We start from the raw sequence: 72,089 nt of genomic DNA, 5'->3' as shown, positions 1-72,089 counted from the left end.
ATCCCAAAGCAACAGAATATACTTTCTTCTCGAGTGCACATGGAACATTTTCCAAGATAGATAATATACTGGGTCACAAAACAGCCCTTCATAAGTATACAAGAATTGAAATCATACCATGCATACTTTCAGACCACAATGCTATGAAGCTTGAAATCAACCACAGGAAAAAGTCTGGAAAACCTCCAAAAACATGGAAGTTAAAGAACACCCTACTAAAGAATGAGTGGGTCAACCAGGCAATTAGAGAAGAAATTAAAAAATCTATGGAAACAAATGAAAATGAAAATACAACAATCCTAATGCTTTGGGACGCAGCGAAGGCAGTCCTGAGAGGAAAATACATTGCAATCCAGGCCTATCTCAAGAAACAAGAAAAATCCCAAATACAAAATCTAACAGCACACCTAAAGGAAATAGAAGCAGAACAGCAAAGGCAGCCTAAACCTAGCAGAAGAAGAGAAATAATAAAGATCAGAGCAGAAATAAACAATATAGAATCTAAAAAACCTGTAGAACAGATCAACGAAACCAAGAGTTGGTTTTTTGAAAAAATAAACAAAATTGATAAACCTCTAGCCAGGCTTCTCAAAAAGAAAAGGGAGATGACCCAAACAGATAAAATCATGAATGAAAATGGAATTATTACAACCAATCCCTCAGAGATACAAACAATTATCAGGGAATACTATGAAAAATTATATGCCAACAAATTGGACAACCTGGAAGAAATGGACAAATTCCTAAACACCCACACTCTTCCAAAACTCAATCAGGAGGAAATAGAAAGCTTGAACAGACCCATAACCAGCGAAGAAATTGAATTGGTTATCAAAAATCTCCCAAGAAATAAGAGTCCAGGACCAGATGGCTTCCCAGGGGAGTTCTACCAAACGTTTAAAGTAGAGATAATACCTATCCTTCTCAAGCTATTCCAAAAAATAGAAAGGGAAGGAAAACTTCCAGACTCATTATATGAAGCCAGTATTACTTTGATTCCTAAACCAGACAGAGACTGAGTAAAAAAAGAGAACTACAGGCCAATATCCCTGATGAATATGGATGCAAACATTCTCAATAAGATACTAGCAAATCGAATTCAACAGCATATAAAAAGAATTATTCACCATGATCAAGTGGGATTCATTCCTGGGATGCAGGGCTGGTTCAAATTCGCAAATCAATCAACGTGATACATCACATTAATAAAAGAAAATGATCCTGTCAATCGATGCAGAAAAGGCCTTTGACAAAATCCAGCACCTTTTCTTAATAAAAACCCTTGAGAAAGTCGGGATAGAAGGAACATACTTAAAGATCATAAAAGCCATTTATGAAAAGCCCACAGCTAACATCATCCTCAATGGGGAAAAACTGAGAGCTTTTTCCCTGAGATCAGGAACACGACAGGGATGCCCACTCTCACCGCTGTTGTTTAACATAGTGTTGCAAGTTCTAGCATCAGCAATCAGACAACAAAAGGAAATCAAAGGCATCAAAATTGGCAAAGATGAAGTCAAGCTTTCACTTTTTGCAGATGACATGATATTATACATGGAAAATCCGATAGATTCCACCAAAAGTCTCCTAGCACTGATACATGAATTTAGCAAAGTTGCAGGATACAAAATCAATGTACAGAAATCAGTTGCATTCTTATACACTAACAATGAAGCAACAGAAAGACAAAGAAACTGATCCCACTCACAATTGCACCAAGAAGCATAAAATACCTAGGAATAAATCTAACCAAAGATGTAAAAGATCTGTATGCTGAAAACTATAAAAAGCTTATGAAGGTAATTGAAAAAGATTTAAAGAAATGGAAAGATATTCCCTGCTCATGGATTGGAAGAATAAATATTGTCAAAATGTCAATACTATCCAAAGCTATCTGCACATTCAATGCAATCCCAATCAAAATTGCACCAGCATTCTTCTCGAAACTAGAACAAGCAATCCTAAAATTCATATGGAGCCACAAAAGGCCCCGAATAGCCAAAGTAATTTTGAAGAAGAAGACCAAAGCAGGAGGCATCACAATCCCAGACTTTAGCCTCGACTACAAAGCTATAATCATCAAGACAGCATGGTATTGGCACAAAAACAGACACATAGACCAATGGAATAGAAGAGAAGCCTCAGAACTAGACCCACAAACATATGGCCAACTAACCTTTGACTAAGCAGGAAAGAACATCCAATGGAAAAAAGACAGTCTCTTTAACAAATGGTGCTGGGAGAACTGGACAGCAACATGCAGAAGGTTGAAACTAGACCACTTTCTCACACAATTCACAAAAATAAACTCAAAATGGATAAAGGACCTGAATGTGAGACAGGAAACCATCAAAACCCTAGAGGAGAAAGCAGGGAAAGACCTCTCTGACCTCAGCCGTAGCAATCTCTTACTCAACACATCACCAAAGGCAAGGGAATTAAAAGCAAAAATGAATTACTGGGACCTCATGAAGATAAAAACTTCTGCACAGCAAAGGAAACAATCAACAAAACTAAAAGGCAACCAACAGAATGGGAAAAGATATTTGCAAATGACATATCGGACAAAGGGCTAGTATCCAAAATCTATAAAGAGCTCACCAAACTCCACACCCAAAAAACAAATAACCCAGTGAAGAAATGGGCAGAAAACATGAATAGACACTTCTCTAAAGAAGACATCCGGATGGCCAACAGGCACATGAAAAGATGCTCAATGTCGCTCCTTATCAGGGAAATACAAATCAAAATCACACTCAGATATCACCTCACACCAGTCAGAGTGGCCAAAATGAACAAATCAGGAGACTATAGATGCTGGTGAGGATGTGGAGAAACGGGAACCCTCTTGCACTGTTGGTGGGAATGCAAATTGGTGCAGCCACTCTGGAAAGCAGTGTGGAGGTTCCTCAGAAAATTAAAAATAGACCTACCCTATGACCCAGCAATAGCACTGCTAGGAATTTACCCAAGGGATACAGGAGTACTGATGCATAGGGGCATTTGTACCCCAATGTTTATAGCAGCACTCTCAACAATAGCCAAATTATGGAAAGAGCCTAAATGTCCATCAACTGATGAATGGATAAAGAAATTGTGGTTTATATACACAATGGAGTACTACGTGGCAATGAGAAAGAACGAAATATGGCCCTTTGTAGCAACGTGGATGGAACTGGAGAGTGTTATACTAAGTGAAATAAGCCATACAGAGAAAGACAGATACCATATGGTTTCACTCTTATGTGGATCTTGAGAAACTTAACAGAAACCCATGGGGGAGGGGAAGGAAAAAAAAAAGAGGTTAGAGTGGGAGAGAGCCAAAGCATAAGAGACTGTTAAAAACTGAGAACAAACTGAGGGTTGATGGGTGGGAGGGAGGGGAGGGTGGGTGATGGGTATTGAGGAGGGCACCTTTTGGGATGAGCACTGGGTGTTGTATGGAAACCAATTTGACAATAAATTTCATATATTGGGAAAAAAAGGAGAAAAAAATCTGCAAATCAACTGATGCAATACATCACATTGATAAAAGAAAGGATAACAAGCACGTGATCCTCTCAATAGATTCAGAAAAAGCATTTGACAAAATGCAGCATCCTTTCTTGAAGAAAAAAAACCCTCATGAAAGGAGGGATAAAAGGATCGTGCCTCAACATCAGTACGTTCAGATATGAAAGTCCCACAAATAATAACATCTTCAATGAGGAAAAACTGAGAGCTTTCCCCCTAAATCAGGAACACGACTGGGATGTCCACTCTCACCACTGTTATTCAACATACTGTTGGAAGTCCTAGGCTCAGCAATCACACAACAAAAAGGAATACCTGGTGTCAAAATTTTCAAGAAGGAATCAAACTTTCCCTCTTCGCAGACATGATACCTTTCATGGAAAATCCAAAAGACTCTACCAAAAAACTGCTAGGACTGATACAGGAATTCAGGAAAGTCTCAGAACATAAAATCAATATACAAAAGTTGGTTGCATTCCTATACAGCAATAATGAATCAGCAGAAAGAGAAATCAAGGAATTTATCTCATTTACTTCACTGGAAACCATAAAATACCCAGGGATAAACCTAAATAAGAGGTAAAAGATCAGTACACTTAAAACAATAGAGGGGCGCCTGGGTGGCTCAGTTGGTTAAGCGCCAACTTTGGCTCAGGTCATGATCCCGCATTTGTGGGTTTGAGTCCCACGACAGGCTCTGTGCTGACAGCTCAGAGCCTGGAGCCTGCTTCAGAGTCTGTGTCTCCCTCTCTTTTCTCTGCCCCTCCCCTGCTCGTGCTCTCTCTCTCTCTCTCTCTCTCTCTCTCTCTCTCTCAAATAAACAGTTAAAAAAAAATAACGGAACAAACCATACAACGTCTATGAAAGAAATTGAAGAAACACAAAGAAATGGAAAAACATTCCATGCTCATTGATTAGAAGAAAAAATATTGTTAAAATTTCAATACTGCACAAAGCAATCAACACATACAATGCAACCCCTATCAAGATAACATCAGCATTCTTCAAAGAGCTACAACAAACAACCCTAAAATTTGTAAGGAACAGAAAAGACCAAAAATAGCCAAAGTCATGTTGAAAAAGAAAACAAGGCTAGAGACATTACAATTCTGGACTTTATGCTGCATTAGAAAGCCGCAATCATCAAGACAGTATGGTATGGGCACAAAAACGGACACAGACATCAATGGAATGGAATAGGGAACCCAGAAATGGATCCTCAAACATATGGCTGAGTAATCTTTGACAACGCAGGAAAGAATATCCAATGGAAAAAAAAAAAAAGAGTCTCTTCAGCAAATGGTAATAGGAAAACTGGACAGTGAGAAGAATGGACCTGGACTATGTTCATAAACCATACACACACACACACACACACACACACATACACACACCACTCAAAATGGATGAAAGATCTAAATTAAGACAGGAACCATCAAAATCCTAGAGGAGAAAACAGGCAATCTACCTCCTTGATCCTGGCCACAGCAACTTCTTTCTTGTCATGTCTCCAAATCAAGCTCAATAAAAACCAAAATGAACTATTGGGACCTCAAGATAAAAAGCTTCTGCACAGCAGAGGACACAATCAGCAAAACTAAAAGGCAACTGAGTGAAATGGGAGAAGATATTTGCAGGTGACATATCATATAAAATGTTAGTATCCAAAATCTATAAAGAACTTATCACACTCAACACCCAAAACCAAGTAATCCAGTGGAGAAATGGGTAAAAGACATGAAGAGACACATTAACAAAGATGACATCCAGATTGGTCACACATGAAAAGATGCTCAATATCACTCGTCATCACTGAAATATAAATCAAAACCACAATGAGATATCCCCTCACACCTATCAGAAAGGCTAAAATTAACATCTCAGGAAATGACAGATGTTGGCAAGGATGCAAAGAAAGGGAACACTTTGCAATGCTGGTGGGAATGCAAAGTGGTGTAGCCACTCTGGAAAATAGTATGGAGATTCATCACAAAAACTAAAAATAGAAATACACTAGGACCCAGCAATTGCACAACTAGGTATTTATCCAAAGGATACACTAACGCTGACTCGAAGTGGCATATGCACTCCAATGTTTATAGCAGCATTATCAACAATAGCTAAATTATGCAAAGAGCCCAATGACCATTGACTGATGAATGGATAAAGAAGATGTGGTAATTCATACAATGGAATATTACTCGGCGATCAAAAGGAGTGAAATCTTGCAGTATGCAACAACGTGGATGGAACCGAACTTTATTACGCTAAGCAAAATATGTCAGAGAAAGACACACAACATATGATTTCTCTCATCTGTGAAATTTAATAAAACTGATGAACATAGTGAAAGGAAATAAAAAATAAGATACAAACAGAGGGAGTCAAACAATAAGAGACTCCTAAACACAGAGAAGAAACTCAGGGTTCCTGGAGGGTTACTGAATAAGGGTATGGGCTAAATGGGTGATGGGAATTTAGGGGGGTTACTTGAGTACTGGGTAATTTTTGTACTTGATGGATCACTAAATTCCACTCCTGAAACTGTATTCCACTATAAGGTATATAACTTGGGCTTACATTAAAAAAAAATATTAAAAATAAGTAAAGAAATGTACTACCAGTGAAAAGAAAAGAATATTTAAATCAGACTCTTTGGTGCTCCTGGAGGGCTCAGTTGGTTGAGAGACAGACTTTGGCTCAGGTCATGATCTCATAGTTTGTGAGTTTGAGCCCCATGTCGGGCTCTGTGCTGACACCTCAGATTCTGGAGCCTGCTTCTGATTCTGTGTTTCCCTCTCTCTCTGCCCCTCCCTCACTCATCCTCTGTCTCTCTCTGTCTCAAAAATAAATAAACATTAAAATAAAATTTAAATCGGACTCTTTGAGTGGAAATGAAAGACCAAAAGTGTTACAAAGGATCAGAGAAAACATCAGAAACAATGGCAAACAACTAGTAGAATGGCACTAAATATATGCTTATCAATAATTACTCTGAATGTAAATCATCTAAATGCTCCAATCAAAAGACATTGGATAGGGTGTCAGAATGGACAAAAGAAAAAACAAACAAACAAAAAAAAAAAAAACACAAGACCTATCTAGAATCTGCCTACAAAGCCTTATTTTGACTTAAGTCACCTGAAGATTTAAAGTGAGGGAATGAAGAAGTATTTATCATCCCAATTATGTCAAAAGAAAGCCATTAGCAATACTTCAATCAGGCAAAATAAACTGTAAAACCGAGACTCTATTTTGGTGCTCTTTGGGTAAATACCCAATAGTGAAATTTTTGCGTGCACCCAATATTTACAGCAGCATTATCAGCAGTAGCCAAACTGTGGAGAAAGCCCAGGTATCCATCAACTGATGAAGGTATAAAGATGTTGTGGTGTGTGTGTGTGTGTGTGTGTGTGTGTGTGTACGTATGTATATGCATATGTACATATGTGTATATTCACATATACATACATACATACATACATACGTATACACAATGAAATATAACTCAACTTCAAGAAGAATGAAATCTTGCCATTTGCAACGATGTGGATGGACCTAGAATGTATCATGCTAAGTGAAATATGTCAATTAGAGAAAGACAAATATGATTTCATTCATGTGGAATTTAAGAAAAAAAAAGATGAAAACGTGGGAAGGGGGCAGGAGAAGAGAAGAGTGGTAACAAACCACATGAGTCTCTTAATGTTAGAGAAAAAAACTGAAGGTTGATGGAGGGAGATGGGTTGGCGCTGGCCTAGATGGGGGACGAGTATTAAGGAGAGCACTTGTTATGATGAGAACTGGGTGTTGTATGTAAGGGATTAATCACTGAATTCTACTCCCAAATCCGATAATGCACTGTATGTCAACTAAGACTTAAATTAAAAAATAAAATAAAATAAAGCTGTAACAAGAGATGAAGACAGACATTATCTCATACTAAAGGGGACAACCAAACAAGATCCAATGATTTTAATCATTGGTAGCAATACCTCACATCACATCAATGGACAGAACCTGTAAACAGAAAATCAACAAAGAAACAATGGCTTTGAATGGCACACTGGAACAGATGTGTTTAACAGAAATATTCAGAACACTCCATACTAAAATGGCAGAGTACACATTCTTTTCAAGTGCACATGGGGCATTCTCCAGAATTGACCACATTCTAGGTCACAAATCAGGCCTCAACAGGTACCCAAAGACAGAGATCAGACCAAACATCTTTTCTGACCACAAAGCTAGGAAACTTGAAGTCAACCACAAAAAAAAAGTGGGGGGGAGGCCACAAATAAAGGGAGGTTAAATAACATGCTACTAAATGAATGGGTCAAACAGGAAATCAATGAGAAAATACACTGAAACAAATGAAAATGAAAATACACTGGTAAAAACCTTTGGAATGCAGCAAAAGCAGTCTACCATGGAAGTATATAGCAATACAAGCCTACCTTAAAGAGCAAAAAAAAAAAATCTCAAACAATCCTAACTTACAACTAAAGGAATGAGAAGAAGAACAGCAGAAGGAAGGAAATAATAGAGATTAAGGCAGAAATAAGGGATAGAAAAACCAAAAAGACACTACACCAAATCAATGAAACCAGGGGCTGTATCTTTGAGAATAGTAATCAACATAAAAACCTACTAGGCAGAGTTTTCACAAAGAAGAGAGAAAGGAGTCAAATAAATAAAATCACAAACAAGAAAGGAGAAATAACACCACAAAAATACAGTTAGAAGATAATATTATGAACAACTATATGCAACAAATTGGACACTCTGAGAAAAATGGACAAATTCCTAGAAACACACTAACTACCAAAACTGAAACAGGAAGTTACATGAAATGTGAAAACAGAATGAAACAACAACAACAAAAATAGCAAAATAACCTCTCCCCCCAACACAAGAGTTCAGGGCCAGATGGCTTCACTGATGAATTCTACCAAACATTTAAGGAAGAGGTAATATCTATTTTTCTTGATATTAAAAAAATTTTTTTAAAAAGAAGGAAAACTTACAAATTCATCTTATGAGGCCATCATTACCCTGATACCAGAACAAGATAAAGCCTTCACTAAAACCAAAAAATGCACTGGTGCCTGCGTGGCTCAGTCAGTTTACTATCCAACTCTTAATTTCGAATTAGGTCATTATCTTGCGGTGTGTGGGTTCAAGTCCCACGTTGGACCCTGCGCTGACAGTGTGGAGCATGGCCAGTATTCTCTCTCTCCCTGTCTCTCTGCCCCTCCCTCACTTTTATGTACTGTATCTCTCTAAGAAACAAACATTTTAAAATATGTTAAAAAAATTTTTTTAATAAAACTGCAGACCAATAGCCTGATGAGTATGTATACAGAAATTCTCATTAAAATACCTTCAAATTAAAGTCAACAATACATTAATAGAATCATTTACCATAATCAAGTGGGATATATTCCTGGGCTGCAAGGGTGGTTCCACATTCACAGATCAATCAACATGATGCACCACAGTAATAGAAGAAAGGATAAGAACAATATGATGTTTTCCGCAGATGCAGGAAAAGCATTTGACATAATGTCACATCCATTCATGATAAAGACCCTCAGCAAAGTACATTGAGACTCAACCTACCTGCACATAATAAAGGTCATCTAGGAAAAACCCACAGCTGATTTCATCCTAAGTGGGGAAAAATTGAAAGTTTTTCCTCCAAGGTCAGGGACAAGACAGGGATGACCCCTCTCACACTGTTATTCCACATAGTACGGAAAGTCCTAGCCATAGCAATCGGACAACAAAAAGAAATGAGAGGCATCCAAATCAGCAAGGAAGAAGTAGAACTTTTGCTATTTGGAATTGACATGATGTGCTCTATAAAAAACATGAAAGACTCCCTTAAAAATTGCTAGAATTGATATATGAATTCGACAAGTCACCATATACAGAAATCAAGGTACATAAATGTATTGCATTTCTATACATGAATCATGAATTAACACAGAGAGAAAGTAAGGGATCAATCCCATTAACAGGTTCACAAATACCACAAGATACCAGGAATATACCTTACCAAAGAGGTGAAAGACCTGTACTCTAAAGACTATGAAACACTGATGGAAGAAATGGAAGAGGACACAAAGAAAAGGAAATACATTTCATGTTAATGGATGGGAAGCACAAAATACTGTTAAAATGTCTCCACTCCTCAAAACAATCTGCACATGTAATGAAATCCCTATCACACTAACAAAAACATTTGTCACAGAACTAGAACAAATAATCCCAAAATTTGTATGGAATGACAAAGACCCCAAACAACCAAAACAAAATTGAAGACGAAAACTAAAGCTGGAGACATCACAATTCCAGACTTTAGGTTATATTCCAAAGCTGTACTGATCACAACAGTATGGTACTAGCAAAACAACAACAACAAACACAGAGGCATAGATGAATAGAATGGAAACCCAGACATGAACTCACACCTATATGGTCAATTAATTCTCAACAAAGCAGGAAAGAATATCCAATGGGGGGAAAAAAAAGAGATAGTCTTGGGACACATGGGTGGCTCAGTCACCAAAGTGTGTGATTGTGGATTCAGCTCAGATCATGATCTCGGGGCAGTGCAGAGCATGCGTGGGATTCTCTCTATTTCTCTCTGCCCCTCTTCTGCATGTGCTCTCTCTCTCTCAAAAACAAATACATAAACTTAATAAAAGTCTCCTCAACACATGGCTTTGGAAAAACTAGGCAGCAACATGCAAAACAGAACAAAAACAACAACGGATCACTTTCTTACAACATACACAAAAATAAATCCAACATGGATAAAGACCTATGTGTGTAACCTGAAACCATAAAAATCCCAGAGGATAACTAACACAGGCAGTATCTTATTTGACATTGGCTGTACAAATGTCTTTGTAGATATATCTCCTGAGGTAAGGGAAACACAAGCAAAAATAATGGGACTTCATAAAAATAAAAAGCTTCTGTCACCAAGGAAATAATCAACAAAACTAAAACACCTACAGAATATTTGCAAATGACATCTGACAAAGGGTTAATGTCCAAAATATATACAGTTATACAGCACCCATAAAATGAGAAATCCGATTAAAAATGGGCAGAAGACACGAATGGACATTTTCCCAATGAAGACATACACATGGACAAAAGACACACGAAAAGATGCTCAACAATACTGATCTTCAGGAAAATACAATTCAAAAGTACAATGAGATAACACATCACATCTGTCGGAATGATTAAAACCAATGAAGGATGAAACAGCAGGTGTTGCCAAGGATGTGGGAAAAGAGGAACCCTCTTGCACTGGAATGCAAACTGGTGCAGCCACTCTGGAAAACATCATGGAGATTCGTCAAAACAAAAAAAAACCTGCAAATAGAACTACCTTACGATCCAGGCATTTCACTACGAGGTATTTCCACAAAGAATACAAAAATAATTCTTCAAAGGGATACATGCACCGAGGTGTTTACAGCAGCATTTTCTACAACAGCCAAATTACGGAAACTGCCCAAGCATCCATCAACTGATGAATAAATTGAGATGTAGTATGTGGAATGTAATATTATTTAGCCATAAAAACATGAAATCTTGTAATTTGCCATTGGGTGGATGGAGTGAGAGAATGTTATGCTGGGTGAAATAAGCCTGTCAGAGAAAGACAAATACCAGATGATTTCACTAACACATGGAAATAAAACAAAACAAAGGGTGGGGGGAGGAGACAGTGACAAACAAACAGACTCTTAACTAGGAAACAAATTGAGGGGTTCCACAGCGAGGTGGAGGAATGGGTGAAACAGCTGCTGGGGATTAAGAAGTGCACCTGGGATGAGCACCGGATGAGGTGTGGAAGGGTTGCTCTATATTGGACACCTGAAACTAATATTACACTGTGTCTTCACGCACTGAAATTTAAATTAAAAGATAACATAAGGTTAATGACAGCTACCTACCAAGTTTTCTGTAGTTTTCAATCACTTCACTAGGTTGGAAAAATAACCATGAAAGTTTTTAAAAAGCATGTATGATGTGGGGGACAGTTTGTGCCCTTACCTCGGTCTCTGGTTCCAGCAGGACTTGGAAAGTGGGTCCCAGCTCATTCTTTCAGAAGGTCCTGAGACGAGCATTTCATGTATTCACGTCCTAATGGAATGTGGCTCCCGTTCTTCTGAATTTCTGTCAGTGTTTCTTCCCAGAAACAAGCCTGAATCTGGAACAAACCATCGACTGCATCTATGAGGTGATATCGTGGGACCCCGCAATCCACGAGTCCTTTAGTAAAATACATCTTGTTCACATACTGTCCAGGAAGGGGAGGAATGAAACACGGGAACAGCTCAGAAAATGCAAGGGCCTGTGCTGCTCAGCAACCAGCTTCCCCAGGGAAGCCACCCAGCGCCCCCTCCACAGCACTCAGTAAAAGGCAGCTTCTCTCTGGCGACTCAGGAGATGCCAAGTTGCTGCAAAGCTCCCAAGGTCTCCCCTGGGGCCGGCGACAGAACCTGCTGGAAGCACAGCTCTGTTTTCTGTCCTGAGGCAGCAGCAGATGCCCTGAGTCCTCTGGGAGCAACAGAAGCCCTTCCTGCTCTGAGGTGCCCTGGGTCAGAAAAGCCGATCGTGGGCCCTCTGCTGGCCATCACTGCTAGGCAGAGGAACCCGCCCCTCCTGGGCTGTAGTGCTCGAGCTCTCTTTGCTGGCCACCATGGGAATTCCTGCAATGTTGGGAATTCCTGGTCGCTTAGCTGAGGGGCTGAAAGTGCTCTGGGCAACTAAGCCTGTTCTCCACATTGGGAAGCGTCTTAGTGACAGGGCCTGGGACACAAAGAAATCTTTTCCTTCTCCTTTCTTGAGTGAAGAATGAAGCCGAATTTATTAACATAATGACATGATTTGTAATGCTTTAAGCAATGTTCACAGAAAAATGGACCGCCAATTTATACATGCTGAACAAGAGGTAATTGTGTTTACCACCAAAGTATTTACGTTAGATAAAGAATTGACACCTTTGAGAGAGAGATACGGGCTTCCAGCTATGGAATGAATGAGTCCTAGGGATACAAGGAACAGCCAATAGAATAGAGTCAAGCCTGTAATAATACTGTTGCATGCTTTCATATGATAGCTACACTTGTGCTTAAGTACAACATAATTTATAGACATATGGAATGACTACAATGTATGCCTAAAACTAATACAACAAATGTGTGAACAACATTTCAACTAAAAGTCGACATCCTTTATGCTATCTTTAATTTCTCTTTCTTTGCCAATAAACTATTATTCCTGAGGCGCTTCTGTGCTTACTTGGTTAAGCATCCGACTTCCACTCAGGACATGATCTTGCAGTCCATGAGTTTGAGCCCTGTGTCAGGCTCTGTCCTGACAGCTCAGAGCCTGGAGCCTGCCTCAGATTCGGTGTCTCCTGCTCTATCCCTGCCTTCCCCACTCAGACTCTCTCAAAAAAATAAACATTATAAATTAAAAAAAAATCATTCCTAATTTAGAATCTGTGAAATTCCATTTATTCCAGATTCTCTAACATCACCATCTTGATGTTGAGAGCTTATCTAAAAAGTCACTAATAATACCTTTGATTTCACATATCATGACAAGGTCAGAATGCAACTTACAGGGAGATACACATCTGTTATGAATTTACTGTATGTATCTGTGGCTAATATTTCCAATGAAATGTGCTTTAGGGATATAGATGGATGAAATAATGTCCATCAATCTTATAGGTCAATTTCCTATAGGACCATTATGCCTTCAATTACTAATTGTCATCTCTTCAAAATTAAAAGAAAGCTGGGACAAGAAAATGTCTTTGAATTTGATGTAAGAGAAGACTATGGTGTTTTAAAGGGTTCACCTACCATCTGGCATCCTCAGTTTGGCAATGGACAGGAGGATAGCAACCCACGATCTTGATATACATTGCTAGTTCCAGAGGGAGAATATGGACCTTATTGTCAAATACTTTTTATCAATGTCAGCAGTCCAACTCTGAAAAGTCCAGACTGCCGGACATGAGGGCAACACAATGACTGATGCCTGGGTTCAGAACATGAGGAAGGCCAATTGGTGGGTGGCGAGGTGGAAATCCAAAAGGGCCTGGAGCAGTGATGGAGATGGCTCCGGGTCACCTCCCCACAGTGTAGGCTCTGGAGTTTACCTGCCAAAGAGCAGCACACTCTCCATGAAGACATCCTTCTCCATGATGGAACATGAGGCTGAGCCCCACAATTCCAGGAGAAATGATGGATACCCATTTTTTCAAATGCAATGGCCTCTGCAAAGTTTGGACCCAGGGATGCTGGAGTCTTGGAGTCAGGGAACTCTGATGTCCATGATACCAGTCCTTTCTGCCTCAGCACTCAGAGCCACTTCATACATCCCCTCTCCCCTGGCCCATCTCACCCCGTCCACATACCTGGACCAGGTGTCTACTTTCCTCCTTGTACTTTCTCTTTGACTCTGTTTCTCTCTAACCACATCTCTCTCTGTTTCTTTCAATCTCTAGGTCTTGCCCAATTCTATCACTCATCCAATGTCTCTCCCTGCCTGTCTCTTTCGCCACCTCTCCCCAGGCTTCAGGCTATCTGCCCTGTGCATGCAGCCCTGTCCAGGAGCACAGGGAACTCCTGTCTCTCCCATCACATTTTGTCCCAGGCCCTGATCAGAATGGAGGGGAATCCCCTGTACAGCAGCTGCTCATGTTGACATTTCCTAGAGCAATGCTGGCAGCATGTGGACAGCCAGACATTTACCCTTGGTGGCCCAGCCATGACCCAAAAGCTGCTGGAGGGCTGGCTGCTTCCCTAAGCTGGGAGGAAAAAGAGGCTCACAGGGTTCAGGGTCTCTGGGGCAAAGTGGATTGGATTGGCCAATGTAGAAGGAGACATATGCTTACACACAACTCTCCTGGGTGGTGTCGAAGGAACCTATCTCAGACCATGGACCTCTGCCCTCCTCATCCCTCAATAAGGCAACAGGGGAAACTTTGTGGGACATCATGTGACTCGCCACAAAAATTGTGCCATTTGCCCCCTTGGAGGCCACCTGGATTGGTGCTATTGGGGGAAGCTTGTAAAGTGCACAAGGGCACAAGAGCTGAATTAATGCAGTGTCTCCTTACTGGTCTCCTGAATCCATTCCTCACCATCAGAATAGACCCTTTCCTGGAGACAGATACCTGCCCTGCTCATCAGCACAAACCCCATCAACTAGCATGTGAGCTGTGTGTTCATGAGTATCTATCTACAGAATTAACAACCACCACCAGAGCTCCCTAAAGGATGTATCCAACTCCTCAGATGGAACTATAGGTCCCTACCAGACAATACAACCTAAAAGAATAATCTGTCTTCTTCCACCAATCCTGTAAATACTATGTGTTGGTTAACTGCATATACAGGAAACCCAACGTGAACACTTGTTGGGGAATGAGTGTTGATTATCCTGGAAGCAGACGCTGACACAGAAACACAACTGTGACAAGTGTATTAGGGGATATTAGGAAGGACAAAATGGAGGGGATGTGGTGGGAAGGGAAAGAATTCAGACCAAGGGGCAGATTAGACACCATCTCCAAATATATAATAACCACATCTGGTTTGTAATGGTTCAGTGTTCTATTCAAATTTCAAACTGATTGCCCTCTATGTCAAAGTGATTTTGAGTTATTGCAAAGGGGTCTTCTGTTGTCCTCTATGCATTTTGTCTTCTACAATACATTTGTGGCGTTGGATGAGCACATATTTGTGTAGCTGCATTTGTGTGTCTGCCTGTAATGGAAGAGGATTATCTTCATATCTTAGATGTAGATCCCTGAATGTACACATTCTCATACTTATATTTTCCTTCTTTGTAAAGTAGGGCCTGAATTTTAATAGAAAAAAATACAGGGGTCTTTGTTGTATCTTTTGAGACAGGAATTGCCAAATCCAGCCTCAGGCATTATACCCTTAGTTTCTTGAAATTGAATGAACATCTGTTGATGATCTTCTGTGTGCAGACACACTCATTTCCACGCTGAGAAGGGTGAGTGCCCACTCATCCCATATATTTTACAAATTCCTTATGTGCTTAACCACCTCTTCATCGCACTGACCTCAGAGATCAACATTATCCCTGTTTCTCAGATCACAAAGCTGATGCTCTGAGTTGAGGCTCTACCCACTGAGAGCTGGCATTAGGTCTGAGACAAAAGGAACACACGCAAAGCCTCAGGAAATTGTGAGGGAAGTTTCGGAGATGCAAACCTTCGGGCAGGGTGGTGACAGCGGGTTCAGTGTTGCAGTGACCGGAGTCCAGCAGGGGCGTTTCCTGGTCAACCTTGAATTCCCCGCTAAGAGTCTGACTCAAGCTAAAGGCCAAGGAAGCACACAGCTGATCTACAACCTTTCATCACATTTAGTGTCACAGAGATACACAAACTTAGGCAAACAAGCCTCCCATAAGAACCAAGTTAAACTACAAATCTCCAGGGCATTCTTTCACACAGATCCAGAACCTTCAGAACACCAAGGGAACAACAGTCTTTATTTAGATAATGAACTAGGTGCACTTTGGTCACAATGACATTTCAGAGATGATACCTGCATGAACTGTCCTTGAACCCATGCAGCAGCTCTGTGTGGACTTCACACTGTGCTCACTCTCCCTGCCTAGGTTTTGGGCCCTGCCAGAAATGGCCTCCAACTCCATCTCACTGAGTCCAACACCCTCCCCTCTGCACCATCTCAGCTCTCCATTCTCATGTACAGCCTCCAATTCATTCCCATGAGATTCATGTCTCCGTAGACTATTGTAGATCAGAAGCTCCATGTTATTTAATGCATGTGACTCTCTCCCCATGGGAACTTGAAGCCCCTAATGGTAAGGGTTTGCCTCATCTCTCACAGAGCCAGGAACATGGACTGTATACAAGGCACATCTGCAGAACTGATATGCCTGCTTTTCTATGAAAATACTCTTTCCACCTCCACAAGAGATATATGCATCCCAGCTCAGTAATAGAAAATGCCACAGCCCAAGATATGTATGTCCTAAGAAATTTGAGGAATCTTAATAGTGTCCTCATCCAGCAGTACCCTTGCATTGCAAAGCCTGTGAGGCCATCTCTACATTTTCTCAAAGACTCAACAACACAGAAGCTGAACATGCTGAACATGTCAACTAATACTGTTCAGATCATCTCACAAATAGTCGAGGTGGAGTTGGTGAGTCCTGTTCCTGAGAACACCAAGGGGCTCGAGGTGGCTCATAGAGCCCATGAACAGTGATAAAGGGGATCTTTGGGGAAGGGCCTTCACGGTGGCCCTGGTAATGGAGGAGGTCTTCTTGCATCCATAGGGGCCTCCAGAACAGAAGTGACAGATCATAAAAGCCATTTATGAAAAGCTAACATCATCCACAGCTAACATCATCCTCAACGGGGAAAAACTGAGAGCTTTTTCCCTGAGATCAGGACACGACAGGGATGTCCAATCTCACCGCTGTTGTTTAACATAGTGTTGGAAGTTCTAGCATCAGCAATCAGACAACAAAAAGAAATCAAAGGCATCAAAATTGGCAAAGATGAAGTTAAGCTTTCACTTTTTGCAGATGACATGATATTATACATGGAAAATCCGATAGACTCCACCAAAAGTCTGCTAGAACTGATACATGAATTTAGCAAAGTTGCAGGATACAAAATCAATGTACAGAAATCAGTTGCATTCTTATACACTAATAATGAAGCAACAGAAAGACAAATAAAGAAACTGACCCCATTCACAATTGCACCAAGAAGCATAAAATACCTAGGGATAAATCTAACTAAAGATGTAAAAGATCTGTATGCTGAAAACTATAGAAAGCTTATGAAGGTAATTGAATAAGATATAAAGAAATGGAAAAACATTCTGTGCTCATGGATTGGAAGAATAAATATTGTCAAAATATCAATACTACCCAAAGCTATCTACACATTCAATGCAATCCCAATCAAAATTGCACCAGCATTCTTCTCGAAGCTAGAACAAGCAATTCTAAAATTCATATGAAACCACAAAAGGCCCCGAATAGCCAAAGTAATTTTGAAGAAGAAGACCAAAGCAGGAGGCATCACAATCCCAGATTTTAGCCTCGACTACAAAGCTATAATCATCAAGACAGCATGGTATTGGCACAAAAACAGACACATAGACCAATGGAATAGAAGAGAAACCCCAGAACTAGACCCACAAACGTATGGCCAACTAATCTTTGACAACGCAGGAAAGAATATCCAATGGAAAAAAGACAGTCTCTTTAACAAATGGTGCTGGGAGAACTGGACAGCAACATGCAGAAGGTTGAAACTAGACCACTTTCTCACACAATTCACAAAAATAAACTCAAAATGGATAAAAGACCTGAATGTGAGACAGGAAGCCATCAAAACCCTAGAGGATTAAGCAGGAAAAGACCTCCCTGACCTCAGCTGCAGCAATTTCTTACTTGACACATCCCCAAAGGCAAGGGAATTAAAAGCAAAAATGAACTACTGGGACCTCATGAAGATAAAAAGCTTCTGCACAGCAAAGGAAACAACCAACAAAACTAAAAGGCAACCAACAGAATGGGAAAAGATATTTGCAAATGACATATCAGACAAAGGGCTAGTATCCAAAATCTATAAAGAGCTCACCAAACTCCACACCTGAAAAACAAATAATCCAGTGAAGAAATGGGTGGAAAACATGAATAGACACTTCTCTAAAGAAGACATCCGGACGGCCAACAGGCACATGAAAAGATGCTCAACATGGCTCCTCATCAGGGAAATACAAATCAAAACCACACTCAGATATCACCTCACGCCAGTCAGAGTGGCCAAAATGAACAAATCAGGAGACTATAGATGCTGGAGAGGATGTGGAGAAACGGGAACCCTCTTGCACTGTTGGTGGGAATGCAAACTGGTGCAGCCACTCTGGAAAACAGTGTGGAGGTTCCTCAAGAAATTAAAAATAGACCTCCCCTATGACCCAGCAGTAGCACTGCCAGGAATTTACCCAAGGGATACAGGAGTAGTGATACATAAGGGCACTTGTACCCCAATGTTTATAGCAGCACTCTCAACAATAGCCAAATTGTGGAAAGAGCCTAAATGTCCATCAACTGATGAATGGATAAAGAAATTATGGTTTATATAATACACAATGGAGTACTACGTGGCAATGAGAAAGAATGAAATATGGCCATTTGTAGCAATGTGGATGGAACTGGAGAGTGTTATACTAAGTGAAATAAGCCATACAGAGAAAGACAGATACCATATGGTTTCACTCTTATGTGGATCCTGAGAAACTTAACAGAAACCCATGGGGGAGGGGAAGAAAAAAAAAAGAGGATAGAGTGGGAGAGAGCCAAAGCATAAGAGACTGTTAAAAACTGAGAACAAACTGAGGGTTGATGGGGGATGGGAGGGAGGGGAGGGTGGGTGATGGGTATTGAGGAGGGCACCTTTTGGGATGAGCACTGGGTGTTGTATGGAAACCAATTTGACAATAAATTTCATATATTGAATAAATAAGTAAATAAATAAATAAATAAATAAATAAATAAATAAATAAATAAAAAGAAGTGACAGGTATGTTGGTATGACAGACAGAAACAGAATGCCCACAGGAGCTGAAACACAATGAAGTAGGTATCGGCACCTGACCCCTTGTTCATTCATGGGTTCTAGTAGAATGGAGCATCAGTGTCAGAAAACTCTACCCTCCCACAAGGTCCCACATACAGCCTGAAGGTACCAGATGGCACAAGGAAAAACTACTGTCACCACACGTCACTGCCCATGTTTACAAATGCAGAAAGCCAAGAAGTCCTTTCTAGAAGATTGATGGCAATAATGCCAGTCTAATAAAGGAGTATATTCCATAGAGGCAGGCATCTGTGTCCAGGACCCCTCTGGTGTCCTCTTCCACCAGATCTGCAGACTTTTTATTTGCACATTGAGAACAGACAGAACATGAAGGAATGAAAGAAAAGCCCAGCACCACACAGAGATTCAGGGCCACCCCAGGGTCAAAGCTCAACCTGCCATCCCATGCCTGTCCTCACTCTGCTTGCCTCCCTGACCTTTGAGGATATGGGGATTCCTGGAGTCCTGCAGGGGGCCTGGAAATGTGTTTTCTGAGAGAAACACATTCCCTGTGCACATTCATTGGTCTCAAGTATGTTTATCTTAATTCACAGGTAATTCAGCTTTTAAATACAACGTGAGTTGCAGAGCTGTTTTGACCCATTGTGAAAGGGAGGTAGAAATTCTACATAAAAGAATGAACAGAAACATGTATCCGTTTCAGGTGTAAATCTTCCATAAGGTATCATGAGACAAAGTACCAATTACAACTGCTCCTGGGACACAAGAAAACCTGCTCATATAAACACAACTGAAGAACTCTGTGAGGTACTGGCCCTGCAGGTAATCACTGATTCTCTCCTTTCATGACTGCAGTTCCATGTACATTTTTTATTACACGTGCCACTTCTGAAAATTCAGAGTATTTCTACCTAGGGGACAACTGGAGAAATTCTCTATCGCACATTTACCAACACAGAAGGACCAGTAATGAATTCTGAAATTTATCTAAGAACCCTCAGCACTATACAAAGCACACAGTATAATGTGGGAAAGAGTTTTATCTTTTCCAGTCATGAGACTCATAGCAGACATTCTGAACAAATTCATGGCATACTCTGAAATAGGAAAAAATGAAAATAATAAGGATAATCCCATGTAAAGGAGGTGCGGAAGGAGTCAGACCCTCCAGAAGACTTGAGGGTGCAGTGAAGTGTCATCCTCAACTTATTTCCACAAACACAAAGTGAGAGCCACGTGGTCCTCAGCCTCCATGCACTTGTGGCGTCCAGAGGTGCTAGCTAACATGATGATGTTAAACTGGAGAAGCCTGGAGGCTTGTGAGGATGTAAATCAAACAGTAAAGACACCAGAGGACATAGAAAACCAGACAACGCCAGATAAAAGTTTCCAGAAAGCATTGCAACTGAAACAGGCAACAGAATTTACCTTGTCTTTCTCTGCATCCTTGGTAGAGACACAACTGATATGCCCCATGGGAGCTGCACCACGTCCTGGGTCTCATAAAGGCTGGAGGTGGATGGAGGTTGATTCTGACTTGCATAGACTGTGTGGAAGGAAAATAAACCATCTGCCACATGTTTCATTACATTCAACTCTTTCACACTCTCGGGTCCCTTACTGGGGGCAGAGCGTTTTTCAGGTACCTCAGGTGACCTTTGAGGACAAGAGAGACATCTGATCCTGTCCTTTGAGGAAGGTTTACAGGGCCTTGGTTCGGGTGTCTTTATAACTAATCAAGCAGCTGTGAACAGCTCAGGTCTTAACTAGCTAGATAAAGTTAGGGGTATGTCTCATCCCTCAGAGAGCCCAGCACATGGTCTCTGTACAAGCTACATCCTAGGGAGTGCTATGTCTGTCAGCATGTATAAGGCCTCTTTCCTTCTCTATCAGAGACACGTTTTGCCCAGCTCACTATATGGAAATGACTGCCCATTTCATGCATGTCCTGAGAAACTTGAAGAACGTTACAACGTCCTCACTCAGGCTGACCTGAAAGCCCTGCGGTGCCATCACTGCATCTTCTCCAAACACATAACAAGTAAAAGACAAAACTTGTTTTATAAGTCAACTCATACTGTTCATATCATCTTTCCAGACGATGGAGGTGGACGGTGAGGTCCCAGAGAACCCCAGTTTGGAGAAGGTGGGGGTGGCCCAAAGCCCATGGATGGTGATAAAGGGCCACCCACGGGGTATGACATGGAGGGTACTTCTGGAAAGGGAGGAAATGTTCTGGAAACCACATGGACCTGCAGGACAGAAATTAAACTTTTGAGATGTATTAGGTTAAAAGGTGAAAAATCCAACACTAACACCAGCACTAACATACCTGAACCCCAGTGAAGCTGGAATAGTACCTGTCTGCTTCCTCTCCACCTGGTTTCAACAGGGCAGCATCAGTGCCACTAAACTCCACCCTTCCCACTGGGTCCCACCTAGAGCTTCTAGGAGTTGGAGGAGACAAAGCAGTGCATTGCTGGCAGCACGCAGGGTACTAGCTGTGTCTGCAAAAGTAGGAAAAGAAGTGGCTAGTCTTAAAGAATCAGAGGGATAATTCTAGACTACTAAAGAAAGTCTGTTCCATATACACAGTCGTCTATGTCCAGGACTACTCTCCACCCAGCCCTTCACCACCTCAACAGCTCCGTCTTGGCATAGTAAGAGCTGAAACGATGAGGAAGAGTTTTGTTTCCATATCATTCATTTACATCTTTAATCCATTTCAAGTTAATTCTTGGAGTGGTGTAACATAAGGTGCTAAGCTTTATTCTTATACATGTGAATATCCATTTTGCCCAGCACCAGTTATTCAAGAGACTACTCTTCTCCACTGTGTATTCTTGACTCCCTTGTCAAATACTAGTTGACTGTGCATGCATGAGTTTAGTTTGGGCTCTCCATTTCTGTTCCATTATCTTGTGTGTGTGCTTATGCCAGTGACATAACTGATTTCTTTGTGTTAGAATGCAGCTTGAAATCAAGAAGTGTGATGCCTCCTGTTTTGTTCTTTCTTGCATTGGCTACTTGGGGTCTTTTTGTGGTTCCAAATACATTTTAGGATATATGTTTCTAATTGCATAAAAATTGCATCAGAGTCTTGATAGAGATAGCACTGAATCTCTAGAGGGCTTTGGGTAGTATGGACATTGTATCTATATTAATTCCTCCAAAAGATGGACATAGAATGGCTTTTCACTGACTTGTGTGTTCTCCTGTTTCTTTCATCCAAATTGAATTTCTTCCATTTCTCCACACAGGTTTTATAGTTTTCTGTAGAGAGATCTTTCACTTCCTTGGCTAAATTTATTCCTATACATTTTATTGTTTTTGATGCTATTATAATTGGGATTGTTTTCTTTACTTCTTCTTAGATAATTGGGTTAGTGTATAGGAAGGCTACAGAATTTGATATGGTGACTTTCTATTTTGCAACTTTACTGCATTTCTTGATTAGATATTAGCAGGTTCTTTTACATTAAACTTTTTTATTTAATTCCTTTACCTTATTTTTTAAAAAATCATGTTATTTGGGAATACCTGACACACTATGTTACATTAATTTCAGATGAACAAAATAGTGATGGGACAAGTGTATACATTCTGCTAGGCTAACACAGGTGTAGCTACCATCTGTCACCATGCATCACTACTCCAATACCATTCTCTATGTTCCCTATGCTATATCTTCTATCTGTGATTTACTCATTCCATAACGAGAAGCCTGCATCATCCAATCCCCTTCACATATTTAGGGCATCCTTGTCTTGTGCCTGATCTTAGATGAAAATCTTTCACAATTTCACTATTGAGTATGATTTAGCTGTGGGCTTCACATACATGGCCTTTCTTATGTAGAGATATGTTTCTTCTACACTGAATTTTTAAAGACTTTTTTAGCACAAATGGATACCAAATTTTCTCATAACATTGTTTCTGTGTCTATTGACATCGTCACGTGAGTTTTTTTTTAATTTTTAAAAATATATTTATTTATTTTAGTTTAAATTTATTTATGTATTTCTTTAGTATTTATTTTTTCAAGTTTTTATTTAAATTCCAGTTGGTTAACATACAGTGTAATGTTAGTTTCGGGTATAGAATGTAGTCATCCATCACTTACATACAACAGCCAGTGTTCCTCACTACTAGCACCCTCCTTACCCATCACCCATTTAACCCATCCCCTGCCCACCTCCCTTTTAGTAACCCCCCTTTCCTCTTTATAGTTAAGAGTCTTGTTTCTGGTTGATTTTTCTTTCATTCAATTATGTGAGGGGTCACATTTATTGATTTGCATTTCTTAAACAACCTTCCTTTACAGGGAAAAAACCCTTCATCACGGTCAATGATCCTTTTAATGTGATGCTGAATTTGGTTTGCCTGTATATTATTGGGAATTATTCATCTATATTCATCACGGGAATACTGGCCTATACTTTTCTGTTCAGGTAGTATCCTTTTCTGGCTTCCTACCAGGGTAATTCCAGTTTCATGAAATGAGTTTGGTGGTGTTCATTCCTTTTGAATCAGTGAGAGGAGTGCTGTTAGTTTCTTCTACAAACGTTTGGTCACATTCACCAGTGAATCCACCTGGTCCTGGACTTTTCTTCTCTGAGAGAACTTCGATTACTGATTCAATTTACTTGTATTGGTTATCTTCCTGTATTGATACAATCTTCTTTTAATGGGTCTGTGCAAACCTTCTATTTCTTCCTGATACAATCTTGATAGGTTGTGTGTTTCTAAGAACCTATCCATTTCTTCTAGGTAGGCGGTGTGCTGGCATCTAATTTGGCCATAGTAGCCTCTTTGTCTCCTTTATGTTTCTTTGGTATCAGGTGTAATGTCTTGACAATTTTGTTTCACTCTTTAGAAAACCCATTTTTGGTCTTGTTCATATTTTCTATTGATTTCATGGTCTCAGTTTCATTGGTTTCCACTCTCATATATATTACTTTCTCCCTTTTGAGAACATTGGACGTAGATTGTTGTTTTTTTCCAGTTCTTTGAAGTTAAATGTAGGTTGTTCATTTGAGTCCTAAATCTATCCTCCATGCATGCAAATACAGTGACTCATCACAGAACCTTCAATAGGTCTTTTCTGTCCTTTCTCTCATTCTCAGACTCTGAGAAATAGAACCAGAAAATTTATTTGAAGACACAATAGATGAAAACTTCCCTAATCCGGGGAAGGAAACAGATCCAGAAAAAGGATGCACAAAGAACCCCCAATATATTCAACAGAAGCAGATCCACACGAATTCATATAGTAATTAAAACCCAAAATGTCATGATAAAGAAAAATTTTCACAGCAGGAAAACAAAAGATGGCAGTTACCTACAAGGGAAACCCAATAAGGTTGTCATTGGATGTTTTTCAGAAGAAACTTTGAAACTGTAAGTGAGCAGCATGGTATGGCAAAGTTGCTGAATGGAAAACATCTGCAGCCAAAGAGAGTCTATCCAGAACACTATCATTCAGATGGAAGGAGAGATCATGAGGTTCCCAAATAAATACTAAGTGAGTTCACAGCCAAAAAAACCACCCCTGCAAGAAATGTTAAAGGGGACTCTTTCAGTGGAGAAGAAACACCTAAAGTGACAGTATTATGTGTGAAATGCAAAAGCAATAAAAATGAGTATATCTGTAAAACATCAGCCAAAGTATTCACGATATGAAAGGTTTTGAAATATGACACTACATATCTACAACACGGGGAGGAGAGGAGTAAACAACTGGTTCAAACTTAAACAACTATCAACTTAATATAGACTTCTATATGCACAAGTGGTTAGGTACAAAGCTAATAATAACCACAAATCAAACACCACTAATACATATGCACAGTATAAAGACAAGCAATTTCAACTGTGCTACTAAAGAAACCCAGCAAACCATAAAAAAGAGAAAGAGAAGAAAGGATCAGAAAGATTCAGAAACAACCAACATCAAGTAATAAAAGGACAAGTGCATATCTATCAACTACTTTGAATGGAAACAATAAATGCTCAAATCAAAGGCACTGGGTGACAGATAGGGGCAAATGGATGGCTCAATCGCTTGATATTTCAACTATTGATTTTGGCTCAGGCTATGATGCCAGGATCATGGGATTGAGCCCCAACTGGGCTCTGCACTGAGCATGGAAGTTGCTTAAGATACATTCTCATTCTCTCTCTCTCTCTCTCTCTCTCTCTCTCTCTCTCTCTCTCCCTCTCTCTTTCATTCTCTCTCTCTCTCTTCCCCCATTCCCCCCACCCCACCATCCCATGCCTGTGCTCTCTCTCTTTATAATAAAAGGCAATGGGTGATAGAATGAATAAAATATAGGACCCATCTATCTTATACCTACAAGAGACTAATTATAGAACTAAAGTATCAAAAGAAAACTGCAGTAGCCATACCTATATCATAAAAAATAGATTTGAAAATAAAACTGTAACAAGAGACAAAGAAGGACACTATAATAATAAAAGGTACAATCCAACAAAAAGATAGAACAATTGTAAACATATATGTGCTCAACCTGAGAACATCCAAATACACAAAACTGTCAAAAACTAAAGTAAAGAATTGATAGTCATACAATCATAGTAGGGCACTTTAACACTCCAATGACATCAATGGAGAGATCATTCCATCAGAAAGTCAACAAGGAAGTAGCGACTTTGAATGATAGAGTAGACCAGATGGACTTAACTGATATATTTAGGATATTTCATCCTAAAAGAGCACAATACACATTCTTTTCACGTGCACATGGAACATTCCCCACACTGAATAAAATATTAGGTCATAAAACAAGCCAAAACAAAATCAAACCGATCGATATCTGCTATCCGTCTTTTCAGACCACAATGCTATGAAAGTAGAAATCTACAACAAGAAAAAAAATCTGGAAAAGGCACAGAAACATGGAAGTTAAATAACATCCTCCTAAACAATGGATCAACCAAGAAATCAAAGACAAAATCCAAAATGACATGGAAACAAATGAAAATGAAAACACAACAATCCAAACTCTGTAAAGCAGGAAAACTGGTTCTAACAGGAAAGTTTATAGCAATACCAGTCTGCCTCGGAGGAAAAAAAAAAAACCCTGAAGTAAACTCCATAACCTTATAACTATAAAAGCCAGACAAAGGACAACAAACAAAACCTCCAAACAACAGAATGAAGAAAATAATTAAAAGCAGAGGAGAAATAAATGATATAGAAATTAAAACTACAGTAGAACAAGGTAAGTGAAATTAGGAGCTGCTTCCATGAAAAAAAAAAAAACAATAAAATTGATAAGCCCTAGCCAGACTAATCAGAAAAGAGAAATGACGCATATAAATAACAATGACAGAGAAGAATAACCAACACCACAGAAATACAAACAATTGTAAGAAAATAATATGAGAAACTATATGCCAACAAGCTGGACAAATCGGATTTTATGGATCAATTCCTAGAAACATGGAACCTATCAAAACGGAAACAGAATGAAATAAAAAATTTGAACAGATGGTATACTAGCAAGGAAACAGACTCAGTAATCAAAAATCACCTAACAGACAACAGTCCAGGACCGGACGACTTCACAAGCACATTCTATCAAACATCTGAAGAAAAGTTGATGCCTATATTTGTCAAACTATTCCAGAAAACAGAACAGGAAGGAAAATATCCAAATTAATCCAGCATTACCCTTATACCAAAACCAGATAAAGACACTACAAGAAAACAAAACCAGGGGTCAATATTGTTCAGGCACACAGATTCAAATGTCCTCAACCAAGATTTGGCAAACAGAATCTAACAATGTATTCAAAAAATAGTCCACCAGCATAAAGTGGGTGGTGAATGTAAAACTGAGGCAGGTCTACAAATCTCTGAATGAGAAAATGGGCAAAAAAAGAAAAAATTTTTAAAAAGTGGAAATGTATCAGACAGGGGATCTAAGCATCAATTTTCATAAAGACAAACTATCATCAGGCTTTTTCTTCTAAAATTGATTCACAATGTTTGCTTAGTACAATCTTGCCCACACTGAGAGGTGGCCTTGGTAAGTTCTTTGTCCAGCAGCAGTCTCAGAGGGATGCTGTCAATCAGCTTTTAGTAAAAACTGCAATCGATTTAAAAGTATTTCAGTGTTTCACCAGTCCATGAGAAATTAGAAAATATGCCAAACCTCAACTGAAAAGGAGATAAGGTAAGGAGTATGTTTTTAAAATATTACTGATGAGATTTCTTCCAACGAAGACAAGAAAGGATAAGTGTAAAAAATTCTGTCGCAGGAATAATATTGAACATTCAAATAATGGGAAGTGCCTGACACAAGGTTTTCAGGTTTTCAGTTGTTTTCAATGACTACAACATTGTTGGGGAAAAAAATATCCACTGAAAATTAATAAAAGCATGTATGATGTGGAGGGCATGTTGTGTTTTTACCTCTGGCTCTGGTTCCAGCAGGACTGGGATAGTGGATCCCAGCTGATTCTTCTAGAAGGTCCTGAGAGTCAACATTTGGTGTCTTTACTTCCCAACTGAATGCGACTCCTGTTCCTCCGAATTTGTGACAGGATTTCTCCCCCAAAACAATCCTGAACCTGGAACAAACCAACCCCAGTCTCTGACGTGGCATCGCAGGACCCCCTGAATCCACAGATCCTTGACTGAAATACATCTTGTTCATATACCGACAGGCAAAATGAGGAACAAACCACGGAACAGCCCAGAAAATGCAAAGGACTGTGCTGTTCACTGACCATTGGCGGTTCTAGGAAGCTGCCCAGCACTCCGCCTCAGGACTCAGCCCCACAGTGAGGAGAAACCAAGTGCCTGTGAAGGCTCCAGAGTCTCTCCCAGACCCGGGGGTGGAGCCTGCTGGAAACCCAGCTCTGGCTCTTTGCCCACACTCAGAGGCACTGGGTCCTCAGAAGCAAGGAAGCCTTTCCAGCTCTGAGGCACCCTGGATCAGAAAAGCCTAATGGGCGCCTTCTCTGGCCATCGCTGCGCCTGCAGAGGACCAGCCTCTCCCTGGGCGTGGTGTGTGCACGCCCTCTGGGGGCTGCCTTGGGAATTCCTGCAATGCTCAAGGCCATGGCCGCTCAGCTGGAGGTACTGAGGGTTAAGTATGGTCCGGTTAAGCCTGTCCTCCAGATTGGGAAGGGTCTTAGTGACAGGGCCTGGGACACAAAGAAGTATTTTCCTTCTCCTTTTTACTGAATGACGAATGAAACCGAATTTATTGATATAATGATATAACTTGTAATGCTTTAAGCAGCATTCCCAGAAATAGAGACTGCAAGTTGACACATGAATGAACGACAGGCAGTGGTGTTTACCATGAAAATACTTGGGTTGAATAAAAAATTGACACCCTTGAGAAAGAGATACAGGCTTCCAGCTATGGAATGAATATGTCATTGAGATACAAGGTACAAATTGTAGAATATAGTCAATCCTATAAGAAAGTGTTGCATGCCTTCACATGATAGCTACGCTTGTCTAGGTATATGGAGAGCATAATGTATACACACGGAATCATTGTGATATATGCCTGAAACTAATACAACATGGTGTGTCTACTATATGTCAATAAAATTTGACAATACTTTAAGTTTCTCCTTCACCATTAAAATTTATTTCTAATCAAGAACATATGAAATTCCTTTTATACCACATTCTCTAATGTCACCATCTTGATGTTGAGAGCTTATTTTTCACAGTCAGTAGTGTTTGATGACACAAATGTGACAAGGTGAGAATGCATACCTAGAGGGAGCTACACATCTGTTATGAGTTTCCTACCTCTATATGGGTAATAGTTTCAATGAAAATATGCTTTATGGATGAAGATGGATGAAATAATTTCCATCAGACTCATAGGTAGATAATTGTGCCTTCAAATAATAATTGCCATGTCTTCACAATCAGAGGAAGGCTGGGTAAAGACATAGGTTTCTCTTTTCATGTAAGAGAAGGTGGTGGTGTTTTAAACTGCTCACTTATAACCCAGAATCCAGAGATCAGCAGTAGATGTAAGAATAGCAACGCACTATCATGTTGCACATAACTCTTTCTGTTGGGAAGTGGAGAAAGTACACTAAAGATGGCTGATTGGACTAAAACTCTGGTCTCTAGCTTAGAGACCCCTCATCCGGGTTCTTCTTCCTTTGTTTGCTGCACATTTGAAAACCACCCCGCCCCCCCCCCCACACACACACAAATATGGAGGCTGATAACTATAAATTACCCTTCCTGCTCGCATTTGGGGCTCAGATCTTTGGAGAATTACGGTCTCCTCTGAGCCCGCTGGTGTTAAATAAAAATCCAATCCACCAAGATCTCTGAGTACCACTTGGTTTTTCCACCAGAGTTCCAGCCTGGTTCCATAACAGATTTGGTTCCCTGACCAGGAAACCCAACCACACTGGCTCATTGTTGCCACTGGTTTGGGAGAACAGCGAGGCGGTGAGGGAATGAGAGATCACAAGATAGGCTGAGCAACCTGCCTAAATTTCGGCAGTCTCCTTTTCTGTCCCATTCAGGCCAGCATCTCTCTGCTGTTCCCACCAGACTTGAGGAGACCTGACAGGTGAGATCCTGGACCCGAGGGTCAGAACCGGTAAGGCTGGGGCCCAATGTAGTCAGGCCCACTCGCAAGAGTGGAATGGGGACTTGATCACTCCCCAAGACTCCAGAAGTCTCACAAGTAGGGATTCTATGGTAGGGAATATAATAACCTCTGGTGTGTACGTGAATGTGAATGTGCAATTCGGTCTAGCTTGCCTGCCGAGTTCGATTCTGTGACTCCACAGATAGGCACCTTGGGGTCCCCAGGGACCCATGGAGTCTGAGTGGGCCTGTCTGAGATTACATGATGAATGGCGTTTGGTCTGTGGTGCTATCAGAATGGTTTCTGATTGTGTGTCGCAGGGCTGGGAACTGTGGGGCTGAGCATCACCTGGGTTCCTTCAGAACATGGCCAGGTGGGAATCTGGCTGGTCTCCTCATTGGAGAGGGTGCCCCATCCCTCTGTCTTTGTGACTGCGCCTCAGGGGAGAATAGTGGGGTCAGGATGGAGCAAGGAGAGTCAAGCAAATGTTTTAGCCGCTTTATCCAGAGACTCACCCCAGGAGCCAAAGAAGCGACGGACTGCTCCCCTAATGTTCCCCTCTTCATGACTCTTTAAGCTTCCTCCCTCCTCCTGTGAGCTTCAAACTCCTCCCCCAGCGGACTCACCGCTGCCACTGCTGCCACTGCTGCACCTCTCCAGCCAGGGTGCTGCCAGGGCAGCCGCCCATTTCTCCTCCCCTTCCAGGCCAGAGAACCCTCCCCCACAAGGCTCTGTGGCTTGGAACAAAATTTAGAAGCAAAAGAATGTTATAGAAGGTTAAGATGAATGGAATTTTAAAAGTACACTAGTATAAGGTTGAAAGCCTACTTTTCTCTCTGCTCAAATGACAAAGTTTTCTTGAACTGTTGATCTGCCCTTGAGAAGACAATGCAAACAAAGGTTTATCCTCTGGGAAAATAAAATTTTTAGGTCTCAACTGTATCAGGTCTGTGATTTCTTAGTTAAAACTTCTGAATGTTAAAGGAGCTAGGTTTTGATAACAAGTGTATAACACTATACATTCAGCTTTGGGATATTTTATTGCCTTTTGGTTGAACATATAAAATTGTAAGATTTGTAATGATCTCTAATCCTATTTAGGATGCACTTATGACTTCTGGGGTGTTAACAAAGTTCTCAGGATTTAAATGGTAAATGAAGTCTTCTTGACCAATTAGGCCCTTTTATTTGGGATGTTAAGTTACTTGGAAAAGCTCTGTCATATGATGGTAAACCTTAGATTGTATTGCAGAGGTAAATGCTGTAACTGTCCTAATATATGCAATTCCTAAAATTTTAATGTTTTGATATAAGGTGATCACTTAATATTCTGATTACTTGAGATGTTATGTGTCACAGAAATAACCAAATTTCTTTGTCAATTGCATCATAATGAACTCTCATCAGATCTTCAACGATGTCTATTTCTGAGATTTTGCCATTTATAATTGTTCTTATTCTCTCACAAATGTGTTTCTTCTTCAAGGAGATTTATAAAAAGAACTTTGGGGATAAGTACATGTATTCGACATCTTTAAGATTAATACTAAAATGGGTAAAACTTTCCAGAACTAAAAGGCTGTACTCAAATTGAACAAGAATTAGGAACATGGGATTAAATGAACTGAGGAAGATTATAGTTTTGTGATTCTTGTTGAAAATATTGCTGGTTCCCTAATGTTTCCTCTTCCAGATTAAGGAAACTTTTTCTTAAGATATCTAGGATATACAAAAATGTCATAAAGTATACATTTGTAAACTGAAGCATTTATCTTTTCTCTCTACATAATTCCCCAGCAATTCAAAACTCTCAATGAGTATTCTTTCTTTCATGGCAATTACAATTGTTTGTATAAGTTCAATAAGAATCTTTTCATCTTATAACAGGTCACCATTTGGAAATACTGGTTATTTTACCAAGACTTTGACTGGAATGTCATATTTGAGGATGACATTCAAAGACTCAGATATAACCAGATGGCTTTAAGGAATTAGGGTTGGCTTTATAAAACATGGAGCCATAGAGTCCCTTGGAAATGTTGGCCTGGTGCCTTGCTTACAGATTTCCCAGGAGCCTCACCAGGTAAGTAAAGAAGGTCACTTCCTGGCCGGTGCAGGAACCTCAGGATATCTTGGGGACCTCATGAAGAGGAATTCGCCCAATTCTATAGGTATTGCAGGCCTCTCTGATGGCAAGTATTTGACTTGGCTTCTGGGCTGGAGAGGCTACTAAAAGTTCAACCCAGAAATTCCTTATAAAAGGTTCCAACAAAGCAAACTTTAAAAGATCCTCATGATCAATTGCTATTCTTGCTTAGCTAACGTAAGTAATTAGGCCAGACTTGTTAAGACTGGAATTGTTCTACAAATGTATTGGTCTCAATTTGGCTATCGTGGGAAAGAGGGGGTGGGTAGAGTGAAAAACTGTGTTTCAACAATGCACCATTATGGGTGTTAAATTCTAGTTGTGATTGACTTTAAAAGTTTGTTGTTTGCCTAAAATAGACAACTTGAAATAAACTTCAGAAAATTGTCACAGTATTTCATATATAGGCAATCTTCTGTGCTGGTTATACTATGGGTATAATAATAAGACCCCATGGATATATGATTATTTAAACAACTGGAGAAGAGGATGGATCTCTAAATATGCAAACCATATCTTCCCTAAACCCAATCTGACAATTACCAGAAACCCTCCCCTTTTAAAGACTTGGAGGTTGACTTTACAGACATACAACCAAATAGAAGATTCAGTTTCAGGTATCACCCCATGGGTCCATCACTCCAGAGCTAAGAAGGCCAGCTCAGAGGAATCCTCAACTGGAGAAGTGATCCAGATCCAGTCAACCCGCTTAAACTGACCCTCAAAAAGACACTGGCCCCTGAGAACTCCAGCCCTGCTCCAGCCACACCCTGGAAGCTGACTGACCTGTGTATGGCAGAAACTTGAGGAATCAACATGTAGACTGAGCTCAGGGGTTTGGATGCAACTCTGCCAGCTTTTGCCCCTCACTGGTGTCATAGTCCTGATCTTACTTCTTACTGCTGGGCTGATGGAGACTGCACCAACAAGCTGGACATGGGACAAAAGATGCATGCTGGATGTCACATACCTCCTCTGAATGGTAGGATTATTAATTACTGCCTGTATATTATAACCTCTCTCACCCTCACAACTGCTGCTTACCCACTTTGCCCCCAGGATTTTTATATGACAATAAGGGGGTCAAGGGCATTCAGCGCCTTCACCTCTCTCCACAAAGAGAGCTACAAGGGAAAAACACCCACTCTCTGTCAGTCATCCAGTGCCCCAAGGACTAAGTATTGGACTGTAGAGATAACCCAAAATGTCAGGAGCCCATGTCACAACAAGGGCCTCCAGAGAGGGAAGCAAGCTTGCTACACTTATCTTTCTCAATATGGGATCTCAGATGGGGAAGGGATGCAAAACAGGGCCCTTCAAATGGTTATAAAGGACACTCAGGACAGGTTAATATAAGCCATAAAGGCGACACTCCCCAGCAGCCTACCAGGGTTTGAGACTTTCAGCCCTTAATCGGATGCTTACCAATTCCCCACTCCAGCGTTGGACTAACACTACTCTACAAGTCCTCCACAAAATAGATAATCACACCCAAACCTGCTGGATGTGCTTGCCCCTCTGCTGGAGGGCTTACTTAGCCACTCCTCTCCCTTTGACCTGGGAAGCTCCTAAAAATCTCAAAACCAACACCTCTGTCTTAATTGGACCCCTGGCCACTGGGATCTGTCTCACAAATGCCAACAATCTAATCTTTACAGTCCCTGAAGGTATGTATGGTACCTCTCTATACAGAAGAAATATAACCTTAAAGAGGAATACAACCCTATGTTCAACCTGGGGTGTTTTATCTATGTTCTAATTCGGACCACTGATGCTTAGAGGCCAACTGGACTCCGATATGTTATTCCGTCTTCCTAACCCCAGAGATAACCATGTACACTGAAGATCAGCTCCTAACACCCTTTAGCCCCATGTCCTGGGCTAAACGGGCAATCCTGCTACCTGTTCTGATAGGTGCAGGAATTGCAACGGGAATAAGAACTGGAATAGGGGGCATAGGTTCATCTGTAGGACTATACCATAGACTATCTCAAGAGCTAAATGAAGACATGGAACGGGTGGCAGATTCTCTGGTAACCTTACAAAGCCAAATAAACTCTCTGGCAGCAGTGACCCTCCAAACTAGGCGAGCCCTCAACCTCCTCACTTCAGAAAAAGGAGGGACTTGCATCTTTTGGGGGGAGGAAGGTAGCTATTTCATAAACCAGTCAGGAATAGTTACAAGGTTAAGGAACTCAAGGAAAGAATTCAACATAGACAACAGGAGAATATCAATCAATGGAAAGGATGGGATCTCACAGATTGGGCAATCTGGCTTCCTGCCCTGGCAGGCTCCTTCCTCTCCATAATTTTACTTGTATCCGTCGGTCCCTGTATACTGAATGTCATGGTATGTTTTATTGAAAACAATGTTGTTCACCAAACTACTGCACATATCTCAGCCTTCTGAGAGTACAAACCTGTAAAACTGAAAGGTGATGCCCACTAAAAGTTTTTTTTGTAAGGCATCAAAGGGGGAAATGTTGGAGAAGTGGATAAAGTACACCAAAGATGGCTGATTGGACTAAAACAAACTCTGGTGTCTAACTTAGAGACCCCTCCTCTGGGGTCTTCTTCCTTGTTTGCTGCACACGTGAATACCACTCACACACACACAAATATGGAGGCTGATAATGATAAATTACCCTTCCCGCTCACATTTGGGGCTCAGATCTTTGGAGAAACGGTCTCCTCTGAGCCCGCTGGTGTGAAATAAATCTCCAATCCACCAAGATTTCCTAGTGCCACTTGGTTTTTCTGCCAGCATTCCAGCCTGGTTCCATCACAGTTCCCAAAGTAGAATACAGACCTTATTCTCAAATACTTTTGGTTGAGATCAATAATCCATCTTTGCAACTTCCAGGCTGCAGGCTCTGGGGACAGCCCAATGTCTGATGCCTCATTTTAGAACATAAGGAAGGTCTTGCTCAAGCATGGGGGGAATGGAGCAGGGACTGTGGGCATTGGGGGAGACAGATGATGATTAATTCCCTATGGGGGCACACTCTGGACTTTACCTGCTAAGGAACTCACACTCTGCCTCAAGCCATTTCTCTCCATGACCGATACTGAGACTGGGCCCCAACACGCCAGGCAAAATGAGGGGGACCCATCTTCCCAGGGACAATGGCCTGTACAGAGGTTGCCCCAGTGAGGTTAGAGCCTTGCACTCAGGCAACTGTCATTCCCAGGGTTCATACCCTTTCTGCCTCCAACACTAAGAGCATCATCACAGAGCCCCTCCTGCGTGGCCCATTGCCCCCTCCACACACTGTGACCAGCTCCATCCTTTCCTCCTTGCCTCCTCTTTGTCCCTGATTTTCTCTACCCCTGTCCCCCTCTCTTTCTTCCTCTCACTCCTTCAGATATACCCAATTCCCCCATCACTGACACAGTGTCTCTCTCCCTGCCTGTCTCTTTCTCTGCCTCTCCCCAGGCCCTCATCCTTCTGCTCTATGCAGCCCTGTCCATAAAGCATGGCACCACATTTCCTGTGTCCCCCTCTCTCCTGTCATCTTTTAGCCCAGGCCCTGATCGCAGTGTATGAAAATCCTGTTTACCGAAGCTGCTCATGCTGACCTGTACTGCAGCATCGCTGTTCCAAGCCACTCCTGGAAAGCGTCTGGACAGCCAGGCCTTGACCCCTTGGTGGCCCAGCCATAACCCCAAAGTTGCTGAGGGGCTGGTTGCCTCCACAACCTGGGAGGAAGGAGGGCCCTGCAGGCATCAGGGGCTCAAGGGCAGAAGGCATGGGCTTTGAAGACCTGGAAAGAGCCCTATGCTTACAACAAACCCCCGCCTTGGTGGTGAGGGAGGAAAGGGTATCATGTCTTCAAACTCTGCCCTGCCCATCCATCACTAAGAAAACAGTGGGAGGAGGGACACCTGGGTGGCTCAGTTGGGTAAGTGTCTGACTTCAGCTCAGGTCATGATCTCATGGGTTATGAGTTTGAGCCTCTCATCAGGTTCTGGGCTGACAGCTCTGAGCCTGGAGACTGCTTTGGATTCTGTGTCTCCCTCTCTCTCTCTGCCCCTCTCTCGCTTGTGTTCTGTCTCTCTTTCTCTCCTGCTCAATAAATAAACAGCCATTGCAAAAAAAAGAAAAAGAAAAAATAAAGAAAACACTGGGAGGAATATGAGACATCATAAGTCTCACCCCAAAAACTACTACCATAAGTCTACCTCAGCTCCCACCTGGATTGGTGCTACTGCGAGGTAGCTGGTAGTTGGGAAAAGTCCACAATATCTGGATTAATGCAGGGTTTCCTCACTGAAAACATTGCAGTGTTCTACTGCAAAAATGTCTTCCCTGAGAATTCATAATATTTTTACTACATGAACAGTTGCAGTGATTCTGCAAAAGCACATTTCCCAGAGATGGGAAAACTGATGAATTATGAAATTTGGAAAAAATTAACCTTTGACTAAGAGCATTCAAAATTGCTAAGCACATCGCAGAAAGTAGGACTTTTCATGTTTTTCAGTTAGTGAGGATCACAACCAATGTTCTAACCAGGTTAATGACTAACTCTTGACAGAAAAGGAGTAAAAGAACAACAATAATACTGTTTCAGTTTTCAGGAATATTCCCATGAAAGGAGGTCTGGAAAAATTGAGCCAGGCCAGGAGACGTAAGTGTGGAGTGAGATGTCATCCTACTCATGTTATTTCCACAAACATACAGTGACTGCCCTGTGGTCCTCAGCCTCTAAACACTTATGGCTGCTGGAGGTACCACCAAAGATGACAAACAAGCTAAGAACAGAGAGGCCTGTTGGTTCTTGGGAAAGAGTTTTACTCTTTGTAAAGTAAATAACACCGTAGATATATCTCAGAAACACAACCTAGAGACAAGACCAGGAGAGAGTGCTGTATAAAGAGACAAAAGATTCCAGAGAGAGACTTACAACTGAAAATTGTCACATCATTTCCCTTGACCTTCTCTGTGTCCATAGTAGGGACTGAATTCTTGTTCCTCACAGAGCTGCACCAGGTTCTGCATTTGATAGAGGCCAAAGAATGGATGGACATTTATTCTGATTTGCATAGACTGGGTAGAAAAACAAAACAAAACAAAACAAAAACAAAAACAAAAACAAAAACAAAAACCAAAAAACCTCCGTGCCTTCCTCCACCATCTTGCACTTCTTCCTACAATCAGGTCCCTTACCAGAAACAGAGGGTTTTTTTTTTTTTTAAACATTTATTTATTTTTGAGACAGGGAGAGACAGCATGAATGGGGGAGGGTCAGAGAGAGAGGGAGACACAGAATTTGAAACAGGCTGCAGGCTCTGAGCTGTCAGCACAGTGCCTGATGCGGGGCTTGAAGTCAGATGCTTAACCGACTGAGCCACCCAGGCGTCCCAAAACAGAGGGTTTTCCACATGGCAAAGGTGACCCCTTGGGACACAGGGGAGTCTTGAGGAAAGCACCAGAAGGCTTTGTTTGGATATTTTTTAATCAGCCAACTGCGGACAAGTCAGGGCTCAATTCATTGGAAATCAACACTAAAAGAAGGGTTTCCTAATACACATCATGGGAAACAACAATTCATCACAGATTAAAAATTAAAATATGCATGGCTTAGTTAGGGTAATGTCTGTAAATGTCAGCATGAACAGCACACTGTCCTTTTCTACAAGGCATGTGTGGGATTTTTCAAGTGGTGTACTGTATATATCATCTGCCTTATGTATCTGACAAGGGATTATGTAAGTATTCATGAAAAGAAATGACCTTAAGGAGACTAATACTATAGTAATGAGGAAGGGAAAGGTTAATGCTATGTGGAATGAGCTGCAAAGTTTCAGAGTTACACTAATAAAATAACATTAGAGGAGTGAAATTTCACAAGGATTTACTTTACTAATTGAGTACTATAGTTCACAATACATAAATAAATAAATAAATAAATAAATAAATAAATAATAAAGGGACCTGTAAACAGAGGAAGAAATGTCTGCTTTCTTTAATCAAAGTGTATTTTCTATGAGCATTTATCCAAAGGCCAATTCAAGAAAGCTCATCAGGACATACAGCCTCCAATTCATGCTGTTGTTCACATTATTCATGTGAAACAAAAGAAACAGCCTTCAACATTGTCTCAAGGTGGAAGGGGTGCTGACCCATGATCATTCTAGTACCCACTCTCCAGTTAATTGTAACCGGGAGGTTTCAGGGGGGCCCACGGTCAGTGAAGGGGTGTGAGCTCCACCACTCACAAGGGACAGACCCAATGAGCCCTGCTGGCCGGGGCATCTGAGGGAACCAGTGTCCTGTCACCACTGTGAGACAACCTGTGCCCTCTAGTAACCACCTGGGACTGTTTGCATGAGACCAAGCCAATGACACCCACTGGAACAAGAAGCCATTTGTGCAGATGTTATCACAGAAGTTAAGCTACTGCATTTCACAATGTGCTCTGTACCTCTCCATGGAGGGATCTCCCTGTCAGGTCCTCTTGCCATTCGTTTGTGCCTCCTGAATTCCTCTGGAAGCCTCTGTTTTTGGATGACTTCCAGTCTTGAACATCGAGATGAATCAGTTTCACTAAGAGTTACCACACCCAGGCCTCCATTGGACACCAAAGGGTTTAGCCTTTTTAAAAACCTCACAGCGCCCTTAAAAGAAATATGTCAAAATCCTGTACCTGCATTTCAAGTAGGCAACCTCCCTGCTCTGCTCTGCCACTGCCCTCTCCAGATCATGAGCCCTGAGCTCCAGAGAGAAATACATCCACATTTATCTGTGGCAGGGTGTGCACAAGAGGAGGAGAGAAAAACATTCTTACCCAGTTGTCTTGAAGTGCCTTCTCACAAAGAGCAATCTGAAACAGTCAGCAATAAAACCCATGTGGAGAGATTCAGTTCCCCTTTATGATCATCTGTGTTATGTGCTGAAGCACTCAGGAACTACTAGGCAGAGTGCAGGCTACCTGGTGCCCGAAGGTGAGCTCTGACTGCTGCAGCTGTTCTGGTGTTTCTTCCAGTGTTCTCCTGGACATGCAATGGCTTTCATCAGATGAAGCACCATGTGGAGGGTGATGTTAATTGGCCCAGGTTCCCATTATAAGAACTGAATTCTCATACACATGACCCAATCATAGAAGACACATTTCACATGAGGAGGAGAGTACAGAAAGCTCAAAGCCATCACTACATCATCTTGGATTTATTATTTAATGCCTGTAGGGCTCCACGTTGACATGGTCTCCTTACCTGTGGGGACAGCTCCCTAATTCTGCAATGAGGATATTTAATTGTAAAGCTCAAATCTTCTTTTCCTTGTATCCTTATCATATTTCTCATGATTACAACAAGTGGGTATCTAAAATGGGATGGTCATACTTGTCGATGTGATTCATCCTCAAACTAACTGCTCCCTGAGGTTTGTAATCATTTCCAGCACCTCCAGAAACATGTTCAGGAACCACATTTCCAAATAGTCTGGCCAGCAATGAGGATCAGGAAATCTTTAGTTACTTTAACCTATTTAGATTAATATTTTTAACTTAACATCTGGAAAATGTCACATCTCTCTTGAAGTCTCTATATAAATGAAAGTCTCTTGAATGTGTATATTTGTGTGCTACTTGGCTCTAAACACTGTACAAAGTTTCAAAGTAATACAATGGCCATCACATGAAATGGTGGTAGGAGCTGAACTCACTTGTAGTTCTGAAGCTCTTCTGCAGCTAATTTGACTTTCTCCTCTGTGGCTGACAGCTGCTTCTCCCCTTCCACCTGCTCCCATTCTTTCAGTCCCAGCTTTCTATGAGGGGGAAAAAACATACATTACCTGGTAGCCCATGTAAAATTCTGTCTTTCTTCCCTCCCTGAAATCTGAAGGCAGGACTCAAATGTCTCCTCTCCCCTTCCCCATTAATGCACAGATCCACAAATGCAACCAGGGGGAAGCAGTGATGCCTGCCACTAAGGGAATAAACAAACGCAAACTCCAGCATGCTGGCAAGTCTTTGGCAACCCTGAGCTTCTTTTCACAGCTCTCTATTCATACTCATCAATACATCACATAAATATAAAAAGCCCACGTGAGATTCACTAAGCGCCCTCCCAGTCAGGCTCTTGTGATTGGAATGGCAAAAGTGTATTTCTTTTCAATGTACAAAACTAAGCCTGGCCAACTCATCACAACTAAACACATGAGGATGACGCAGGGGTTTCTGACTTGACTGATTTATCCCAAGAGCCCTGAACTTTCAATCAAGGCTCGGGCCATAACATTGCCATAGAGACATCTTTCTTGGACATGGTGTCATTAACACTGTACAATGACCTCCTGGATATTTCTGCAGTTCACGAGGCAACTCCTGCCACCTGTCTCAAAGACACCAGTTGAGAAGAATGTAAAATACACTGACGAAAAGAAAATGATGTGAATTTCCCACCTTCAGAATATTGTCTCCTGGAAAAGGAATGCAGGGAAGGGAAAGGAAGGGAAGGGAAAGAGGGAAAGGAAGGAAAACTGAGTTCACAGGTTTCAGTAATGCTGGCACTCCTGATCTCTTACCAGACATAAACTCCCATATCATCTGCAGCAAGATACCATCACAGTACACCTGAATTCTCCTCCCAATATTTCCTACCCAATGTCTAGAGTTTCACCAAATACACACACACACACACACACACACACACACACACACACACACACACCTCTATGGCAGTCATGTCACTACGATGGGGCTGAAATGTAAAGGACAATGAAAATGAACCCTGAGGTTTCCACAAAGTGAAGGAAGATGCAGATCACAGAAATCAAGGCAGAAGGGAGAAACAATTCTTTACTGATTACTAAGGTAAAAGTATGGTTGGTGTTAAATGTGCTCAAAGAAAGAAAATTATCCCCACTGTCTGACACATTCATTCTTACAACAGTGTTTGTAACAATTAACTCCTGAAAGTCTTACTTTTCTGTGAGCTTCTGTCTTTGTCCACACATTCCATCATGAACGTCTACATTCTTCCTCGGTGTGTCCCATTTGGCGTCCTTTGCCCCTTTCACAACCTAAGTGCATCACAGTTGTCCCCCAGCTCCCATTTTCTGCCTGTCAAGCATAAAACAGTTTACTTGAGTGTGCACACCTGTTCCCGCGAAGGTGGCCATGAGGGGGGAGAGGAGAAAGGACAAGACAGGAAGCCACTTTTTACCTTCCCAGAGCAAACTCATTCTACCAAGTGTGGTTTTCTCCCCGCCAAAGCAACACCTATTCTAGGTTACATTATTAGACGTCAAGACTCCCTGCATCGAATCCTTGATGCGTGCAGTAATATCTCCTGATTTTAAGACAGATTTGAGAAACTTGGAATGACTATGGAAGAATAGCGAATGTACTTACCAATACTAACATGTACACTTAAATGTTTATGATGTGAAACTTTCTAATGCATGTATTTTACCACAGTTAAAGAAGAGAAACTTACAAAGAAAGTAATGATGTTCAGTTCTCTGATTTTATATAACATTTGATAGTAAATTATGTTACCTGATTCTTTTGGGTCTTGAGCTGAGCATTTTCTTTCTGCAGAGGCTGTTTTTCAGACTTCAATTTCACTTCGCTGGTATCAACTTCATTAAGGGAGAGGTGAACCTGAGCAAAACATTCTCTCTAGTGACTTCCTCCCAAGAAGATCACTCAGTAGATAACATATAAAAAAAATATTCTAAGACATAAAGATTTGTTTTTCTTCAAAGCTAAAGCGTACAATGGAAATCCTGCAGGAAATAGAGGGAATTTACTTCTGAAACTTCTGAAGTGTTTACTAAATTAGCACCTTTAAATTCTTTGTGGATTTTTCCTTTCCCTGATTTGCAACTAAGATAGAAACAAAATGTGTACTAGGCTTTCCAAGCAAACACTGGACAATGTGTCACGAAGAAGCATTGTCAATAGAACATACCCCAAAGTCAGTCTCTGTATCATTAAAAACAGTCAACCCAGTTTGGGCCAAAGGGAAAAGCCAGACACATAAAGAAATGAAGGCCGAGGAGAACGGTGGAAGGGGTAAATGTTTCAGAGCAACTATCTTGGTTTTGAGACAATGGAACTGTGACTGGATGACAATGAAAAAGCGAAGAAAGTGTAAAATCTTTCAAGCCAAACAGCTCCAATGAATGGCTTTTCGTTATGGAAGAGAAATATTGTCACCAGATTCACTTTCAAAATTCTCTGAATTAAGAGGAACACAACTGTTCAACATGGTGAAACCTCTAGTGCTCTCTCCTGGCAGCACTGAATGATATAAAACTTAAGCCAGGGTTATGAAAACAAATTCTGCCTCACTCCTACCTAAAAAGGTACTATGGTGTTACTGCTTGAAACAGCAGTGAACAGCATGGAAGGTTGAGGGGCTCAATTCACCCAATGACCAAAAGGGCTCAAACATCAAATTATGGTAACTCAGGAAGCCCCAATTCTTGACATTCTGATTTCTCTCAGATTGGAATGAAGCATGCACACTTGGAATGATATCATTAAAAAATTCATTAGTGCGCTCAAGTGTCTCACAGTTCTTCTTCAACAAAACACATAGTCATCAGGAATACTTACTCCTTACTTTTACTTCTATTTTTAAAGGACGAAGAAGGGATTTTAATACTTTTTTAAAATTTTTTTTTTTGAGAGAGAGACAGAGTGAGCTAGCAGGGGAAGGGCAGACAGAGACAGAGGGAGGGAATCCCAAGCAGGCTTCCCACCATCAGCATGGAGCCTGATGCAGGGCTCAAACTCATGAACCATAAGATCATGACACGAGCTGAAACCAAGAGTTGGATGTTTAACCAACTGAGCCACCCAGGCGCCCCAGGACAAAGAAGGGATTTTTATCTTACATCTATGTGCTTCATAAGAGGGAAGATTATTTTGCCACATGGTTTCTTTTTTTTTTTTTTTTTATGTTTATTTATTTTTGAGACAGAGAGAGACAGAGCATAACGGGGGAGGGTCAGAGAGAGGGAGACACAGAATCTGAAACAGGCTTCAGGCTCTGAGCTGTCAGCACAGAGCCCGACGCGGGGCTCGAACTCACCGACGGCGAGATCATGACCTGAGCCGAAGTCGGCCGCCCAACCGACTGAGCCACCCAGGCGCCCCATGCCACATGGTTTCTTGAGCACATTTCTTTGCTCCATTGATCTACACAAATATGTAATAAAGGATTCAGAATTCAAAAATATTAATTACGCTGACATAAAAACCTATCTCTTGTGGGTAAGTCATTACAGAAATAAAGGATGTGGTATTTTACATATGTGATCATTGCTTTGAATTTAGCCTGGTAGAGAATGGAATGAAATGGGACATCAGGATAAAAGAGGAGATGGCAAAATCAGTGAACCATAAGTGAGCACAATTCCAGATGAAATCATGAAAATGAAAAAAAGGGGGGGTGGTTATACCTGCTCTTCACAAATGGTATTTTTTTCTGCACATTTTTCATTTTCCTTCATGTAGTACTTAATCTTCTCAGAAATTTGATCTAAATTAACCAAAAAGATAAAAAAAATCAATCTCTTAAGATTAGTACCAAAACCAGTAAAATCAAATTACCCATTGTGTCAACAGAAAGACACATGATCTGGCACTTTGGTCACATATAACATTTTGTCATTACTGTGGTCGCTGAAGAAAGCAAGTTTTAGTTAGTGGAATTTTATTTTTTCTTTCTCTCTTTCTCTCCTCTCTCTCTCTCTCTCTCTCCTCTTTCTTTTTCTTTCAGAGAGAGAGAACACATGAGTGGGTGAAGGGTAGGGAGAAAGAATCTTATCTTAAGCATATTCCAGTCTCAGTGGGAGTCCAAGTCAGGGCTCCATCCCATGACCCTGCAATCATTTCCTGAGCCAAAATCGAAAGTCAGATACACAACCGACTGAGCCACAGGTGTCCCCTAATATGCCATCATTAAGTAAGATTATTCTTAGAATATATGAACAGTTCAAATTTCTCTGACATCACCAGAGGAGAAATGGAGAAAAATCAAGTATCCTACATACTTATATTCTGTCTTTCATGATCAAATAAACGAGTGCAATTGCTTTAAAAACAAAAGTCAAAAAGAAAAAAATAACCTACTTAATTTCATCCAGGTTTTCCCCCACTTTCACTCACACTTTAAAAATAAAGAAAGGAACTCCTGGGTGGCTCAGTCAGTTGAGATCCAACTTCAGTACAGGTCATCATCTTACAGCTCACCAGTTCCAGCCCATATCAGGCTCGCTGCTGTCAACACATAGCCTGCTTCAGATCTTCTGCCTTCCTCTCCCACTGCCCCCTCCTCACTTTCACCCTCACTCCCTCTCATAAATAAATGGATAAATAAATGGATACATAAATAAATAACAATAACAATAACAATAACTATAGCAAGAGAGTCGGGCTCCTGGGCGCATGATCAGTTGATTTTGGCTCAGGTCATGACCTCACGGTTGGTGAGATTGAGCCCCATGTGAGGCTCTATACTGAAAGCATGAAGGCTGCTTGCTATTCTCTCTCTCTCCTTCTCTCTCTGCCCCTCCACCACTCGTGCACATGCTTTCTCTCTCAAAATAAGTAAATAAACATTTAAACAAATACAGAGAGAGAAATTATTCTAAATGTCACTTGTTTGGCACTCAGAGGCCTCCAATGTCTTTCTGCTCTTCCACAGGGTCCCGTCCATGGGAACCAGGGTGGGATGCTCAGGTGCATATGGCCTTGGAATCAAACACACTTGGGTAAAAATCTCAGCTTTACTACTTAGTAGCTAGAACCCTGGATAACTCCTCATCTCCCGAAATCACAAGATGGCAAAAGCCCAAGATGCAAACCTTAGCACCTGCATTACTGGTAAACACCATGCATACAGGAAACACTCACCTTATACATGGATAGCATACAGAAAGCACCTAGAACAGGGCCCAGTACTCCAGAATCTTCTGACAGGCATTTAATTCTATCGTACAGTCCCAAACTTCAAGCTTACCTTCTATTTATACAATGTGAGAGCTCTGCTGCCCTGAGGTTACCCTTCTCTATACCAGCAGTGCTGTATTACCCATAGCAACAACAGCATTTGAGGACCCACTATGTGCCAGACCATTTAATCTGCACAGTCCGTGAAGCCCATACACAATCCATTAGCCCCATTTTGCATCTTGTTCACTTCCACTCACTCTCCATTGGCATTAGAGGCTCCCTCCACCCAGGACTCATAACACATGTTTAAACCTCTCTAGTGACACACACGTGGCCTGGCAATATCTGACCTCTTCTCTAAGCCTTGAGCTTCTTGACAGGCTCAGATAGTGCCTTAATCCGTACATTTCCCCCAGTAGACAGGTCATGTCAAAATACTCCTGCCACTGGATTCTTAAACATTTCTGACCAGAGTTAAATTCATCCACTCCTCTCTAGTTGCCTGATTTTTTCCTCTACTTGGTCACCTGTCTCTGTTGGTGGCAACTCAGTCTGTGTTTTCACTTAGGATGCAAACAAGGGAAAGTCACTGTAAAGAGTTAAGGGGCTGACTAGACCTGATAAGTCAATGTCTTTACTTCTAGCTGAATGAGAAACCACAGTGAACAGCAGTATTAAGCAACGTTTAAAGGGCACCTGGGTGACTCAGTTGGTTGAGCATCCAAGTCTTGGTTGTGGCTCAGGTCATGATCTCATGGTTTGTGAGGTCGAGCCCCGTGTCAGGCTTTTGAATCTTTTAAAAAGGGATTTAAAAACAATAGATTACAAGGAAAATAGAGGCTTGAAATCTTACCTTCATATACTTGACTGTACCTAGAAGAGAGATAAAGAAAATTAAATTTGATGTAGAAACAATATTTTTTATAAAAGTATAGCTCGTGACAACAATGTCAAAAACATAACCCAATATGGTATTATAATAAAGGGTGGTTCAGCAAAATAAATTATTTTTGTAAGTGTTGCAATTCTAGTATAGTAAACTTACAGTGTTATATTTGACTCAGGTGCACATATCGGTATTCAACAATGCTATACATTACTCAGGGCTCATCCTGGTAAGTGTACTCTTTAATCCCCATCACCTATTTCTCCCATCCCCCCACCAACCTCCGCTCTGGTAACCATCACTTTGTTCTCTAAAGTTAGGAATCTGTTTCTTGGTTCATCTCTCTTTTTTCCCTATTTGCTCATTTGTTCTGTTTCTTAGATTCCATATATGAGAGAAATCATATGGTATTTACCTTTCCTTAGCATTATATCCTATCAATCCGTGTTGTTGCACATGGCAAGATTTCATTCCTTTTTTGGCTGAATAATATTCTAGTGTGTGTGTGCGTGTGTGTGTGTGTGTGTGTGTGTGTGTGTGTGTGTGTGTGTTAATGTATATATCACCTCTTCTTCATCCACTTATCTATTGATGGACACTTGGGCTGCTTCCACAATTTGGCTATTGTAAATAACGCTGCAGTAAACATAGGAGTGTGTCATAGACTCTAAGTCTAAAGTTCTCTTTTGGCCAGCAAAAGAGCAGATGCAGGATTCAAAGGAGAGATGGCTACTGTCCAGGAAAAAGACAAGAGCCCCGAATAAGGGTTCTTGCCCCATATTTATTCAGATCAGAAGGCTTGCAAACGTGATGGGTGTATACAAAGAGACAAAGAAACTAGAAACATTAACCTGTGGATGTGAGAGGGAAAAGGGGATTTTGAAGATACACAGTGTTTGAGGTTTGGGTAACCCCAAACACAAAACATAAAACAAAATCCAGGCACCGGGCAGATGGGTAGATTGTTGTTAATAGCAGACAGGAGGTGCTGTGCCTCTTTATCTTTGCCAGCCTAGGGGATGAGACAGATTGGGGGAATAACCTCAGGGTTAATAAGCCAACTTTTCTTTTGTTAACCATCTCCACTCCAGGCTGCTTTGCCTGCATCTCAGTGGTCCAAAGTCCAAGTCACCAATGTACCTTTCCTGGCCCTATTCTCCTATGAAAGCAGCTTTCTGCTATAGTGCTAAATTTGGGGTGCTTTCATCCTGAATATCTAATCTTGTTATTTCTGTGTATCGGCCACCTTTGCACCATTTCTATTTCAGTCCTTTGTATCTCTCTATATATTTTGGGGGCTCAGCACCTCTCCCTATTTTGTACCTCCATATTCCTATTCCTGTTCCTCCCTATTCTCAGGGTGTCTTTGAACCCCCCCCCCCCATTCTTGGAGTGTCAATCCAGTTTACCCAAACTCAGGTGTGAGTATTATATTGACTTTGTATTTCTTTGTGCCTTGTTAACCCATTGGTGTAAGCCCAGGGGATTCCCAGGGGATTCTTAAGCGTATCCCACACAGGGGTACTTACATCCTTTAGAAGTATTTTTTTTCTTTTGTATTCTTTGGGTAAATACCCAGTAGTGCAATTACTGCATCACAAATTAGTTCTATTGTCAATTATCTGAGGAAATTCCATACTGTTTTTCAAAATGGCAACAGCAATTTGGATTCCCAGAAGAAATGCATGAGGGTTTCTTTTTCTCCACATCCTCACCAACACTAGTTTTTTTCTTGTCTTATTGATTTTAGCTGTTCTGACAGGTGTAAGGTGATGTCACATGGTAGTTTTGATTTGCATTTCCCTGGCCATGAATGATGTTGAGCATCTTTTCATGTGTCTGCTGGCCTTCTGAATGTCTTCTTCACAGAAATGTCTATTTGTGACTTTGGCCCATTTGTAAATTGTTATTTGTTTTCTAGCTGTTGAGTTGTATAATTTCTTCATATATTTTGGGTACTGACCCTTTATGAGCTATGTCATTTGCAAATATATTCTCCCATTTAGTAAGTTGCCTTTCAGTTTTGTTGATTGTTTCCATTGCTGAGCAGGAGCAATTCATTCTGATGTAGCCCCAATAGTTTAATTTTGTTTTTATTTCCTCTGCCTCAGGAAACACTCTAGAATAGTGTACCTGTGGCCTAGCATACTAAAACTTTAGAAGTAGAATAACCAATAGAAAGAATTTCCTTTCTACTTGCTGATATTTTAACAACCATTTCTATGGAAGAGAATTAAGGTAGATATCTCATTTTTGACCCAAAGCTCTGTTTCCATTCTATGAAACAGATATCAAACTACTAATCTTCAATAATGGAAATGGCAGACTTATTTTAATTTAATAGCCAATGCACCATTTACTTGCAATTCTTTTTTGTCAAGTCCAATAGCCATAATAAACTCCAGAACCACAAATATCTCAGAGATTCAGACAAAACAAAAGTAAAGGTAAAATCTTTGGACTAAAAGATGCCTCTGACTCACCAGAAACACCAGAGAAATGTCTCCTGCAGTTGGCTATTTCCTGAACTGACAAACAATTCTGTCAAATCAGGTCCTATGATTTTTCCCACATCACCAACAGCAAAGGTTTTCAAATCAGAAAGGAAGGGGGAGATGGCTAGAGAAAACACACAAGCAACAACAGAAATGAAAACAAACGTTTCCAGAAAGTGCAAAAAGTGCTTCCTTGACCAGAGTTATTCCCTGAAGACATTATAAAATTAGAGCAGGGACTTGAGACGTTATACAGAGATCTGAACAAAGTAAACGAAATCATAGGAAGTATGTTCTCAGATCACAAATCACTCAAACTAGACATCAAGAACAATTGTCTTAGTTGGACAATGACAAAAAAAATGAAATTAAACAACAACCTTCTCAAAAAGACATGGACTCATTGGGAGTTGGATGGGGAGATGGCTGAAAGAGGTGAAGTAGATCAAAGTACACTTGTGATGAGCACGAGAAATGCATGAAATCACTGAATCATATGGAACAGATGAAACTGATAACACTGCATGTTAATTATAGTTGAATTTTTAAAAGTCCATATAGGTCAAAGAAGACACTTCTACAGAAATTTTAACATATGTAGTCTAAATGATAATGAAAATTGAACATATTAGAGGGAAATTTGTAATATTGAAAGCATATAAAAGGTCCAGCTATTATAAAATTTTCTGCTTACTTATGATTGCAAGTCTATCTATAAGGTACTTTAGTATACTCACCACAAAAACAGTTCACTGGAGGTAAATTAGACAAGCATAAGTTCCCATGGAAGCGGTAATAATGCTATGTTTCCAGTGAATTTCAAACACATCACAGCCAAGAGGGAAATGGTCAGGCAAAATATGGATAGGCTGAAATAATATTGGAGATGATAGGAATCTTAAAGACGTTTATAATATATCTGTCATAAAGAATCATCTTTATAAACCCTCTACCAGCCTCCAGGAGGTTAGTAAGCACACCTCTCAAATGTCTCCTCATGGAAGAGTGAGAGGACACATGGCTTACAAAGGAGCAGGAACAAACTTATGGGAGTGACGTCTGTGTTTGCTATCTTACTGTGGTCATGGTTTCATTGCTGCTTACCATTTGTCAAATATCAATGAATTGTATTCTTTAGAAAGGTATTGTTATTCTATACAAAGTATACGACACTGAAGCTGTAGGAAAGATATAATAGGCAACACTAAGAGGTTTTATTTTATTGAAAAACATATTGTAGGGGCGCCTGGGTGGCGCAGTCGGTTAAGCGTCCGACTTCAGCCAGGTCACGATCTCGCGGTCCGTGAGTTCGAGCCCCGCGTCGGGCTCTGGGCTGATGGCTCGGAGCCTGGAGCCTGTTTCCGATTCTGTGTCTCCCTCTCTCTCTGCCCCTCGCCCGTTCATGCTCTGTCTCTCTCTGTCCCAAAAATAAATAAACGTTGAAAAAAAAATTTTTTTTAAAAAAAGAAAAACATATTGCAACTGTGTTTTAATACTAAGAATTTGTAAGCCAATGTAAAATAGAATAATTAAGAAAATGCAAATTTATAGATAAGAAGTCAATGACTTCTATTGTACATTCACGAAGTACCTGGATAAAATCCTTTGGAATATCCCCAAACTATGCCCAAAATTCATGGAAGAATGGAAGAAAGTAAAAACACAAAATGTACTAGAGATACAAATGAGATTGTTCTAGAGAAAGATGTTTACAGATACAGATATATCTGAGAGAGACGGGCAACTGCTATTATACTAATATGGGATTATTTTTCCAAGAAGAGAAATTACACATTATGGTTCACTTTTTGATGTTTTCTTTCAATGTTCACTTTGATTCTGAATCACAGCTCAAAATGTCAGATTTCTGAGGTACAAAAAGATTTGCATAATCAGGTGATTTTGTATATTTTGATAGTATCTGTGGAATTTTAAGTTACTTGAACACACATCTCCAAATAGCCAGTGAAAAGAATTCATGTTTCTATTTCATGGTATTGTGCCAAAATCAATCAATAGCAACTCTGAAAATTGATCTCTAAAAGAATACAGAGGCGCCGGGGTGGCTCAGTTAGTTAAGCAACTGACTTTGGCTCAGGTCATGATCTCCCAGTCCATGAGTGTGAGCCCCACATCGGGCATTGTGTTGACAGCTCACAGCCTGGAGCCTGCCTCACATTCTGTGTCTCCTTCTCTCTCTGCCCCTCCCCTACTCACGCTCTGTCTCTTTCTCTCAAAATTAAATAAATATTTTAAAAAATTTAAAAAAATAAACAGTAAATAAAAGAATACAAAATTCCAGGATACGGCCACCAAAAAAACAGACACATATCATTCTACAAAAAATGGACTTAGAAGCACTTTAGGAGCAAAACACTCACAATGCAATTCACATACCAAGATTAATTTTGTGCAAATGAACATGTCTAGAAAGTAACCTCTGAAGTCTATAACATTTTCATCTTCAGCTCTCAGAGATGAGGTCACGAAAATGTGTAATGGTGGGAAATATACACTGTCTTTGTCTAGCCACTGTCTGAAAGAAAGCAGTAGCTCTCAGCACAATGGATGGTCATGAGGCTCAAATGCACCAAAGACACAGGCCATCTTGTCATGAAGGTAAAACATCTTCAGCTGTGGGCACTCTTGGTGCATCTGGCAGCTGCCTGGCTGCTGATATTGGTAGTTGACACTGAACTAGATTAGATCCATTGGGGCCAATAACACTAGGTTCTCACAGTCAATGGCCATGAGTAGGTGGAGGTGGGAAATGCAAGACAAGTTAGTTGGTAGAAGAATTCAGAGATGAGGTAGGGAGAGAGAGTTGAACCTATCTGTGAGAGGCAGCCTAGGTACAGGGGGGGAAATTCTAATAAAGATGATCAAGAATTTTCCTCCTTCACAGTCTCAAAAGAAATAGAATTGATTCTATTTAGATTGGAGGCATTCATGTGGAATGATTCTGCCTCAGTGCTAGGGTTATTCCTGACTACTGGGACTTTTAAGGTCCCTCTCTAAGGATCTGGTACATGCCAATCTAAAGAAATCTACTTATCTCTATGGTGTTCCCTGTCTGTCTGCCTCTCTCACTCTCCTAGGGGTACGGGTTTTGACTAGTCACACTGGGAACCAGGTATTTCATTTTATTTGGAAAATCCCAACGACATTCAAAACCCTTCTTGTTTTGAGTAAATAAACACTCTGCACATAGTTAGCTAAAGAAAGGACAACAATTCATTCACTTCCTGATCATGTTGCTCCTAGTGAATTTCCTATCATAGATGTCCAAGCAAGATGCAGTCACTTAGTTTCTGCTGGGCTTATGAGGCTCCCAACAACATAGTTGGACACAGAGTCCCTGGGGGCAGCTTCGAAGACCAGAGGCAAAGGCATGATTCAGAAGTTGCTAAAAGTCAACAAACCAGGAAGTACACAGCCCAAGGACATTTCACTTTTTAACACTCTAGTAATAACACCAATCCAGTTATCTCTGTTACCAGGCCTACCAAACTTCACAAATATGAACAATGTGCTGATAGGAAAATGAACTACATATAAGATGGACCCTAAGCTTACAAAGCTTGAAGCAGGATCTTGACAGGGCTTTCAGGAACCAGTACCATACCCATAGTTCCATAGTTCGTATTAAATAAGAGTTGTTGACAATTTTAAAAAAACTTTAATGAAATAATTCACACATCATAGAAACACTTATTTCAATCAGCTCAATAGCTTTTAGTATCTTCACAAATCCTTCCTTCTTGACACTATAAACCTACTATGTTCAGGTTTACATCCTGTCAACACTGCTCTTTTTGGACCAAGCAGCACAGACAGGACCCAGAATTTGATGTGGACAGCTGTGGCCACAACCACTTCAGGCTGGTGGAGAAACCTGCCCTGTGGTCCTCAGTCTTCAGGAAGAAATGAAGTTCTTCTGAAGTTCCCATCAAAAGCCCCACAGAAAAGCTGCTGTTTAATCAGTGTGAAAGAACCCAATAGGAAGGAGGAATCCACCGATGTCCCATGTTTACTCACATTTGTGTTTGGGTAACCAGGACACCCAAGCACAAGGAGCTAGAAACACAACCTATGCCCCTTCCTATCCCTGTCCTTTAAGGGGACTCTAGGGTTCCAGGCAGGAGGTGGATATGGGGGATGGGGTGTAGGTGGGCAAGGGAGGAGTAGGGAGGGATGGGAAAGTGGGGAGGGTGGTAATTGGGGATGTGGGAGGAGTATAAAACCAGGGTGGGGTTAGGGAAGGGGAGTGTCAGGAGAAGAAGGAGGTCAGAGACAGTACTAGGATCAGATCAAGTACAAGAGGGGAGGGAGGAGGGTTCAGACAGGTTAGTAGGTTAGCAGTTCAGTAAATCACTAGGTGAGCAGGACACAAACAGCAGGTTAAGTGTACTCTCAAAAGCAGGTAGAGCAGAGGAAGATCCTTGTTCTTCCAAGCCCTCACCTGTCTGGGTGTTGCCTTAGTAACCCGGAACCTTTATACTCTCTCTCGACCAACCTGGTAGAGCAATATGGACACCCCATGTGGCCTCATTTTTAAAAAGCCGCTTCCTACTTTGTACACCACCACATGCCACCCCAACGACAGCTCTTCTCTGGAAACTTGGCTGTCCTTTTGGTTTCTGGGCCTTCCTAGCCCAGCTCCCTGTCACCTCTTCTGAGTGTTCTCCCTTTCCTTTCTGAACTCCCATCTCCCATGGGCAATAGCTGAACAACCGAGGAAGCAAAGGAGGACAGAACTGCGAGAACAATCAAATACACAGACAGGAAGATTTAACCCTCTCTCAGTAAGTCAAAGCAGATAGAACATCCATAAGACAGAGATCTTGATAGCAAATCATCTGAATCCACAACTATATCCATATATGTGTCCACATGGACATAACACTGCAGAGGACACTCACTTTAGGCACAGAGGATACAGTTACAAATATTCACCCTACTTATTATGGCCATAAGGGAAATTTCAAAGGAATGAAATTCTTTGAGAGGAAGGAAATCACACAAAGCATGGTTTGGTATTAGAATGTGCTAGAAATCACTAATAAAGAGGTAACTAGAAATTCCCATAGGTTTAGAAATTGAGAAATTCCTCTAGAAGTAGAATATGAGTCAAGAAATCCCAAAAAAACAGAGCTATATTTGACCTAAATGATAGAAGCATGATAAAATTGTAATCCAAAATGTCTCCTGGCCTGCAATATCCTGGAATATTGGTGGGAAAAGACTGTCTGATCCCCAAATCATCTCTAACTGACCTAGACATTTTAACACCACAAACAGTGGTAGATCTGTCACTATCTGTGTGACCCTCCTACCTATTGGCATGGGCTATACATTATGAACTTACGGGGTGGGGGGGTTCGTCAGAGAAGAAATCCAGCTGACTCAATAGGGATCTCCTGCGATCTCCAGGAATGACAGCATTTTAAGAGAAATGGTTCATCCGTGTCTCTCCTGGGGGACCCGCAACAACACCCAGATTGTTGGCAGTGCCAGGTGTGCTGGGTGGGGAGGGCCAAGCAGGTGGGCAGGGTCCAGGGACCCAGGGGACTAGACAAACCTACTGTGTTCATCTCTTCTGGGCTCTGTCCTGAGCTAAGCTTCCTAAATAGTTTCTCTACATGATTGACTCAATGATTACCCATCTGAAAATCATTGTTCTAAATCCCTTCACTTTTATTTTTAGGTAAATTAGTCGTAACAGAAACCACTTTGGCACTGCTAAAAGAGCAAAGCAAGGTCTCCAACCTAAGTATAAAGAAACCATACAAAACAACGAAAACCAAACCCAAAACAGGACTGAAAAACCAATAGTTACACTCCCCTAAGATCCTGCTGCCTGCTTAAAGAGCCCCAGTGTTGGGCTGTCCTTGTTATACAAGGAGAGGCCAGCTCCAGAGGGGGTGGAGTCTGACTGACCCAAAAGTGAATGGGAGAGAGGCCCTGACTATAAGGGAGCCTAGGGAATTCTATGAAGGGGGGCCAGGGTCATCCTGATTATAACTGGAGCAGGAACCAGGGAAAGTAGACGCAGTGAACAGAGTTTTGGTGGCTTTAAACAAGTAAGATCATTCATGGAGTTGTCCCCAAAGCCAATGTCAGCCTCCCATCTGGGGAGCCTTTCATTCATTGCCCCTGGCAGCACGGGTAGGAGCCTAGAGTTTGAGATCCAGTGTGCTGCTTACCAGCTGTGTGAGCCTGGGCTGGTTTCCTTCAGTAAAATGGGAGTGTCCATGTCTGTGTCCAAAACTGTGCTGAGGACAAGAGGAAGCCACGTGCTGAGCACTAGTGGATATCAGCGACATCACCTCCCTGGGGCATGTTTCTTCCCAGTCTGGTGGCTTAAAAAGTTGCACAGCTGTTAAAGGCAACAAAGGTGAAAACCTCAGTTCCCTCCAGTTTCAGGTCTGTGCCAAGCCTTTCATTTGCAGACATCACCATTCAGGACCCAGCGGCAGTACCATCTCTAACCCCTTGCACAGATGGGGAAACAGGCTTAGAGCCCTCAAGGGGAAGGGTGGACCCAGGCTGAGAAAAGGCTCACTGCTGACTTGGGTCTGGGAGGGGATGTTGGGAAAGTGGGAAGCTGGGACCTGGAGACTCCAGAGGGAGCGGGGGCCACAAAGATGCTTGGCCCCATAGTCCAGCTTTGCTCCAGGTCAGCCTGTACAGAAGCTGAGGCCAAACCAGAGGGCAAGGTCACAGGCCAGCTCCTGCACCTCAGGCTGCTGGTCATTCATCGCTGTGGTGATGATAATGCTATCATATACTAGTCCCGATGATGCCATTAGTGCTATTATTGTTGTGGGAGAGGGCGCAGCCCACTTTGACACACCCAAGGATTCTGGAGAGTCTCGCGTGTCTCCCTCACTTGACCTGGCCCCATGCAACACCCTACCTCTATGTGTACCCTGTCTCTATCCTGTGCCCCTGTCCCTGTGGCCACCCTACCCTGGCCACTCTCTGGAATCCAGGCCTGGGCACAACCCTCCATAAAGCACTGACATGGGGCAGATGCCCGGCCCAGAGTTGGAACCAGGAAAATACCCCCTTCCATGACAACTTAGATGGGACAGGTCATGCCAGGGTCTGTGCACCCCTTCTTCTTGTAATGGTCTGTACTGGAGTACCAGAGCTGTCCTGGAGAGAGAGAGAGAGAGAGAGAGATTGAGAGAGTGCGTGTGTGTAATCTGCATTATGCACCTGTGAGTCTGAGTTCTGTGTCTGTGGGTATATTGACTGTGGACATGAATTTCCTGTTATTTGTTTGTTTTCATGTTTTCTGACGAGGTTTTGGGTGACAGTGGGGTTCGTAGTGTCTGGAGCTGACGGCCAAGAAAAAATTCTTGAAGTCATCTTTGTTGCAAAAAGGTGATTTCATTAAAGCTCTGGGACAGGACTCTTGGCCAAAGAGCTGGCCAGGCACCATGAGGAAAGACTAGTTATACATGGAGCTGGGGGGGGGGTGGTTCAAGTCCAGGGAAGTTTCCAATGAGAATTTCATATGCTAAAGAAGACCTCCAGGATACTGGAGGCCTATCTTTGTCAAACTAGGGTTGTTTGCCCTCTAGCAAATCATTAGCATCAAGACAATGGGAGTTCCTGGAGAAATGTTTTAGTCTGCAGGCCTCAAGTATCTGTCAATGGGCTGCAGCTCATATGGAAATTTTATTCTCCCTGCCATTTCCTTCTACCTTTGTTTCCTACGTCACTATGAAGGGATGCTGTTGGGGTTCTAGGAAACCAAGTCCATAGATTTCTGGAGATTAGTCTATTAATAAGATTGCCTTTTTCTTGTGATTTACTCAGATATTTGTAAATAGATGGAGACAGACCCTGCAGGACTATGATCTCCATCAATTAACCATTTGTTCTTTTTTTTCCTTTTCCTTTGTTATTGGGCAGCCAGGAGTGCCCAGGGGATGTCACACATACAGGTGGGGGCACCGGTTTGAGGCCTAGCACCTCGCCTTATGCTCCCTCATCATTTTTCTCTGTTGTTTTGTAAGGGTTAAATTGTAGTGTAGTGCTAACGCTTAGCTTGAAAGATAACAACTTTGTTCTGACACTAAAGGTCAAAAGATAACAGCCTTGCTTTTACTCTTGTAAATCATACTTCATACCTTGTGAATCAGGCTTTACCAATGAAGGAGACAAATCTCAAAAAAAAGAGCATCAGAGACAAGGTCAAGAAGATCCACTGGTTGCAACTTAGCAGCAGAAAGTCTAAAATAATCACCTCATTCGATAACTGTTTCTGACTCATCTGGCAACTGTTTCTAACTCGTCTGGGAACTGTTTCTCTGTTCTGTTCCCAGATAATGATAAAACAATGTGATCGGCTTTAAAAACTCTGTACCCCGGCTGTTTGGGGCCACACTCTTATCAAGAGTGTTGGTCCCGATCGATCGGCCTTGCTTCTCATTGTAATAAATTTTGTTGCAACTGTCACTGGTACCCATAACATTCTGTTTCAGGAGTCGTGTGGATGCAACAGTTTGTCTCTATGTATGTGTATCTGTGTCTGTGTCTCTGAATGAGCATATATCCACTGTGCAAATCTCTGTATCTGTGACTATACTATCTGTATCTTTTGGGTACATGTGTCCCTTTGGGAGTATCTGTGTGTATCTGTGTTATGTGTCTGTGTGTGTATTGGTTCTATGTGTGAATATGCTCCCACTTTGGGTGTTTCTGATCGACAACTCTGTGTGTGTGTGTGTGTGTGTGTGTGTGTGTGTGTGTGTGTTTCCTGTGTGTCCAGTGTGTGTAGGGTGTGTCTCATGGGAGGGTTGTACATGTCCCTGAACGTGTGTCCCTGAGTATGTGTATCTGTGTGTGTGTGTCTGTGTGTGTGTATCTGTGTGTGTGTGTGAGAGAGAGAGAGAGAGGAGAGAGAGAGAGAGAGAGAGAGAGAGAGAGAGAGAGAGAGGGAGGGAGGGACAGAGAGTGCTTGAGTGCTCCTCTCAGGGTGTCTATGTCTGCAGTGTGAGTCTGTGTATGAGTCTGTCCATGAGCCCCATACCTGAGTCCCCAGAGGAGGCTGTGCGTGGTTCCATGCCTGTGTGTCTCTGCTTGTGGTGTCTGTTTCTTTCTCTGTGTATGTGTACCTCTATGCACCTCAGAAATGAGCAGCTGCAGAGAGGATCCTTCAAGAGTGACTCCTGGGGTGGGTGAGCAAGAGACAATATGTGCTTCCCCCAACCTCAGGCTCAGCTCCCTCTACCCATTTTTCTCTCATCCTCCCATACCACCCCCCCTTGTGATTTCATCTCAGTCCCCAAGGATGAACGGAGTGAAGGGTCAGCTCAGGATCACAGGCCAGCAGCTGGGGGAGCTGCAGATGGCAGGAGGAGGTTGGAACTTGTGTGTGTGTTTGGAGGGGAGGGGGGCTGGGCCCCTAGCAAGGCTGAGGGATTCCTGGGCCCTGAGAGGGGTGCATGAGTGGGGACCCCTATGAAGGGCTGAGGAACGGAGCTCCTGGGCACCATGGAAGGAATGCGGGACTGGGAACCCCTGGAAAGAGCTGGAGGAGTCCTGCAGGACTCATGAGTCCCCACAGGGCAGAACCCTCACTCACCTGTGCTGGTGCACACTGGAAGCCTGAAAGCAGTAACAGCATCCAGGAACAGAAGAGGCAGCAGATCCATGGGATGGTGGATGGAGCAATGAGCCACGATCTTGCAAACAAGTGGAATCACCACTCTGGGCTGCCTTCAGTTCTTTCCCACTTCCCCAACCACATCAGCAGCTCTGGCCCTGGCTTTACCCTCTATCAGGGCATGGACAAGCCAGGCAGAGACAGACACCTGGGCCACTCCCAGGGAGTCACCTAGGGACCTTGGAACAAGGAGGGAGAATCTGGCCCCAGAGTCTTCTCCAATGGGGTTGGGAAGAATTATGGAGGGACAGCATTTAGTGCCAGGTCATTCACAGAATAAAAGCACAACACAAGGTCACCTTGGCTGCTGATGTCAGTGTTTTCTTACCCAGGCCACATTTGAGCACTTACTCAAGGACTTGGAGGACTTAGATGCAAAAGAACTTAAAATTCAAAACTCCCAATAAATTTGGTATAAAAGGAATTTACTTCAACATAATAAAGGCCATTTATGACAAGTCCACAGCAAATATTGCATTCAGTAGTCAAAGCTGAAAGCTTTTCCTATAAGATCAGGAGCAAGACAAGGGTGTTCACTCTCACCACTTCTATTCAACATAGTATTGGAAGTCTTACCACAGCAATCAGGCAAGAAAAAGAAATAAAAATCTTCCAAATCAGGAAGGAAGAAGTAAAATCACCCATTTGTAAATAACATGATCTTATTATGTAGAGAAATCACAAAGGCTCCACCAGAAAAGAAAGAAAGAAAAGATAGAAGAAAGGAAAAAAAAGAAAGATAGCACATGCTGTTACATTTACCAAGTCACTATATTTTAAGGGCAAATCCTGGCAATATGCCATTCCATCCATTCCAAGGCTCTACAGTAGTTGCACTTAATCTGCTATAGGTACTGCAGAGTCAGTTGCTAGGGCTTATACCCAGACTAGAGATCAGCCTCCTGATTGCCAGGGGGGTGTCAGGGCATTATGGCCTTGAAGGAAAGGGATACCAGCAGCTTTAGGAACTTAACCTGGTTGTGCATGCCATTCATGTTGGCAGAGGGAAGCAGCACTGTCAGGCATGAGAAGATACACTGGGGCAGAATATGCCAGACCAGGACCCCCATGTTCTCCCCTCTTTTGATGTGGTATGCTCCATTACAGGTATAGTGAATTTCCACGGGTCTGTCTTTCAACAGAACAACAGGATCCCAGTAGAGATTCAGTAGATCCCCCTCACCCAAGGGTACAAAGTAACTCACCTATCCTATGGGACATCCCATGGAAAATTCCAGTAGACAACACCTTTTGGTGTTCTCAGCAGCATAGCATATTAATCCACAGTGAGAGTGGGGACTATAACTATCTCCTTAGACTTCTATACCTTTATAGTATTGGGTGGCTCAGCAGGGGTCCCCAGTCTGGCATATGGAGCCACAGACCATAATTTTTGATCATTCAAATGCATTAAAGCCTGTAACAGCACATTAGTACACCAGGCCAAGGTGATTACCCCGTTAATAATTTAATCTGATCTTTTAATATTCCATTTTTCCTCTTTACCAACCAGTACCTTATGAACCAGGACTTGGAAAATAGTGAGGATCACCTCAGGCTCTTGCCGGTGAGCCCAAATGTCCTGATACCATACCCTGATACCAAAGGGTTTAGTTATGATAATCTGCCCTTTGGCTTCCCAGTGTCTAAATTCTAGGTTAATCTCTTTAGAACAGTCTACCTGTCAGTGCAAATGGTTAATTACTAGAGCTCATGAGTGACCACCAGTGAAACCCTTCTGAGTTCAGTCCAGTGACTGCTTACCTTGTTCCTGTTTCCATCCAGATGGTGTCAGTATTGGGTTGAATAGCAACTTGAGTTCCTTTGTGTGCATTTCCTCAACTATACCTGTCTGTATATTAGGCATCAGAGGAAATTTCCCCCATTTACTCTATAGGCCACAGGGGCCACAACACGAATAAGAGTGGGGGCATTTGAAGGATCTACATACTCTATAGGACCCAGTAGCACCCACATTTCTGGAGACAGTGGGCTGTACATGGAAACTTATAAAACTTTGATGAAAAATTAATGAAGACAGAAACAAATGAAAATATATCCTATGTTCATGGATCAGAAGAATTAATATCATTGAAATGTCCATAGTACCTAAAGCCATCTGTGTAGGTTAATGCAATATCTATCAAGGCTCCAATGGCATTTTCACATAAGTAGGAAAAAAAAAAACAGCTCTAAAATTTGTATTGTTGCAGAGGTGAATAAAGTATGCCAAAGATGGCTGATGGGGCTAAAACAGACTCTGGTCTCTGGTTTGGATACCCCTCCTCTGTGTTCTTCTTCCTTTGTTTGCTGCTCATGGGAAAGCCCCCACAGATGTGGAAGCTGATGACTATAAATTACCCTCCCCACTGGCATTCGGCGCTCAGATTTTTGGAGAAACAGTCTCCTCTGAGCCTGCGGTGTTAAGTAAATCTCTGATCCACCAAGATCTCCAAGTGTCGCTTGGTTTTTCCTTCAGCGTTCCAGCCTGGTTCGGTAACAGTATGGAACCACAAAAGATTCCAAATAGCCAAATCAATTTGAGGAAGTATATAAAGCTAGAGGCATCATGCTTCCTGATTGAAATTGTATCGCAAAGTTACAGCAATCAAAACATTATGGTACTGGCATAAAAAAAGACACATAGGCCAACAGAATAAAGAGCCCAAAAATAAACCCATGCATATGTGGTCAATTAATTTATAACAAAAAAGGCAAGAACATACAATGGGTAAAGGACAGTCTCTCCCATAAATGGTACTGGAAAACCTGACTAGCTACATGAAGAAGGATGAAATTGAACTCACATTTTATACTAGTCACAAACTTAAATCAAAGTACTTAAATGTTGTACATGAAACTGTAAAACTCCTAGAAGAAAACCAACAGGAAAATCCACTTAATATTGGTCTTGACAACATTTTTTGGATGTGACACCAAAAGCACAAGCAACAAAAATTAAATAAACAAGTGGAACTACATGAAACTAAGAAGCATCTCACAGCAAAGGAAATTGTCACCAAAATTAATTGTGAACCTACAGAACGAGAGAAAATATTTGCAAATCATATGTCCAATTAGGGGTTAATATCCAAAATATATAAAGAACTCATATCACTCAATAGCAGAACCCACAAATAATCCAATTTAAAAATGGGCAAAGAACTTAAATAGACATTTTCTCAAAGATGTTTCCAAAGACACACAATTGCCTACAGGTACATGAAAGGTGCTCCATATCACGAACATCAGGAAAGTGCAAATCCAAATCATAATGAGATATTGTCTCACACCTGTTAGGATTCTTATTATTAAAAAAGACAAGCGATAACAAGTGTTGGTGAGAATGTACAGAAAAGGGAACCTTTGTGCACTGCTGGTAAGAATATAAATTAGTATGCCCACTATGGCAAACAGTATGGAAGATCCTCCAAATATTGAAAATAGAACTACCAGGGTACTTGGCTGACTCGGTCAGTGGAGCATCCAACTCTTGATCTCAGGGTCATGAGTTTGAGTCCCATGCTGGGTGTAAAGATGGCATAAACAAACAAACAAACAAACAAACAAACAAACAAACAAACTTAAAAAAATATAACTACATATGATCCAGTAAACCCACTCTGGATGTACAACCAATCTGTTTATTCTCTTAGGAAACAAAATCACTACCTCAAAGAGACATCCACCCCTACATGTTCACTGCAGTATTACTCAAAATAGCCAAGACATGAATGGATAAAGAAGATGTGATGTGTGTATATATATGTGTATATATGGATACACACACACACACACACACACACACACACACACACACGTATATGTGTGTGTATATATATGTATGTGTGATTTATATGTATTTATATACATATATATTATATGTCATACGATATCATATGATATATATGATATGTCATATGGATATATGATATGTAATATGACTATCATATATATAATGAAATATTCTTCACCCATAACAAAGGAAATCCTCCCATATGTGACAACATGGATGGACCTTGAGAGCATTATGCTGAGTTAAATAAGTCAGACAGAGAAAGACAAGTCTTGTATACTACCACTTACTTATGAATCTCAAAAAGTCATATTCACTCAGAAACCGAGAGCAAATTGGTGATTGCCAACAGCTAGGGATGGAAAGATGTTGGTCAAAATGCACAAACCCTCAAGTATAAGATGAGTAAGTTCTGGGGATTGTGCCACATGGAGACAATGGTTAACAATACTGTACTGTGTACACGAGAGTTGCTAAAAGAGTAAGTATTTTTACCACCCCCAACCCCACACACACAAACAGGTAACAATGTGATGTGTTGGATGTGTTGACCAACCTTACTATGGTAATATATATTTCACAATATATATGTGTACCAAATCATCACATTGTACATCTTGAACCTACATAATGTCATTTGTCAATTATATCTCAATAAAGCAAGAAAAAAAACAGGTCAAGCATCTAAGGTCAAAGACTAGCATGGATGGGGGCAGATAATATAAGATCTTGTAAGCCACAGGGTAATGACTTTGGCTTTTACTCCGAGAGAGCTGGAAGACAATGCAGAATTGTGAGTGGAAGAGTCACATAGTCATACTTCAGTTTTTAAAGGAATATTTTGGCTTCTGGGTTAAAATAATCATAATAAAATTATGAGTCAAAGAGGGATAAAGCAGGATAACAATGAGAAGGTGATTACAATGCTTTAGATGAAGAATGATGGTAGCTTGGACCAGGGTGGTCATTTCAGAGAGGATGAAAAGGAGTCTGGTTTAGATATATTTTAAAGGTATGGCAAACAGTACCTGCTGACAGGCTGGATATGAGGGTAGGGTATAAAACAAAGTGGGAAGTCAAAAAAAACTCCAAGATATTAAAACTCAATACCTGGAAAAATAGAATTTATATATTTTTAAAAAAATTTTTAATGCTTATTTATTTTTAAGAAACAGAAGGAGAGACAAAGTGCAAGTGGGGGAGATACAGAGAGATGGAGGCACAGACTCCAAAGCAGGTTCCAGGCTCTGAGCTGTCAGCACAGAGACCAACGTGGGGCTTGAACTCACAACCACGAGATCACAAACTGAGCTGAAGTCAGATGCCTAACTGACTAAGCCACCCAGGTGCCCCCGAATTTATATTTACTATGGGAAGAGGACTGTGGAATGAGAAGGTTGTAAGAGGATCATGAATTTTGTTTTCAATATAATATGTTTGAGACATTTGTTAGACATACAAGCAAGGGCATCAAGTGGAGAAATAGGAGATGGCAGTTCACGGGGAGGTCTGGGCTGGTGATTTCAATTTGAGGATCATCAGGGGAAATGGTATTTAGGAGAGTGATAACAGTGAAAAGAAGAGTTGTAAGGTTTGAGATGGGGAGCTTCCAATATTTAGGGTTTGGGGAGACAATAGGAACCAGCAAAGAAAACACTGAGGTAGAAGGGACTTGATCAATGTGGTATATTGCAAGCTAAGTGATGAAGCTGATTCAAGAAGAGTGTCTTATTCAGTTCTGATTAATATAACAGAATACTACACATGGGTAGCTTATAAACAATACAGACTTATTTCTCCAAGTTCTGGAGTCTACCGGACCAAGATCAAGGAGCATCTTGGTCAGGTTCTGGTGAGAGCTCTCTTCTGGGGTACAGATTTCTCTTTGAATCCTCATGTGACAGAAGCAGAGAAGGGAGGCAGGCTCTCTCATGACTCATTACAAGGGCACTAATCCCATCCCTAAGGACATCATCCTCATGACTGCATCTAATCCTAATTACTTCCCGAATGTCCCACCTCCTAATGCCATCATATTGTGGAGTAGAGTTTTAACATATAAATTTAGGGTAGGACATAAACATTCAGTCCCTAACAGTGAACATTTGCATTTATCTAAATATTAATGCTATGTCAAGTAAGATGAAGACTGAGGATAAAGAAAGAAGTCTAGTAATGCCCAAGGGACTTAGCAATATGGAAGTCTTTGGTGACATTGAAAAAAAGAAGCCTAATTTGAGTAGTTTCTAGAGGTCATGGATGAGAGAAACTGGGAAAAAAAATGAATGTATCTCCAGTTTCAGCAGATAAAGGGGAACAGAAACATGGAATGTTATCTAAGAATGACCAATGGGATCAGGAGAGGAATATTTTTCTTAGGGGAAAAGCAATAACATGTTTATATGCTTTGGGGGATGATGCAGTCAATAGGGGAAAATTGACCATGCCAAGGAGGTGAGAGTTGCCAACATCCTAAGGAAGGGGGAAGGAATTGAAGGTCGTGAATCTAATGGGATCTAATGTAAGGCTGGAGGGGCTGGCCTCAGGCAGGAGAATGGACAATTCCTCTCTAGAAGCAGCAAGGTATACCTACTAACTAATTCTGCCTTTTCAGTGGAATAGAGAACAAAGGAATCAGCTGACATGAATGATCAAGACTGATGTATTAGAGGGACACCTGGGTGGCTCAGTTGGTTAAGCAACTGACTTTGGCTCAGGTCATGATCTCATGGACTGTGGGTTCAAGCCCTGTGTCGTGCTCTGTGCTGATAGCCCAGAGCATGAAGCCTGCTTCAAATTCTGTGTCTTCCTCTCTCTTTGCCCCTCTTCTGCTTTCTCTCTCTCTCTCTCTCTCTCTCTCTCTCTCAAAAATAATCAATAAACTTAAAAAAATTTCAATATATGAAGTTTATTGTCAAATTGGTTTCCATAAAAAAAAAATTAAAGACTGATGTATTAGAGATTGGAGGAGTGAAGGAAGGCTATGGAGCAGTGGTGTAGGTGAGTGGACCAGAGAAACTCAGTAGGATAGCAGGGCAGCACCACCCCCATTTAATATTAGTACTTAGGAATTTCAATGAGACCAAGCAGCTGGAAAAGACAGGGACAGAAGAGGTGAGAGTGAAGAGTTGGAAGGTTTGTTGAACAATATAAAAACCCTATTAAGGATTTTATCCTCCAACCTACAAGATAAAGGGAAAATAATCCTTTTTGTCAAGCAGGGCAATGGCATAATTTAATTGGGCTTGCCAGACAGAAAACTCTTGTAAGAACTTGATGGGCTAAAAGTTTTTAGTGGAGATATGGGCTTTGTGGTATCTAAAACTCATACTTATGACCAAAAAATATATATAGTTTGCTCTTTAAACCTAACCAAGTAGGGGAGGAGCCAAGATGGCGGAACAGCATGGAAGTTTTCATTGAGGGTGAAGTCTGGTGCCAGATGTTTGTTGTGATTTGCCATAATCCCTGAAATGCCCCTGCTACAGGATTGGGTGAACGTTTCCTGGGGCGGGCTGGCACCCAGCCACAGATCTGGGCATTGGCAGCAGCATGTTCCTGGGTGTGGCTGGAACCTGGCCTTTGTTCAGTGAGACCCTCCTCCAGAGGATCTGAGCAGGTCAAACCCACAGTGCCTCAGAAGTGATGGGTCAGGAAACACAGCAGCATCTGAGATAAAACTCAAGAGGGTGGTGGCGCCTGGAAACTTGAAGGCTTGGTCATGGACTGTGTTAAATTGGGGACTAGACAGAAACCAGAGACCAAGGATGGCTGTGTAATTGCTGGTCGGGGACAGCACAGAGTTCTGATACTAGAGACTGGGTAGCCGGGTGATGCCATTTTCACCATTCCCGTACATGTGCATACACACCAACAAGTGCCACAACATTCCACCCCAGTAATCTAAGCAGCACCGTCTAGTGGAGAACAGATCCATTACACTAAGCCCCACCCCACTGGGCCAAACTCACTCTTCAGGAAAAACACAAATCTCTCCACCTGCTTGGTTTATGGACTACAAAGTGCTTCCTAGTTTGACTTCTAGGGGAAAGCAACGTAATTTCAATAGTATTTCAATCTGTTTGCTGGTCCATCTATTCAATTTTCTTTTTTTTAATTTCTTTTCTTTTTCTTGAATACAGAAAGAGAAAATTTTACTTTTATTGTCAATTTTTATTAAAAATATTTTTCTGTATTTTTTCTGCTATACCTCTTAATTTTTTGTAGTTTTTTTTCAGATTCTATCTTACATCCCTCATTTCATTTTATTTTATTTCATTGATTCATTTTCTCAAATTATCAAACACTTTCCTTTTTCCCCCCATTTTTAATCTAATCTATCAAGCTCCTTTCAATAGCCAGACAAAAAGAAACCTAGGATCTAGCATCATTTATTTGATTTGTGTGTGTGTGTGTGTGTTGCTTTTAATTTTTTAATTTTAATTTTTTACCATATTAATTCCTTTTCATCCTTCAAAATGAGAAAACAGGAATTCACCCCAAAAGAAACAGCAAGAACGAACAGCAGCCAGGGACATAATCAACACAGGAACAAGCAAGATGTCTGACCCAGAATTTAGCATCACAACAAGAATACTAGCTGGGGTCGAAAATAGGTTAGAATCCCTCTCTGCGGAGACAAAAGAAGTAAAAGCTAGTCAGGATGAAATAAAAAAATGCTATAACTGAGCTGCAGTCTCGAATGGCTGCCATGGCGGCAAGGATGGATAAGGCAGAGCATGAAATCAGCACTAGAGAGGACAAACTTATGGAGAATACTGAAGCAGAAAAAAAGAGGGACACTAAGGCAAAAGAGTAATATTTAATAATTAGAGAAATCAGTGACTCATTAAAAAGGAACCTCAGAATCATAAGAGTCCCAGAAGATGAAGAGAGAGAAAAGGGGGTAGAAGGGTTATATCAGCATATCATAGTGGATAACTTTCCTTACCTGAGAAAAGGCACATACATCAAAATCCAGGAAGCACAGAGGACTCCCATAAGATTCAACAAAAGCCGACCATCAAAAGGCATATCATATTCAAATTCACAAAATACTCAGGCAAGGAAAGAATCATGAATGCAGCAAGGGGAAAGTCCTTAACCTACAAGGAAAGACAGATCAGGTATGCAACAGACCTATCCACAGAAACACGGCAGGCCAGAAAGGAGTGTCAAGATATATTCAATGTGCTGAATCAGAAAAATATGCAGCCAAGAATTCCTTATCCAGCAAGGCTATCATTCAAAATAAAAGGAGAGATTAAAAGTTTCCCAGACAAACAAAACTTAAAGGAGTTTGTGACACAAAACAAGCCCTCAAGAAATTTCAGGGGGACTCTCTGAGGGGTGAAAAAATGAAAAAAAAAGGAAAAAAAAAGATGAAAAGCACCAAAGACTGGAAAGCACAAGAAAACACCACCACAAACTCCAACTCTACAAGAAACATAATGGCAATAAGCTCATATCTTTGACTACTCACTCTAAATGTCAATGGACTAAATGCTCCAATCAAAAGGTAACAGAGTGGGGAAAAAAAACCAAGATCCATCTATATGTTGTTTACAAGAGACCCACATTAGACCTAAAGACACCTTCAGGTTGAAAGGGGATAGAGAATCATCTATCAGACTAATGGTCGCCAAAGAAAGCCGAAGTAGCCTTACTCATATCAGACAATCTAGACTTTAAAAGAAAGACTGTAACAAGAGATGAAGAAGGGTGTTGTATCATAACTGAGGGGGTCTATCCAACAAGAAGACTCAACAATTGTAAACATTCATGCTCCAAATGTGAAAGCACCCAAATATATAAATGAACTAATCACAAATATAAAGAAGCTTATTGGTAATAATACCATAATAGTATGGGATTCCAACACCCCACTTATAGCAATGGAAAGATCATCTAAACAGAAAATCAGCAAACAAACAATGGCTTTGAGTGAAACACTGGACCAGATGGACTTAACATATATTCAGAACATTTCATCCTAAAGCAGCAGAATATACATTCTTCTCCAGGGCACATGGAACATTCTGCAGAATAGATCACATACTGGGACACAGATCAGCCTTCACCAAGTACAAAAAGATAGAGATCATACCATAAATATTTTCAGACCACAAAGCTATGAAACTTGAAATCAACCACAAAAAAAAAAAATTGTAAAGATAACAAATACTTAGGGGCACCTAGGTGGCGCAGTCGGTTAAGCGTCCGACTTCAACCAGGTCAAGATCTCACGGTCCGTGAGTTCGAGCCGCGCGTCGGGCTCTGGGCTGATGGCTCAGAGCCTGGAGCCTGTTTCCAATTCTGTGTCTCCCTCTCTCTCTGCCCCTCGCCCGTTCATGCTCTGTCTCTCTCTGTCCCAAAAATAAATAAACGTTGAAAAAAAATTAAAAAAAAAAAAAAAGATAACAAATACTTGGAGACTAAAGAACATCCTACTAAAGAATGAATGGTGGAAAGCAAGCTGGTGCAGCCACTCTGGAAAACAATGTGGAGGTTCCTCAAAAAACTACAAAGAGAACTACCCTATGACCCAGCAGTTACACTACTAGGCATTTATCCAAGGGATATAGGTGTGCTGTTTTGAAGGGAAACATGCACCCCATGTTTATAGCAGCACTATCAACAATAGCCAACGTATGGAGAGGGCCCAAATGACCATCAATGGATGAATGGATAAAGAAGATGTGGCATATATATATATATATATATATATATATATATATACACACAAACACACACACACACACACACACACACACACACAATGGAGTATTACTTGGCAATCAACAAGAATGAAATCTTGCCATTTGCAACTACGTGGATGGAACTGGAGGGTATTATGCTAAGTGAAATTAGTCAGTCAGTGCAAGACAAAAATCATATGACTTCACCCATATGAGGACTTTAAGAGACAAAACAGATAAACATAAGGGAAGAGAAACAAAAATGATATAAAAACAGGGAGGGGGACAAAACAGAAGAGACTCTAAAATATGGAGAACAAACAGAGGGTTACTGGAGGGGTTGTGGGAAGGGGAATGGGCTAAATGGGTAAGGGGCACTAAGAAATCTACTCCTGAAATCATTGTTGCACTATATACTAACTAATTTGGATGTAAATTGTAAATTAAAAAATAAAATAAAATAAAGAATTAATGGGCGAACTAAGAATTTAAAGAGGAAACTAAAACATACATGGAGCCAATGAAAATGATAACCACAGGCCAAAACCTCTGGGATGCAGCAAAGGTAGTCATAGGAGGAAGTTAGAGCAATCCAGGCCTTCCTAAAGAGGGAAGAAAGGTCTCAGATACACAACCTAACTTTAAACCTTAAAGGGCTGGAAAAAGAACAACAAATAAAAACCAAAACCAGCAGGAGAAAAGAAATGATAAAGATTAGAGCAAAAATTAATGCTATCGAAATTGAAAACAAAAACAAACAAACAACAAAAAACCCCACATTAAAAAACAACAACACTAGAACAGATCAATGAAACCAGAAGCTGGTTCTTTGAAATAATTAATAAAATTGATAAACCACTAGCCATTTACATCAAAAGAAAAAGGAAAGGACCCAAATAAATAAAATCAAGAATGAAAGAGGAGATGGGGCGCCTGGGTGGTGCAGTCGGTTAAGCGTCCGACTTCAGGCAGGTCACGATCTCGCGGTCTGTGAGTTCGAGCCCCGCGTCGGGCTCTGGGCTGATGGCTCGGAGCCTGGAGCCTGTTTCCGATTCTGTCTCCCTCTCTCTCTGCCCCTCGCCCGTTCATGCTCTGTCTCTCTCTGTCCCAAAAATAAATAAATGTTGAAAAAAAATTAAAAAAAAAAAAGAATGAAAGAGGAGAGATCACAACCAACTACAGCAGAAATACAAACAATGATAAGAGAATATTATCAGCAAATATATGCCAATAAAATGGGCAATCTGGAAGAAATGGACATATTCCTAGAAATATATAAACTACCAAAACTCAAAAAGGAAGAAATAGAAAATTTGAACAGACCTCTAACCAGTAAAGAAATTGAATTAGTAATCAAAAATCTCCCCAAAATCAAGAGCCAGGGCCAGATGGCTTTCCAGGGCAATTATACCAAACATTTAAGGAAGAGTTAACACCTATGCTCTTGAAGCTGTCCCAAAAATAGAAATGGAAGGAAAACTTCCAAACTCTTCCTATGAAGCCAGCATTACCTTGATTCCAAAACCAGACAAAGATCCCACTAAAAAGGAGAAGTGTAAACAAATTTTCATGATGAACATGGATGCAAAAATCTTCCACAAGATATTAGCCAACCAGATCCAACAATACATTTAAACTTTATTCACCATGACCAAGTGGGATTTATAACTGGAATGCAAGCCTGTTTCAATATCCGCAAAACAATCAATGTGATTCATCACATCAATAAAAGAAAGGACAAGAACCACAGGATCCTCTCAATAGATGCAGAGAAAGCATTTGACAAAATACAGCATTCTTTCTTGATAAAAAAACTCTCAAGAACGTAGGGATAGAAGGATCATACCTCGAGATCATAAAAGCCATATATGAAAGACCCAACACTAATATCATCCTCAATGGGGCAAAACTGAGAGCTTTCCTGCAGGTCAGGAACAAGACAAGGATGTCAACTCTCACCACTGTTATTCAACATAATATTGGAAGTCTTAGCCTCAGAAATCAGACAACACAAAGACATAAAAGGCATCCAAATCAGCCAGGAGGAGGTCAAACTTTCACCCTTCATAGATGGCATGAAACTACGTGGAAAACCTAAAAGATTCCACAAAAAAACTGCTAGAAATGATCCATGAATTCAGCAAAGTGGCAGTATATAAAATCAATGCACAGAAATCAGTTGCATTCTTATACACCAACAATGAAGCAACAGAAAGAGAAATCAGGGAATCGATCCCATTTACAATTGCACCAAAACCCATAAAATACCTAGGAATAAATCTAACCAAAGAGGTGAAAAAATCTATACACTGAAAACTATAGAAAGCTTATGAAAGAAATTGAAGATGACAAACACACAAAAAAGAAAAATATTCCATGCTCCTGGATAGGAAGAACAAATATTTTTTAAATGTTGACACTACCCAAAGCAATCTACATACTGAATGTAATACCTACCAATTAACACCAGCATTCTTCACAGAGCTACAACAAACAATCCTACAATTTGTATGGAACCAGAAAAGACCCCAAATAGCCAAAGCAATCTTGAAAAAGAAAACCAAAGTAGGAGACATCACAATATCGGACTTCAAGCTGTATTACAAAGCTGAAATCAAGACAGTATGGTACTGGCACAAGAACAGACACTCAGATCAATGGAACAGAATAGGAACACAGAAATGAACCCACAGATGTATCGCCAACTAACCTTTGACACAGAAGGAGAGAATATCCAATGGAATAGAGAGTCTCCTCAGCAAGTGTGTTGTGAAGACTGGACAGTGATATGCAGAAGAATGAGCCTGGACCACTTTCTCACACAAAAATAAACTTAAAATGGATGAAACACCTAAATGTAAGACAGGAAGCCATCAAAACCTTGAGGAGAAATCGGGCAAAAACCTTTTTGATATTGGCCTCCACAACTTCTTACTCAACACGTCTCTGGAGGCAAGGGAAACAAAAGCAAAAATGAACTATTATGACCTCATCAAAACAAAAAGTTTCTGCACAGTGAAGGAAACAATCAGCAAAACTAAAAGGCAACCAACAGGACGGGAGAAGATATTTGCAAACGACCTATTAGGTAAAGGATTAGCACCCAAAATCTATAAAGAACTTATCAAACTCAACACCCAATAAACAAGTAATCCAGTGAAGAAATGGGAAAAGACATGAGCAAACACTTCTCCAAGGAAGACATCCAGATCTCCAACTGACACATGAAAAAATGCTCAACATCACTCATCATCAGGGAAATACAAATCAAAACCACAATGAGATACCCCCTCACCCCTGTGAGAATGGCTAATATTAACGACTCAGGCACAACAGATGTTGGCAAGGATGCAGAGAAAGAGGAACTCTTGCACTGCTGGTGGGAATGCAAACTGGAAAACAGCCAGTCTTGAAAACAGTAGGTAGGTTCCTCAGAAAATGAAAAAGAGGACTACCCTACGACCCAGCAGTTGCACTACTAGGTATTTATCCAAGGGATACAGATATGCTATTTTGAAGGGACACGTGAACCCCAAAGTGTATAGCAGCACTATCAACAATAGCTAAAGTATGGAAAAAGCCCAAATGTCCATCGAAGGATGAATGGGTAAAGAAGATATGGTGTGTGTGTGTGTGTATATGTGTGTATATATACATACATATATGTGTGTATGTGTGT

At 41.1% G+C, this 72,089-nt stretch overlaps 1 long non-coding RNA gene across 4 annotated transcripts; it reads right to left on the bottom strand.

Moving 5' to 3' along the window:
* Window positions 1-20,402: 20,402 nt before the first annotated feature.
* LOC121018381 (uncharacterized) lies at window positions 20,403-58,601 on the bottom strand. 4 transcript variants are annotated; one of them, XR_005785181.1, is made up of 10 exons: window positions 57,836-58,601; window positions 54,441-54,596; window positions 48,972-49,103; window positions 48,223-48,358; window positions 45,707-45,726; window positions 43,359-43,438; window positions 41,446-41,550; window positions 40,870-41,007; window positions 40,348-40,364; window positions 37,894-39,710 (listed from the first exon to the last, which is right to left on the bottom strand). It is a non-coding gene; the product is annotated as an uncharacterized LOC121018381 (long non-coding RNA). The 4 variants fall into 4 exon arrangements; XR_005785182.1 differs by lacking the exons at window positions 37,894-39,710; window positions 40,348-40,364 and adding an exon at window positions 20,403-20,729; XR_005785180.1 differs by lacking the exon at window positions 40,348-40,364.
* Window positions 58,602-72,089: the final 13,488 nt, after the last annotated feature.

The sequence above is a fragment of the Herpailurus yagouaroundi genome, unplaced genomic scaffold (genome assembly GCF_014898765.1).
Source record: "Herpailurus yagouaroundi ecotype Mexico unplaced genomic scaffold, PumYag 219, whole genome shotgun sequence".
NCBI lineage: Eukaryota > Metazoa > Chordata > Mammalia > Carnivora > Felidae > Herpailurus > Herpailurus yagouaroundi.
This window is presented reverse-complemented; position numbering and strand designations above follow the sequence as displayed.